We start from the raw sequence: 70,996 nt of genomic DNA, 5'->3' as shown, positions 1-70,996 counted from the left end.
GTTGCAATTTTGGTTCACCTTTTAACTGATGATTTGATCATATTAATAACGATTTTGTTTTCCCCGCATTAAGTACCAACTTATTATTTATGACCCACTCTGATATCAGTAGTAGATCTTTATTCATAACATTTGTCAACTCTCTTGTAGTTGATGCTGCATAATATATTGTTGAGTCATCGGCATACATTACAATTTTAGCCTTTTCTAACACTAATGATAGGTCATTCGTAAAAATAGAAACTAAAAAAGTTCTGTTGGTATTTAGTGTTGCGATAGATGTCAAATAACTAATAAGTAAAATTGCTCAATAATTTGGTTTTTATTTTTCAGCGTGGTTTCCTTTTGAATATAACTTAAAGATAATTCTGGTTTATCAAGAAGGAGCTTCTGAGAAAAGCTCTTGTGGTTTAACACTGCGAATGACATTGCAGGACTTCCTGTTGCATTACAAAAGATACGCCTGCTTGCAACTGCAAAAGCATTGTTTTGCTTTAGTTCAAACTGTGCTAATGATGTCAGCCTGGTACTAAAATGGTACCACATCCACAGGATAATCGCGACAGCACCGCTGCAGCAAAACGGATCCGGAGCAATATGCAAATCCCACCAAAACCAAACTTTTCGGTGCACCAACCCTCAAGGTATTTATTTCAATATGAAATGTTAAAAGTAAACATAATAGCTGATAAATGTTATGTGTCTTCAAAAGAAAACTGAATTAAATGCTACTGTTTGCAGATATTTCTCTAACAAACACATCCGTCAAACACCTTGGCCTCTCGTTAGCGAAGGACTCCAAACGATCCCAATTCACAGTAAGAAAATCAGTTTATTGCGCAATATAAAATCAATATGATGAATATGAAATTGATTTGACTTCATGTGCTGACCTAGGTCTGCAGTCCAAGTGTAGTCCATGAGTGTTATGAGAACTCCTATATGAACAGCGTGTGCTTCAACATCGCAGATAATCTTCAGCAAACCTCCTCTTTCACATCTGCTTTCCAAGGTAAAATCATTAGAAAGGAAACTTCTCCAACTCTTCAAGTAAAAAATATTCTCATCACTTTTTTCCTAAATGAATGTTCTTTCAATGTTAACATTGCGGTTTTTTTTCAGACTGCACAAAAAAGACAGTGGATCTTGTCTTTCTGTTTGATGGATCCGCGAGTATGACCGAAGGAGAATTCAACAAAAATAAAGATTTCATAGTGGATATAATAAACAGCCTTAAGAACTCATCGATCAAGGTCGCTGTGCTACGGCTACATTAGGGCGTTCATGGCATTTTTTTCATTTTTCATTTTTTTATTTGACATAATGTTGAATAACGTATGATCTTGTCTGCTTATTTTCAGTTTGCGGCGGTTCAGTTCTCCTTTACTAACAGGAACGTGTTTGACTTCAATGACTACCAAGCTGGTAGTTATCTGGAAAAACTCATGAAAGAACCCCATATGAGAAAACTCACCAACACACACGGCGCTCTGACATATGTGCTGTAAGTTCAGTAACATTACACAAGCCGTTCTCCAACTCTAAACACATTCAATAACAGCTTTTGTTGCATGGCAATCAATAGCTAGTACTTTCACAGTACAGCTGTAACAATATGAAAGTTTTATTTTTTGAAGTAATTAATCATAGTTTAGAAGACTTTTCTTTTTTTAAAGGATAGTTTCACATTTGTTTCAGGGACGACATTTTGAAAAACCCAAAAGCAGGCGCCTCTCCTGATGCAACTAAAGTGGTGGTACTAATAACGGATGGAGATCCCAGTGATAGAGACAGAGGGATTATTCAAAGATATGATGATCAAAACATCATTCGCTTTGTCATTGGGGTAAGTTATGATGTTCTAAACATGTCTCATCATTTTGTCTGTCTGAGAAATGTATATATTTATCTAAAACAGCAACACCAGGGATCATTTTCTTCGAATGGAAAGTTCATCACTATGCAGATGATACACACTACTTCTTCTCAGAAAAAACTATAGTTCAGACGAGAGCTGTCAATCAATGAGAAAATGTCATGTTAATCATAATTGTATTCTATGATTGATTATAACTCAGAAGTTTAAAATACTAGTATTCCCCTGTGGTTCTGGAGAAAGCAACGTGTGGTGTTGTAATAAAGAAATGCATGACAAACTTGTGGGACAAATCAGAGAGTTTTTTACTTTATTATAACATGATTTCTGAATGATTGGCATCAAGTCCGAACATTTTCTAACACTTAGCTAAGCATCGACAAAGCTGCCGTCACAGAGAGCCGTCTGTAAAATGTCCACTACACAGGGCATATGCTCTTATGTTAGTATTTGTATTTTGATTCTCCTTTCTACAATGTGTGCTACACATTATGCTTATACTGTATGGCAGTATTCTTGGTGCTGCTACAGTATACTGTCAGAACCATGTATTCCTACATTCCTAGATGTTGTCTCGTGCAACCTGGACTGATTCAAGTTTTGAATTCAAGATTGTACAACTTTGTGTCTCTGGAGGAATTCTTAGTTTCAAGCTTTGGTTTCAGGTCAAATATGCTAAACTGGAGAAATTCAGAGCCATTGCTTCAGAACCGAAAGACAAAAATGCCTTCAAAATTGAGAACTATGACGGACTCAAAGGAGTACTCGAAAACTTTCAAAAAAAGATCTTTCAAATGGAAGGTGAGTTTCAATTGTGTTTTTTTCTTACTTTTGTACAATATTGTTTTTACAATGAAGAGCTAATGTATTTTTATGTTTAGGCTCCAAAGTGTCTCGGGCTGGAGAATTGACCAATGAAATGTCTCAGAGTGGATTCAGTGCTGTCTTCTTCAACGTGAGTCAAGTCAAAAAGATAAAATCTAAACGCAATTTAAAAATCTACATCTTTTATCCAAGCTAAACCATCACAGTGCTAGCTAACCATTCATGTATAGGTCAACACAAGACGTTTAGATCAATAATTAGATCAAGCCCATAAAACTAAAACTAAAATAAATGACTACCGTGGCCCTGAAGGTCAAAACACAAAATGACAAAAAACAATGAAATTTTACAAAATACAACATTTTAAAACATTTAATTACAACATAAATTAGTTTTTTGATCTTCAATCCATTTATTTTATTTTAACAAAAAACATGTTCACGTGAATGTAAATTTAAAAGTATTACACATTGATTTTGTGTAAAAGAAAAAAGTGTAACAACCACTCCTTAATGGAAGTAATCATGCAGATTAAGCCTCCATAGCACTCCTTTGTTTCTTAACAGAGTGACATCACTATCTAACTCTTCTATTGGATAGTGCTCCAACTCATCGTACTGTATGTGATTTGCTTAGGGCCTGGACATTTCCACCACATCATTAAGCAGTTGACCAATCACAACAGAGCCAGCCAGCTAACCAATCAGAGCAGACTGGGCTCTGGTTTCAGACAGAGGGTGAAAAGAGGTGCTGCAGCACAGGCAGTAGGAGAAAAATAAAGAGCTTTTTGAACATTAAGGCATGGAGACATGTAGAGACACTACATACTGATATACACCTGCACATCAGCAGGAGAGGACTCTTTAAAGTAGAGACACTACATACTGATATACACCTGCACATCAGCAGGAGAGGACTCTTTAAAGTAGAGACACTACATACTGATATACACCTGAACATCAGCAGGAGAGGACTCTTTAAAGTAGAGACACTACATACTGATATACACCTGAACATCAGCAGGAGAGGACTCTTTAAAGTAGAGATACTACATACTGATATACACCTGAACATCAGCAGGAGAGGACTCTTTAAAGTAGAGATACTACATACTGATATACACCTGAACATCAGCAGGAGAGGACTCTTTAAAGTAGAGACACTACATACTGATATACACCTGAACATCAGCAGGAGAGGACTCTTTAAAGTAGAGACACTACATACTGATATACACCTGAACATCAGCAGGAGAGGACTCTTTAAAGTAGAGATACTACATACTGATATACACCTGAACATCAGCAGGAGAGGACTCTTTAAAGTAGAGATACTACATACTGATATACACCTGAACATCAGCAGGAGAGGACTCTTTAAAGTAGAGACACTACATACTGATATACACCTGAACATCAGCAGGAGAGGACTCTTTAAAGTAGAGACACTACATACTGATATACACCTGAACATCAGCAGGAGAGGACTCTTTAAAGTAGAGACACTACATACTGATATACACCTGAACATCAGCAGGAGAGGACTCTTTAAAGTAGAGATACTACATACTGATATACACCTGAACATCAGCAGGAGAGGACTCTTTAAAGTCGAGACACTGATATACACCTGAACATCAGGAGGAGAGGACTCTTTAAAGTAGAGACACTACATACTGATATACACCTGAACATCAGGAGGAGAGGACTCTTTAAAGTAGAGACACTACATACTGATATGAACCTGAACATCAGCAGTAGAGGACTCTTTAAAGTAGAGACACTACATACTGATATACATCTGAACATCAGCTGGAGAGGACTCTTTAAAGTAGAGACACTACATACTGATATACACCTGAACATCAGCAGGAGAGGACTCTTTAAAGTAGAGACACTACATACTGATATGAACCTGAACATCAGCAGTAGAGGACTCTTTAAAGTAGAGACACTACATACTGATATGAATCTGAAAATCAGCAGTAGAGGACTCTTTAAAGTAGAGATACTACATACTGATATACACCTGAACATCAGCAGGAGAGGACTCTTTAAAGTAGAGACACTACATACTGATATACACCTGAACATCAGCAGGAGAGGACTCTTTAAAGTAGAGCCACTACATACTGATACACACCTGAACAGCAGCAGGAGAGGACTCTTTAAAGTAGAGACACTACATACTGATGTGAAGCTGAACACTGAATTAGCCTCTTTGAAAACCTAATCCTGCTTTTATGATATCTTTGATTTTTGGACCAACCAGCCACATTCAAAACAGTCTTCCAGCCGCAATTGATCTGTCTACTTCCAACATACCTAGTGTTGGTAACTCTACTCCTCTCTGAGCTGCACATTTCTGTCAACAGGATACCCTGATTCTGGGTTCAGTGGGATCAAACAGCTGGCGTGGTTCTCTCCAAGATCGCCATGGAGAAATAGAAACACAAATTGAAGATCCACACATGCTGGATGACTCCTACCTAGGTACTGAACATAAAGCTGTTTCTTTCTTTTCAGATGATACATCACTCTATTGAGATATTGTTTTATATTGGCTTAAGATGTTGATGTTCAGGTTTCTTTTAATGCTTGGAAAAACCATTTGCCTCAGTAAATGATTCCTATCAGTTTCCAATCTGCAATATGGGTGATAATGGTCTTTGTATATAAAATGTAAAAAAAAGCCAGGAAGCAGTGGGATTCTGAAAAAGGAAATTATTTTAGAGACACCCTCCTATTAAACCTCTGACGATAATAACATTTTCAATGTGAATGAACTTTTAGCAGATAATGTCATAATGTGACTGGCTTTGTTGCAGGATACTCTATTTCTGTTGGAAAGAAGAATAATGCTCCAATTTATTTCGCGGGGGCACCAAGATTTAATCACACAGGACAGGTCGTACTTTTCAGACATGAAGGCAAAAACTGGACGGCATCCCAAAGAGTTAACGGGGAACAGGTTGGTATATGTCTTGAGTTTAGTTTTAAATAAAATCTGATTCATCATACGTATTCCAGACACGTTTTTTTTAACCTCAATCTACTACCATTGCCTTTTTGTCATTCCATCATTCATTCATTCACATGAACCCACTTTAAACTTGAAAATGGGAACCTGTGAAAGAGGCAGGTCTATATTTGAACTTTGAGACAACTTCTCAGCTCAGCTAACCTAACATTTACATCTTCTCTAAAAAGACTACATGTTTTATGTTTGGAACAGGCTGCTGCTGTGTCGAGCCGATTTATTTGATTAAATGTATTTAGTGATGCTAAATGCTGCATGTTGCACCTTTATGAAAATGTGCAGAGGAACATATTTCTGCGGTTGCAGAGAGGAAACCAGAGCACTTCCTTGCAGTGGCACTTCACTTTCCTTGAAGAAAAACGGTGAGAAAATGATGTCTGTTCAAAGTATAATAAATGTCTTTATCCCAACTTCACTTTTCAGATTGGCTCCTACTTTGGCGCAGAGCTGTGCTCAGTAGACACAGACTCAGACGGTAACATTGATTTCCTGCTGGTGGGAGCTCCACAGTTTTACCAGCCTCAGGAGAAGAAGGAAGGTCAGATCTACATCTACACACTGACTGATGAGGTGGGCTGTGACAAAGATTCAGAATCAAAGTTTGAGTTTCAATCAAGCAATATAATATCTGAATAAGTGAACGTTCCCATTTCCAACAGATGCAACTGAAAGGTGAACTGACCGTGACTGTACCCTCCATGGGGAGATTTGGCACCACCATATCCATTCTTGCTGATCTTAATGGAGATGGACTGCGAGATGTTGCTGTTGGAGCTCCTCTTGAGGACAATAACAGCGGGGTTGTGTACATCTATCTTGGCGACAGAATCAGAGGGATACGGAGCGATTACAGCCAGGTGAGACAGAGAAAACCTGACAAATGATGTGTTTTTCTCAGGGTTGAAAAGATGAATTCATCATGAACTGGTCTCTCTCCCTTATTTCCATTGTATAACTCTATCTAAGTTCCCTATAAAATGATGATTGATCATTTTTGGATTGAAATGGAAAAATGAAATGGAAAAATCTTTGTCTGCCAACCCTAGGCATCTACCCAAACTACTTACCATGAATCATCCTCTCGAATATGCACATTAAGTATGTGCAAACCATGTACCATTTTAATTGTTCAATTTCTATTATTCCAGAGAATCATTGGTCATAAAATAGATCTCCGGCTGAGATTCTTTGGACAGTCCATTGATGGGGACATTGACCTTGGAGAGGATGAACTCCCAGATATTGTGGTGGGATCACAGGGCATAGTTGTTGTGTTAAGGTATGGCTATTGTATGTGGTTGAAGGAATTGTGGATGTGTATATGTGGTTAAGAACAATTGCTATCTCATCAACTCAAGAATATGTCTCAATGCTGAATGAAAGATATATCTATCTAGTTTAACGGTATCTTAAATTCACCACTGCTAAGGTTCATATTTTACACTTTTCTTTAGGGGCATCTTTCCAATCAATCAATCAATCAATCAATCAATCAATCAATCAATCAATCAATCAATCAATCAATCAATCAATCAATCAATCAATCAAGGGGCCCTAAAAAAGAGGTTTTCTCTCATCCTGCCTGTGCTGCAACACCTCTTTTCACCCTCTGTCTGAAACCAGAGCCCAGTCTGCTCTGATTGGTTAGCAGGCCGGCTCTGTTGTAATTGGTCAACAGCTCAGAGATGTATGCCCCTAGCTTATCACGTCCACTGTGTTGGAGCGCTAGCCAATAGAAGCTGTAGTGTTAGGTAGTGATGTCACTATGTTGCAGAAGGAAAAACCCCAAAAACATAATAGGGCCCCTTGATTGATTGATTGATTGATTGATTGGAAAGATGCCCCTAAAGAAAAGTGTAAAATATGAACTTTAGCAGTGGTGAATTTAAGATACCGTTAAATTAAATCAAAGTAAACATGACATTTTTCAGGATCAATAGTCCAACTGTATGTTTATCCGACAAATGTAATAATCGAAGCATTATAATGACTATAAAACATATAACACTCTACTTTGATTTTATGTTCCTGAAATGTTAAACATATGCTTGCTTTAGTTGGACAACAAATGTGTCAACGATGAACGATGATGTTTTTCTGATCTTGGTTAAAGTGCATCGCAACCCCCTTGAAAAATGTCTGAGTGAGGAGAGAACTGTCAATCACCTCTTATAAAACGTACACAAATCATGGGAATGGTGTCTTGTTTACACATCCTTAATAAATGTGTACACAATTATGCTATTATCATTCTAGTGCAAAGTATGTTAACCAATATGTTTTTTGTTTTTTATGGATGTCTTTCAGGTCCAGGCCTGTCTTTAATGTCATGGCTTCTCTGTATTTTCAACCTAAAGAGATAAACACAGACAAAATTGAGTGCCTTGGCAACACAGATGCAAATTTACCAATGGTAACCCTAACAGCCTGCTTTGAAATGGTAGAAACAACAAGAAGTAAAGCAGGTAAGACCTAACCAAATAATGAGATTTAATAACATGTTCTTATATTTCACAACATATTAACGTTATTTCAATCCCTCTGTTTGGCGTTGCAGAGAAAATTAACTCCACGTTGAACATCTCGTACTCGATCGACGTGGATCCCACGAGAACTATGTATCGAGGTTTCTTCAGTGAAACCGACCGGAAAGCTAGAAAGCTCACCTCTACCCCCGAGCTGAGGGATAAAGACACCTGCTTCAACCACTCCATCTACATGCAGGTATAGAGAATAAGTATGGACTGATGTGCAGTGAGGCAATCATCAATAAAATAAGGACACCGACAGATGTTGACTCACCCTGGTGTTCTTTCCTCATTAATGACCGCCTTGCTGCACATTAAGCAGCTAATTAGATGGCTACATAAATAAACCATCTCAGAATATCAGATTAGTGTTATTGATTTAAAAGCTATCATATTGCTTCCGCTACAACAATCATTATTCAATCTAATTTGTACCATTTGCTGAACTGCGTCTACAGCAACGTAATTTAAAATGACGGCAGCACTGATTATAGGGTGTTCTGTAACTGTCCAAGTCTGTTCACATTTTCCATTAAACAGTCTTTAAACACTGCCAGAGCCCATACCGTGTTCCCTTTAGTGTTTACTACCTGTCTGTCTTGTTCTGCTGTTTCCTTTAGTGTTTACTACCTGTCTGTCTTGTTCAGCTGTTCCCTTTAGTGTTTACTACCTGTCTGTCTTGTTCTGCTGTTCCCTTTAGTGTTTACTACCGTATGTCTTGTTCTGCTGTTCCCTTTAGTGTTACTACCTGTCTGTCTTGTTCTGCTGTTTCCTTTAGTGTTTACTTCCTGTCTGTCTTGTTCCGCTGTTTCCTTTAGTGTTTACTACCGTATGTCTTCTTCTGCTGTTCCCTTTAGTGTTTACTTCCTATCTGTCTTGTTCTGCTGTTCCCTTTAGTGTTTACTTCCTGTCTGTCTTGTTCTGCTGTTCCCTTTGGTGTTTACTTCCTGTCTGTCTTGTTCTGCTGTTCCCTTGAGTGTTTACTACCTGTCGGTCTTGTTCTGCTGTTCCCTTTAGTGTTTACTTCCTGTCTATCTTGTTCAGCTGTTCCCTTTAGTGTTTACTACCTGTCTGTCTTGTTCTGCTGTTTCCTTTAGTGTTTACTTCCTGTATGTCTTGTTCTGCTGTTCCCTTTAGTGTTTACTTCCTGTCTGTCTTGTTCTGCTGTTCCCTTTAGTGTTTACTTCCTGTCTGTCTTGTTCTGCTGTTTCCTTTAGTGTTTACTTCCTGTATGTCTTGTTCTGCTGTTCCCTTTAGTGTTTACTTCCTGTCTGTCTTGTTCTGCTGTTCCCTTTAGTGTTTACTTCCTGTCTGTCTTGTTCTGCTGTTCCCTTTAGTGTTTACGTCCTGTCTATCTTGTTCTGCTGTTCCCTTCAGTGTTTACTTCCTGTCTGTCTTGTTCTGCTGTTCCTTTTAGTGTTTACTACCTGTCTGTCTGTTCTGCTGTTCCCTTTAGTGTTGACTTCCTGTCTGTCTTGTTCTGCTGTTCCCTTTAGTGTTGACTTCCTGTCTGTCTTGTTCTGCTGTTCCTTTTAGTGTTTACTACCTGTCTGTCTTGTTCTGCTGTTCCCTTTAGTGTTTACTACCGTATGTCTTGTTCTGCTGTTCCCTTTAGTGTTACTACCTGTCTGTCTTGTTCTGCTGTTTCCTTTAGTGTTTACTTCCTGTCTGTCTTGTTCCGCTGTTTCCTTTAGTGTTTACTACCGTATGTCTTCTTCTGCTGTTCCCTTTAGTGTTTACTTCCTATCTGTCTTGTTCTGCTGTTCCCTTTAGTGTTTACTTCCTGTCTGTCTTGTTCTGCTGTTCCCTTTGGTGTTTACTTCCTGTCTGTCTTGTTCTGCTGTTCCCTTTAGTGTTTACTTCCTGTCTGTCTTGTTCTGCTGTTCCCTTTAGTGTTTACTACCTGTCTGTCTTCTTCTGCTGTTCCCTTTAGTGTTTACGTCCTGTCTGTCTTGTTCTGCTGTTCCCTTTAGTGTTTACTTCCTGTCTGTCTTGTTCTGCTGTTCCTTTTAGTGTTTACTACCTGTCTGTCTTGTTCTGCTGTTCCTTTTAGTGTTTACTACCTGTCTGTCTTGTTCTGCTGTTCCCTTTAGTGTTTACTACCTGTATGTCTTGTTCAGCTGTTCCCTTTAGTGTTGACTTCCTGTCTGTCTTGTTCAGCTGTTCCCTTTAGTGTTTACTACCTGTCTGTCTTGTTATGCTGTTTCCTTTAGTGTTTACTACCTGTCTGTCTTCTATTGATTTCTCTGAAAACCTTTTAATGCCAGTCCTTCAAAATTGTCTATAAGTGATGAAATCTGCTTATATTAAACAATTGTAAAAACTGAAATCCTTTCCGAGCCAGCTGTATCATACACTTAGTTTGTTAAACTATAATCGCAAGTTATTTTATAAACGTATTTGTCTGCACTTCAACAATATACAGATTACTCTTGTCTTTTTCTTGCAGAAATGTGTAAAAGACACACTAATGCCCATCAGCATCAAATTACAGTTTTCCCAAGTTGACAGTGAGAGTGCGAGGGCCGTCCTGAATGTGGACAGCAAAACGCAGGCTGCTGTTGAGGTACGTATGGATTCAGCTTTTCTGTGTGCATTGATTTGTCGAACTCAGTTACCAGTACAATTACGAATATAATATAGAAAAGGATAACTTTTGTTACAAAAGATCTGAATGAGCTAAAAAAAAAGTGACGTTTTTTTCCAGATTAGTAGGGTGGCCGAAAGGTGCACATGCGCTACAATGGCCCAAAAAACGTCCATTAGGAGAAACGCTTTGTTAAAATCTCCCTTTAACTAAAACATAAAGGTTGAGTTTGTGATACGAGCAATGGCGCTGAAATAAAGAGGGTTAGCCATTGAACTAACCTGAACTTTTGTCCGTGACACAATTTTTTGGCTTGCGTTGTATGTAAGACATATTTCCTTTTGTCACAGGTTCCATTTGAAAAGCATTGTAAGGAAAATGACACTTGTGTTGCGCAACTTGAGGTGGATTTCAGCTTCACGTAAGTCATATCATTCACAGCAACTGTAATAATAAAATCATACGACCAAATGTAAGCATAACTCTCTTTCTCTTAGGACCGCAACATTGTTGGTGGCAGAAGATAACTTCCTCAACGTGTCTGTCAAACTATCCAATAGCGGTGATGACTCATACTACACCAGCCTAACAATGCACTACCCTCCAGGCCTCTCCTTCTCCATGATGGTTCTTACAGAGGTGATGTAAAAATTAAAATTATAATTCCGTGATAACTTTATATATCCATCTGTACACCTGCTTGTTAAAAGAGTCTTCATCGGTTCATTGAGATAACACATTTTAAATGAAAGAAATCTAGGTGTGTGCCTGCTCTTCACGTCTGCTTAAGGCTAGCAATGCCAGCTACATTAGCCGCTACTAGCTTGACACCAGATTATCAAACTGAACTGTCGCTAGTGTAGTTGGATTGTGGGTAATGTAGGCGCCATGTTTTGACAAGGAATACAAAAAATAAAATGAAAAGAACGATGGTTCTGTTTTGTCAACTTTGATGGTGGAGTGGTTCTTAAATCCAAATGATCAGCCATTTGACAAAAATGCAGGCATTGTCAAGAGTTAAATTGTACGGATAAACTAAATATGAAGGAAAAGTGATATGTGACTTTGAATGTGGATTAATAGTTGTGGTTGTTTTGAGTATATCAGAATCTGCTGATCTCTTTTCAACAGACTGGACAGTAGAACGATTGGGACCCTATGACATGTTCCCATATGCACATAATTATACCAAATGAGAATTATTGAATTGCTTCAGCCTGCTTGAGTATTTTTGTTGACCATATGGATCTTTTAAAGGCTGCAGCCGTCTACAGTACACATATTCTAATGAATACTTCCAGCAGTGTAAAGTGTCATGCCACAAAGTAAATGTTATCTTAAACTAGTTTCATAAATATGACAATGAGTTCAGTAAACTCTAACACATCCACCAGATCACCGTCCAATGGAGCACTAAGAGCAAGCGATTCACAGCATGAAAATGCAGCCAACAAATGTGTGGCAAATGCAAAAGCCTGGACTTCACAGTATTACCCTCTATTCTGTAATTCAAGTGCATATACTGCAAAGCTTTCTTTCATATTTCCTGTGCCACTTAAAGAGAAAGGGAAATTAAGTGTTTAACCCAATGCAGGATGTGTTGGTTGTAAGAGCCAGGAGAGCAAATAGACAGAGGCGACTGGTGAAAAATATATTAGGTGGGGCTGGGGAAGATGGAGACCGAGCACTACTAGGAGGGTCCGGTGGTATGCTCCCCCTGAAGAACATTTTGAAAAATAACCCCTTAATTGATGACTTAGTGATGTTGTCATCAAAATTACTTTTACAGAAGGAGCAGTGAAGTATCACACAGAAACAGTTGCTATGAGTCAGCTGTTTGATTCATCCATAATCCCCAGTGTGGTGAACTATGAATCAAATATTCCAAACACCTTGTCCTGGACATAGTTTATACAGTATAAACTATTTAAACTGGGACCGAAGTCCAGAGTCTCCAGAAGTACTTTCACAAGCAGCCCTCTTCATCAAATACTGCAACGTTACCTCAAAGTATTCCCACGCACAGACTGTCTTGGGCGCTGAAGTTGTCGCCCTTTGGACATCAGATCTGAGGACGCTGATTGGCTGAATTTATGTTTAACTTGCATAGTTTTCGGGTAGCAGCTTTTCTGAGCGCCCAGGCGAGAGGGTAATCAAACATGTAATAATGGTTTAGATGTTATATATTAAACATTATTGTAAGTTTAAACACATACATTCTGAGGATAATTTGTGACATTTTATTTAAAAATATAAAAAAGAAAATGCATCTAAAAAATACACTTTCCACAGGGGAGGAAGGGGGAGGTGCCCTATCGCCCTCTATTGACCACTGCTAATAGACAACATCAAACTGTGAGAACGTGTGCTGTTAGGAATCAGAAAGGGGCCCAATTATGATCATTTTCAAGTTCATATTTAAATTGTATATACAAATATATATATATGTTCAGATTTTTCTCACACTGCCTGTACTGCAGCACCTCTTTTCACCCTCTGTCTGAAACCAGAACCCAGTCTGCTCTGATTAGCTAGCTGGCTGGCTCTGTTGTGATTGGTCAAAACAAAGGAGGAGGAACTCCCTCTGGAGGAAACTTTGGAATGTTAGCCTTTGCAGACCATTTAATAATAATAATAATAATAATTCATTTATTTTATATAGGCGCCTTTCAAGGCTCTCAAGGTCGCCGATTTACATGCACAGAAACACAACAGGAAAGGGAATACCCCAAAATGCAGAATAGGGCCTCTTTAAGACTTATAGAGTATATCAAAGGTTATCCATAGTAAATTGACTGCATTATTTATACAACAGCAGAGGCTTCCAAACAAGATGCCTCATGATCACCAGGACAGACTAACATTCACACACATTTAAAAGCAATTAAGGTTCCCTATCTTTCCCAAAGACAGATTGACCTTGTTGACTGCATCATTCTCCGATCACGACTTTTGAATAGTAAACCGTATTGAATTCATGAAAAAGCTGGATGGTCTCAGTTAAAACGTTTTTTGTTCTTCCTTTTAACAGTCAACCAGACCAACGCTCCACAGCTGTAATGATCTAGAAGGAGTTCTCAACAAAACAATATGTGGTGTCAGCCGGCCCGTGTTTCGCAGCAGATCCTCCGTGAGTCATACTGCACCCAGACACCCTCACACCGGACAGAAGTGTGAACTTTCATAAATCAAGAACTGAACCTTTGCCATTTGCAACTATGGCAACTTCTCTCATGTAGATGTTGTATCTTTGTCTTTGACTCACACCTACCATCTTTTTCCTGTCAAGGCAACATTTAGAGCTTCTTTCCGCATCATAAATGAGTACGAGTGGAATGATACCATTTTGATGACCATAACTGGAAAAAGGTAGAGGTTATCTTGAAAAATCTAACACAGAGCGAAACCACACACTTTCTTTGAATATTCTTTAGTATCGTTTCGTTGTTCATGTTTAATATTCACATGAAATCCTTTTTACATTCCTAGTGAAAACACAAACTCCAACCATACCAATACGTTGACCAAGGACATCCCAGTGCAGTTTGAAATCAAAATGGCAGTAACAGTGTAAGTGCCACTACACATGTTTTATTTTGTTACTGTAGTTTTTATATATGCCTTGTCATTTTTATGTTATTTGAATTATTACATTTATTTGTATCATTAAGTCAGTTATTACATTATCCCAAAACTATGTGCATATTGAGATCTTCTTGTATTCTTTTTAGGAAAGAAGACCTTATTAGCTATCTGAACTTCACACCAGAGGACACTGGACCTAAACAAATAGTTACTACATATAAGGTGAGCCGTTAATTACTCTGCAACATGCAACCGTCTAGCCTCAAGGCACATTTTAACCAACCATTAGCGCAGAACAAGCTGCCATTTTAGACCAGTCAGAAGATTTAGTGGCTTAGTGGTGAGTCTGCATACCGGCGTGTTTCTGTTAACCCGAGTAAAGGTGGAGCTCATTTTAAGTCATGTATATACTGCTGCTGGATAACCTTGGGTTATCCCACAATTCTTTTTAAATGATTTTGTATTAGCTAAGAATATTAATTTAGAAAGTAACTAGTAACTCGTAGCATCATTTCGAGAAGGGTTTATATGTACAGTCTTGAGAACTGTTTGTCCACTCATACTTGGTGGGTGTATTTCTGGGAACCCAAATGGTGCAATTTGAACATGTGACACATTTATATTAGTAATCTCAGAATAGAAAATGTAAAAGCAAACATCTCCTGTGTTGCAGTAGGTGCACAACCACTACACTAAATAAGACATGTAAGTTAAAAATAATTACTAAAAAACACTAAAATGACCCAAAAAAACTTTCTAACATTCGCGCCACTTTTAGCTCTGTTTGGTCTGTCCCAACTCTGGGGGAATTAGCTGCTTCTTGCGATGCTAGGTTCACCAGCTGGGCGCTTGGTGGCGGGCAGATCAGACCAGTGCAGTGTATTGATTTGTATGGCCAAATAATTACATCATGGTACTTGGGCCTTAAATGTCAAATTAGCCTTTCCCCTTGTTTACATTGTTGCTAAGCTCAGCTAACCACTGTGTCTTCATATTTAACTAACAGAGTTTCACAATCTTATTATCTTAGTCTTAGAAGGTGAATTTAATTTTTAAAAGATATTGAAATGTTCTTTAAAATGAAACAACTTTCTCTCACTGTTCGCAGATAGGTAATCTTGGTTTTAAGGACTTTCCTGTTAATGTGTCCCTGTTCTTCCCAACCAAACTGGGACATAACTTTGAAATGACAAACTATCAAGTCATTGTCCAGCAGGTAAGATCACTACTGAACATTACTTTTACTGCTTCAGTTTATAGAATTACACAACAATTAATGCATTTAACAACTTTTTAAAGAACAAAACTCGGTGCTCAAGGAAAACTGACAAGGAATCGGAAGTAAGTAACACATATTTTCTATCACAATATTCGAACTGAACATGTTGTCGAATAACAAATCCCATAATGCAATGAACTGCTGGTGTGTTACAGAACTGCTCACCAGAAGAACAGTGCAAAGTCATTTCATGTGACAGTTTCATCCTGGAGAAAGAATCACCCACTGAGATTACATTGATAGGAGATGTACAGTTTAGGGATCTCAAACAGCATGCAGCGGTACGTTGCAACAACGCACACCAAATATAACTTAATAAGTGGTGAATATACAGTATAATGAATTGACATGCTCTTACTTTGCAGAATATTGCTTTTCTTAAACGATATACTGGAGATGCTGCAGAGGTTACATTTAAAAGCTTCATAGAGGTTGACTATGACAACCACCGATATGTGCTCAGTTCTTACAAGAAAGTGGTAAGTTGACATTTGACCACAGTAATGCCGTTTCAAAGGTATGGCTTTCTTTCTTTTTTCAGGACACCCAATTATTAGTTGTAATTAACCACAAATTAAATGTTTTTTTACACAGGAGAAGTCTGACAACGATCCAACACGGAAATGGGTACATTCAGTCTACACGAACAGCCAAAACAATTTGAATGATGAGACATTTAGATTCTCTTTCAAATAAACTCAAACCCACTTTGTAAACTCTCTGCCAACAGATGGAAGTTCGAGTTGAGTTTATAATCCCCCCGGATGAACTGCTGATCATTTTGACCGGATGTGGAGTTGGACTCTTGCTTCTGATCATAATCACAGTCATCATGTTTAAGGTGAATTTCCAACATCTATTTTGAAATTCAAAGTTTAAATGTTAGAAACTGAAAAAAGAAAATATTTAAATAATGCTTTTCTACTGTAAATTGAGTCTCCCTTGTGTTTGGCCTAATTGGTTCTTCTTATCTTTGTCATAAGTTGGGTTGTTTTAAGAGAAAAACGCTCGAGTATTACCAGGAACAGGAGGAAGAAGCTATTCAGGCTGCCCCCCTAGCCCCCACCAATGGGACAGTCAGCCAATCAGAGACTGACAACAAATCTGACCTACTGGCAGAGGAGAACATGCATCTCGATGACGGTGAGGCGAGCGGCAGCTCCAGCCCCACCCACTGATACAATGGAAGTACTGGAATAATGGGATCTACACCCAGCCTTCTAGTAGGAGTAGGCTGTTACCCTCTACTCACATGGTTGATTCCCTGCACAAATAAAGAACTACCAAAAGGTGGTTGGGGTGGACTGTATGGTAACATTCACCTATAGTTTCACCTACAGCACACAATGTTTTAGTTAAATTGATCACAAAACTAAACCATTAAAAAAACGTTTTTTATTTATTCAACTTTGCGAATTGTAATTGAATGTGCCATAAGCGGTCCTTGGGTTGGTAACCATACAATACAGGACAACACATTGTAACGATCAAATCAATGTTTGATGTTCTTCAGCCATCGATGCCGTTTATTTGCTCTTTGGGTAAACATGCAGTATTTTGAACAAACCTTTATACAACATATACTATATACCATTTTCTGTGCGTATATATTTTACTTTTTCTATTAGATTGTTTTATAGGTGCAATGTTTAATGCAAACATGGTCCATTGTGCATTAGAGCTTGAACATATAATATCATTGATTGTCTTCTATTTGCAGTCAAATGTATAATATATGCACATTATCCTAGTACAGTTTTATATTGTCTATGTTGCTTTCTTTAAAGTCTGTTACTGTTGTTGTTGTTGTTGTTGTAATTATCTTGTTTTAATATGATCAACTGATATATATACATACACATTATGTCAATATATACTTGCTGTACAATGTATTTAAATATTTAAAATATGATCAATAAAAAAAATATTTTAGCATCATTTTATTGTGGGGTTTTTGCTGGTTTTAAACAAATAAAGACACACAACACATCTTTGTACTTGCTCAAACTTAGAATATAATATATATACCAATTTACAAAAAAAGAACAAAAGTATAACTTACTAAAGTATCCTAAATTCGTGGATTAAATTAAATGAATCCAGCTGCCCCTCTACGGTGGCTGACAGGTGCACATGCACTACAATGGTCCAACACGCTTCCATTAGGAGAAACGTGATATCGCTTCAGAACCAATGTAAATATAAAAACACAGATGTGTCAAAACACATGCAAATGAAGACTTATAAACAAAATGCTGCAAATAAAAAAAGAGATGCAAATAAAATAAATGCTATAAATACATTTGCAGCATTTCTTTTTTATTGCAGCCTAAATGCACATGTTTCGTGAAGTTGGTGAAGTTGTTTCTTCATTTGCATGTTTTCGCACATTTGTATTTTTTATATATTTGCATTGTTTGTTGCGATGAGAAAAGGCTCAGTCAGGACCCAAATGCACGTCACCAGAACCAGGTCAAGATCAACAAAGGCTTTAAATCAAAGGGGAAAAATACAAGGAAAACACAAAACACTCACTTTGACGATCAAAACAGAGAAACTTGGGGATAAAAAATGCTAAACAAAAAAAAATATATACAAATAACACTAGTCCCTAGCAAGGGATAGCTGGCAGACTTGAGCCGTTTCTCATTTCAAATGTTCCCCTCCTCGACTGGTATCCTCGACTCCTATCCTCGCGTCTTAGTCCCGCCCACAGGAGGAGGGGAGCTGAGGAGAGAGGAGGGGAAGCAGCAGGCGGTTAGAGAAATGAGAACTCCTCTCCTCTGAGCGGTCATCTTAAAGAGACGTCCATTAATGATGACAGAAGGCACAGCAGCCTCTGTCTGATGGACAGATGTGTTCATGATGACTTATATATTTACTTTGATTCATACACAGTGCGGTATAATGAGACAATAACAGGCTACAGATGCGGACATATTTAGGGCTGTGCATCTTCACTGGTCTCACGATTCGATTACGATTATCCTGTCACCGATTCGATATCCCGATGCATCACGATTCATACCAATGCGTTGCATCCTCAATCTTCGATATTACTGCACATGGCTTCTTTTTCATCAATGAATACATGCAGTAAATACATATTAACTCTTTTTTTATTATTTAGAAAGTGCTTCAGAAATCAATAAATATCTTGACATTCATTTATAAACAAAAATAAATCAATTGTATAGCTCTAGCATCCCTATATCTGTGTGTGAAATTGTTCCATCCTCAAAAACAAAAAAATTAATACTTCTGCAGTCGAGCTGCAGCTTCTAGCGACGGTCTTCTGTTAAAAAAAGGACACTGAATGTGGCACAGGCCCGGTTCTACGGGGGTGCATAAGGGTGCATTGCACCCTCAGTTGAGTCGTTATGCACCCTCATTTGAAAAAAGTGGAAAAAAAATTACATATATAATAACAATAATAATAATTGTAATAATAATGACAATAATAAGAAGAATATAGTCAATGATGGACATCAGAAAATGGTTAAAACAACCAGCCCTTATCGCCAGCAGTAACACTGCATCTACTGGTAATAACAGTTCAGATCATGGGGACATTACATTATCCGCGGCCACTGTCGTGGACACTAACGTCCTCCCGCCCGACTCGCCGGCTTTGCCCACCTCGCCCACGGAGGCGGAGCAGCCGCAGCCGTCTTCGTTGCCCCAAACACCACCACCCGTCGGCGGCCCGCAAGTGCCAGAGGACCTCGGCGAAACAGAGCCTGCCCAGGTATATTTAAAAAAGTACCCAACTGGCCTGTACAGTGGGGTAAGGAGCTCATTTTGCTGCTCATGGTTTCAAAACAGAGATTGGCTGGAATATTCATGTAAAAAAGATGCCATCTTCTGCTATGCATGTCGACATTTCGGTTCAAGTACGTCAGATGCCTTCACCACAACTGTACCAGAGTACCAACCGCTGTCTCCTGGTACTCATCTGAGTAACTGTGATTTGTAAAATATTCATAAAGAAAAAGTAAATCTGTTTACAGTTCTGTTTCATATGGGTGTTGAGAGGTATCCATAGATCTCTTCATTTTGCTCTCAAAGTGCACCAGATTGATGCTTTCAACTTCAATATTCGAAATAAAATCTTCCCGGGGGAGCATGCCCCCGGACCCCCCTAGAGGAGGTGAGGACCCCCCCTAGAGGGTGTTAGGTCCTCTGCCCACTTATAAAAATAGCACTTTACCCCTGCACCCTCTCTAATCTCAGATGCACCCCGAGTCATTTTGTTCTAGAACCGGGCCTGATGTGGCATCACTAACATGACTTGAGTCTGAACACAGCAGACAACAGGAGTATTTACAACAGCATATAAAAACAAAAATACTACATGTGGGTGCACACTTACATTCTCAATCAGTGAATAAGTGAATAATAACGTTTCCATCGGTCACTATCAGCCTGTCACTCGTTATTTTCAGGGGGGGCGGGGCTTGGAGGAGACGGTGATCGCGGAAGCTTTTTCCTCCTGCCGTCACAAAGTTTACACCAGTCTATGGTTTACACACGTATTGTCTGAAAATAGCAAGAGGACATTCATACTCTGCAATCCAAGACTTAACTAAATCCACCAAAAACCTGACATGATTGTAACGCGAATATGTGTTAAAAACATAAATCCCTGTGTGTCTGAGCCGCAGCCAAGGAGCTTATTTCATAACTCCACAAACAAACTAAACAAGTTTTACAAATGCCTTATGATTCAGTAACAAACACAGTGTGGTTAGCAAATACAAAACACCATCTACAAACTAATGCATTTAGTTTTGAAAATAAAAACGTATCTAACAAACACATTACATGTTTCTAATAAATCATGTTTCAGAGACAAATTCAGCAAAGATTTTACAAGTACAACACTTTTTATTATTACCTTAGAGTTCTCAGACACTTGGAAAGGGCGGAGTTAGTTATTATCTGTAACCTCACTGCTGCTTTAACATAGAGTTGTTTATAATTTGTTATATAAATGTCTGTGTTGTCAACCAATTAACAAATGTTAAAAGTTCTTCATACATTCTACATTGTTTTGCAGAATGTGCCATTCATTCGGCGTAATGCAATACTCTACAGACGGCACATCTTTCATTCATAAAAGTGTATTCATGCAGCACCTCTGGAATATCTTACTTTTGTTTTCTAGGACACAGCGGTCAGTTTATCGGATTCATATTTTGTTTTTGTACACAAGAGAACAAAGACTTAAACATGTTTAAAATATTTTAATATTCAATTATTACAATTTTGCCGGTGCACAACAAATAAGTTAAAGACTGCAACAAAAAGGACAAAAGATCAAAAGAAAGGTTGAAAGGTTGTAAACAAAGAAATGAATGTCCTCATTACGGACCACAAGGCACGATTAATCAATATTATAAGTGTGGTTTCACATAACAGTATTCCAACAGTAATGTCAAACAGTGGAGCCTTAGAAGGTCCTTGGGTGATTTGGGAAACACTGAACCATTCTCTTTGCTGAGAAGATAACCTTCACAGATATTTTCTGTGACATCCTGTTGTCTTTTGGATATTTTAGTTGGACTGAATTGGTAAATCGACAAACCGCCATCCATCGAGCCGTGCAATTAACACGGCTTTAAATTATACTTCATATTTAGGACCAGATTTGACCTCTTCAGTAGCAACCAATAGGCTTTGGGCAGAGATCCACAGATAAGGTGTAACGCTGTCAAATACAGAGCGACACATTGTTGGTTTTGGTCGGGATATGACGATAAATAATAAAATATACAGCAACTGTCAACATTTCATATTATGATATGAAAAAAAAGTAAGAGTTCAGAGTAAACAAGTGGAATAAAGGGAACCGTCATGTGTACAAAAGGACTCCCCATACAGTACTTATATTCAAGTGTCTACCTTCTCTTTCCATAACAGTTGCTTCACAAAGACACACCCCTTGACCGTGTTATCCATCTTTTCACTCTCCCTTAAGCAAGAAAAACAATTAGGGATTATTTTTGTATTCTACCCGGATTTCAAAATGTATATGTATGAATAGTTATATAATTGTCTTAATCAGGAATAGATGAACAGCATACCTGTTGCTCTGCATCCTGTTGGTACGGGCTCAGGCTAAGAAAGAGATTCTTAAGAACGGAGTGTGCAGTGGATGCTACAGCAGATCCTAAAATATGACACCAAGACCACATGATCAATGGCAAATTATAATGTCACAATACAATGTAAAAGCAGTGTCCTTACCTTTGTGGGGTGAGATGTCAGGCAGCGGCTGATGAGCATGGGTTGAATCGGACACCACGCCACGGACAGGAACCAGCTTCTGCTTCGTAGGCTGATCAACAAGAGCCAAGGGACTGTCTTTATTTTCTACTTTAGGATTAGGAGACGAATTGGGTGATCTTGGAACACGAGCGAGTTCTTTGGCAGCATTTATAACCTGGTGTGGCAGATGTTTCTCTAATTCAGAAGTGCTTTGTTCGGAGTTGGTTTCATTATTAATTGACTGTTGCGGACCAGAGGAAGTCTTTAACTCCTCTGTCTGAGGCTGCGTGCATGGGCTAGGAGCAGCACTGAGGGGGGCAGCACTGAGCGGGGCAGCACTGAGGGGGGCAGCACTGAGGGGGGCAGTAAACAGGCTGAGAAAGGACCTGGCAGGGGCTTTTTCCGTCTCAAGCACATTTTTAACATGATCCCTTGTGCGATCGGCAGACTCTGGGGGGGGAGATTGAGGACAAGAGGACGTTCTTACAGAATGGTCTATGTGCGGCAGAGTGTCAGTGATTGGGCTTGCGAAAAGGCTACGAAAGGGTGTTCTCGGGGTCTTTTTACACCCAACGGCCAAATCAGTGCCGTGTGGCATCTTACTGCTGCACTCGGCTGTGATGGCAGTTGCACGATGCTCCTGCGTGCCACGTTTGAGGCCAGACGGTGTGTTTTGGAAGGGCGGGGGTATCTCAGTGGGTTGTTTGGCTGCAGAATGACGACGGACAGAGTTTGTAGGATCAGTTGTATTAATGGAGCCGGTGACAGGTTGTACTGTAGCAGCAGCAGCTCCACCTTTACATTTGGTGAAGCTTGAAGAGGGAGAAGGCTTTACTGAGGCGTGTGGGTCAACCGTCAGAACAGAGATATGTGGCCTCAGGTGCGTAGGCTGTCTGGGAGTAGTCTTATTAGGGGCTCTTGGCAAAATGCTTCTGTGAGCAGTGCTTCCACCTTCACTCTTACAGTTCACGGAGCTTGTCATATCGGCATGCAGGTGCATGCTCCCTCTCACATCTTTGTTTTCGGAGGACTTCTTTGCCACAGTGACAGAAGTATGCAGCAAGCCCAGCTTGACTTCATGAGCAGTTCTGGGGTTCAGAGATTCTTGCCGACAGTCACTTTGCTTCGTGTAGTCCCTGTAGGCCGGAGTAAGACTCGGGCAGGTCTTGGAAACCAGGCCAGTGTGCACTTTGAGGCTCTTGAACATTTCAGATGTGTTCACTTCATTTCTTGTATTTTCTGAATACAAGACCTTGTTATTTGGAGTTTCTGAGCTTAGCAGAGGATAAGCGATCTCATCACCTTCGGTTGGGGTGTAGGATACAGTTTGGACAATAGGAAGGGTTGATTTAAAGGACCTGAGAACAGCATTCACAGAGTAAGGCACTTCCTTTGGGTTTGCAGAGCCTGAAGTGCCAAATTCTTCACATCCAGGAGTGGTAAAGAGGCGAGGGAAAGGTTTGAACAGTTGAGGTCCAAGAACGGCTTCCACTGAATAACAGACTGGTTCCTCAGGATTAAGATGACTTGACTGGGGGGGTTGATGTTGGGCCTCTTCCGGTGCACGTGGTGGGACAGCTGCCTCGTCGGTCAGTGCTTCAGTCGCACATAGCGTGGCTTCCTTCTCGGTACTGGCTTCTGCGCTGTTGTAAAAGACAGGCCTGGAAAGAAAAAACATCAGCAAACCAGCAGCTAAATGTTCATTTGATCGGTTGATTAGATACATTTCTGTGCAGGAAGTACACCGATTTATTAACAGAATCTAAAGGACATGGTCGAGCTTGTATGTGCATACCTGAGTGGTTGCAGGGGTATATCGGGGGTCTTGTCTGCTTCTATCATTTCTGACTCATCTGTGTTCTCTGGCTGTCGCAAAGACGCCTGTTCAGATTGTTTTGTTAGTTCGATGAGGTCCTTTTCCTTTTGTAATGCCTGTCGTGAGAAGAAACAAAAACACACATCAGTCTGCAGCACAAAGCAATCTCCATATGGAACCATTTAAGAACACTGTGTGAGTCCCCTGTCCATAATACACATTAACAATACTTTGAATGCATTTCTTTATAGCACAGTAGTTTAAAGTGCTATATTATAAAAATAATTAGGATTGTTTATGAGTGATTTTTACTTTTTTAAGGGGCTTCATAATGAATTACACACCTCATCCAACAGTTTGGTTGTGATGTCATTAAGAGGCTCATGGGAGAACTTGCAGTCTGCTCCTTTAGAACAGTGTCCTCGTCTGTGGAAGAACTTGCAGGGGAAGGACTGTGCAGCTTAGTAAAGGAAATGTGAAATATTAAACAGATAGCAGTACGATATATTATACGTTGGACAGATTATTGCTCAACCAAAGGATATCATGCATGTATGGGCAGCTCTCTCCTTTTTGGCAGAATCCTATAATGTAGAATTTGCACACTTCTTTGACGAGATCATTGTAACCCTTAATGTGTTCCAGCTGACAGGTGTCCTCCTGTGTGCAGTAAAGGGAAGGACATTGCAGTAAATATTATAAGGGCAACCAATAAAGTCCAGAGGAATTTGCCATCTTCTGCAAGTCATTTTTGTATCTGACCAATCAAAATGTGTATATTTGTGTACAGAGTCAACATAACCTGCCTTGATGCACCTTCCCCAGAGGAAATGTCGACACACTAAGCGCCCGTTCACCAGCATAGCATTCTGGTCCTTGAACTCCTCAGTCATGAACCTCGGACGTTGCACTTGGACCTCCTGAGAGGGAAGATGAGTGTTCCAACAAGATTATAGTACATATGTTGCCAAGGGAACATAATTGCCTCCCTAACATACTTTAATTATTGTTTTTATACGTTATTCTATTCTATTATTTTATCTGAGCTTGAATTGCAACATTGCCTTGTGTTGAAATGTACGGTATTAATATACTTGCCTTGCCTTTGAATTGGCATGTTGAGCTTTTGTTAGAAGAAGTTAGTTAATAACTTACATTTGGTGGATTGTTTGTCTAAATTAGAAGTGTCTCACATATGAAGTTGCTTTAGAGGACTTCCATCAGTATACAAATAATTAGAAATGTTAGACCTCTTCCAACAGCACGGGTTTTTGATTTATAAAGAAAGTTTAGTGTTATTATAATGGGACCTGGTTTGTGGGACTTTGCATGCCCTCAGGCTTTTGTGTCACATCTGGTAACCTTTCAATTCAATTAAAATGTGGGCAGTTCGAAAGCTATTTATTAATACATTGTTTTGTGTAAATTGCTGAGTGTTGGAGATATCAGCCGAGAGATGTCTTCCTTCTCACATCCATGAGGAGATGCTTCATTCTGCAGAATGATACGTTGGGCAGTTGAGTCTCAAATCTACTACTACAGGTAAGAGGGAAAATATGGATTGTGGGATGTAAGCAGGGGCTGAATGCAATTCAAGCAGCTTCAGGTGACAGGCTGGTGATGGATACAATCTATCTTGATGGCCACAGTCAAGCTTACCTGCTTATTGCTTTTATATTTACGGTCTCCTCTACCTCTTCCCCAGGCAGGTCTAGACTGATGGCCCCCACCTCTGTTAGCAGGGGTCCATCTGTCCCTCTGCTGATGCTGATTTATCTGCCTCCCCGGGTTCTGCTGCTGCTGGGTCCCATTATGGTTATTTTTAGTTCTGTATTTCTGACCCTTGGTGATTGTGTGTTCACTCTGAGTGTTTTGCATATGGTGGTGCATGGCCTTGACGCCTCCGCCTCTGAAGGATGATGCATTATTGCCTCTGGTTGTCTGGGCTTGGTGAAATTGCTTCTGTGGAAAGAAAATGCCAAAATATTATAAGGGTTAATATTTTAAGATTATTCAAAACTTCAAACTGCTCCGGTTAATGAGCAGCTGTATGATTGTCCAACACTGGGAGGTGTTAATATTATTTAGTTCTGTACACAATGTCAGTAAAGGAACACTGAATAAAGTGGTCTGAATTATTCAACTTTTACATCCATTTTTTACATTTAATTTAGAAACAAATCCCTTATATAAAAGTAAACCTAGATTTAGTTTACGTCGTAATGGGTTTCTTGATATAAACCATAAAAATTAGGATTTTTTTGTAACTTTCCAGCATAATAGAAAAATACTATTTCTTCAATTTTTATAAATGCAACTCATCTTATTGATTCAATGCAGACATCTTTTGTTTTTACTTTTCACTTAACATTTGCTTGAAAGAAAAGAAAATCTACAAACTTCTAAAAATTATATAGTTCAAGTTCATCTGACCTTTTTATTGGGGCCAGTCTGCTCACTCTGGGCTTTCCTCTTTCTTGCATTGCCTCGTTTTCCATTCTCAGGCTCGTTCCTGTAAAAAACAAAATCAGTTTCTTATCAAGCTCCACATTTGTGGCATCAGCTTCCAGTTTGTGTTCGGGCGGCAGACACCCTATCCGTTTTTAAGAGTGCGCTTAAGACCTTCCTTTTTGATAAAGTTTATAGTTAGGGCTGATTAGATTCAGCCCCTAGTTTTGCTGATATAGGCTTAGTTTGTCGGGGGACACCTTACTTCTTCCTTCTCTCTGTCTATACCTGTGTACTCTCATGTTCCGATTAACCCAGCTTCCCCAAATGTCTTTCTTTTTGGTGTCTATCTACGCCGGGATCCGGAGTCATGGATGATCCTGCGGTCCTGTGTCCTGCATCGCGAGCCCTGGATCGTGAGTCGTGGCTGTGGTCCTGGATCATCGGTCCTGGATGGATATCCTCGTGGATTCATCTTCCTATTATACACACATGCATTTCCAAACATTTGGACTACCTATGTTGCAAATGTATTATCTTTTCAATGTACACACGGCATCTATTGCACGTCTGTCCGTCCTGGGAGAGGGATCCCTCCTCTGTTGCTCTCCCTGAGGTTTCTCCCATGTTCCCTTTAAACTGTGGGTTTTCTCCGGAAGTGTTTCCTTGTACGATGTGAGGGTCTAAGGACAGAGGGTGTCGTATTGTCATACTGATATTCTGTACACACTGTGAAGACCACTGAGACAAATGTAACATTTGTGATATTGGGCTATATAAATAAACATTGTTTGATTGATTGTAATAAGTATGTAGATTTAGGCCATTAAAATCATAGATATATATAAACACTAGATGACTCACCCGCGCTGCTGGCCAATGGAGACAGACGTTGCCACATGGCCGCCATCTTGCCACAGGCAGCTCGCTCATTCATAACATTGGGTGTTTCTCAATCGCGAGTACGCTTGCTTGGTAGCACATGTCTGCCGAGCATCTTGCTTCAGAAGCGAGGCAAGAATACTTCCTGACATTTGGAAAACAAAGAGTGGGACAGGCGAGCAAGTGTGCGTCATATGATAGGCCCCGCCTTACATTTTCCGCCACAGATTTGGGGAAATCGGTCCGTGCGCAAATCATCAAAACAGCTTTATCTATTTAATATAGGTGTAACAAATAAAGTAAGAAATCATTCCAATGTGTACTATATTGTATTTAAAAGGGGAGTGATTAGTAAAATATGGATAAATAGAAAGAAAGAATGCTAACTAGGTAACATAAGATAAGAATACACAAGTTTAAATGATTTGTTATTTGTTGTGATCATATTCTAAAGATGTTTGGATTATTGAAAAGTATACAGCTCCCTTTCATTTGAGTGTTGAGAGCTGTATCCATAAATTCATTTTGTGCTCAAAGTGCACCAGATTGATGCATTTCACTTCAACATTTTAAAAAAATGTGCATGCCCCCGGACCCCCCTAGAGGATGTGAGGACCTCCCCCCCAGAGGATGTGAAGTCCACCCCCAAATAAAGCAGGTTACATTATAATTAAATTGAATACATTTTATTTTAGTTAACACTGAAAACGGGCCCAAACAGCACACAAAGGTTAAAGGTAAGCATTTAATAATGTTAAAATGTGCTAAATATATACAAAAAAAAGAGGAGTAAAAGTAGCTCACGACTTGTTTTATTTTTTGAAAGTAGCTCTCATCCTAAAAAAGGTTGGAGACCCCTGCTCTAAACGAAGTACGCCGGGCTCGGTAGATTTCCGAGTATGCTGGAGATTGGAACAGTACTTTGGCGGCACTCGATGACGTAGTATGCTTGAAATAGTGGCTCTGCAGCAGCTTTACTACCGATTGAGAAACACCCATTATGTCTATGGTGCACTATTGAAATAACCGTAGATTGCTCAATTTTCAAACGGTTTAGTTTGTTATAAACATCAAAGATGTAGTTATGATACAGCATACTTAATCGTGAACTTTTTCTTTTCAACATGTCTTGTTGTCTCCTGTATCATAGCCATGCCAATAACGTTTATTATAAACCAAACCGTTTGTAAATCAGTCAAGATTTCAGCGAGTTAAAGGTGGGGTAGGTAAGTTTGACTCCCCCTTGAGCCATCTATTGTTTATATAGATCTATGATTAAAACCATCTGCGTCCTTAAAAACATATCGAAGCTAAAGGCTAACTATCGTTTCAAATCCAAATACCTGTGAGCAAAGTTTTGCTGAGCAGGGCTCTTGTCATCCTCTTCCACAGCAGAGAGTCTCGAGAACAGGTTTGCGAAAGCCATTTTATTTTGCTCGTCATAAGATAGTTGTGTCTTCTTGTGGAAATAGTTAAATGGAAAACATAACCGAGGTTATCGCCATCTGGTCAGGAGATATGGAAGGAAAAACTAACTTGCGCCCATAAAATAATAAAACAAAATGAAGCTTTGCTAGTCTTTGACATTTGGTGTCCCAAATAACGTTTATGTTCAGGCCTAACGTGTCAAATATATTCAAGTTTAGTGAATGAATTACCACTCATGCCATCACTCAATCGTCCCGTGGAGCATCTTTCACCTCTACTTCCGTGTTTTCTACTGACGTCACGGACTCAGCTCTTCTTCTTCTTTGTATTCGGCAGACTGTACAATGCAATGGTGTATTGCTGCCCTCTATGGCTACTGTTGGTTAATTTATCATTTTAACGAACCTATTTTCACCATATTTATATTGATCTAATATAGAGTGTATATATATATATATATATATATATATATATATACACTCTATATATAAATATAATATAAATATGGTGAAAATATATATATATATATATCATTTTAACGAACCTATTTTCACCATATTTATATTGATCTAATATAGAGTGTATATATATATATATATATATACACTCTATATTAGATACATATACATATGGTGAAAATAGGTTCGTTAAAATGATATATATATATATATATATAACATCAGTTTCTTAATTTTAGTCCAATGATCGGGTTAAGTAGTTTGCACAGAGTTGCTTTTGGCTTTTAACAGCTTCCTCCTTTGAAAATGGATGAGGACATTTCTTACTTCCCAGATTCTACTCACTCACATTAGTCATCAAGGTGATCAAATGTCTTTTTGCACTCCCTAGTCTTTTTTGTTTCCCATTTATTCCGCCACTACAACTTTTCTGAGGGGCCATATGACAGTTTCCTGTGCAGCAGTATATTTTTGGAAAACTTGTTGAAGTTCTCTTATTGAGTGACTGCATGTTTGATGTGTCTGGTTTACAGAGATGGGGTCGTTACTAAAGAAAAGTAATATATTACATATTACAAATTACTTTTTAAAAAAGTAATATATTACACTACTTCGTTACTATCTACCTACAGTAAAGTAACTCGTTACTTTACTCGTTACTTTACTCACAGGGCCGGCCCGCCCCTCCCTGCAGGCAGATCACGCAGACTGCTAACGCTTCAAATGTTCTCTTTAGTTCAGTTTCCATTGTCGCATAAGACTGATCCAGATCCTGAATGTTTTCCTATCTGACCATGGCTGTCCTCTGTCTCCTGCTATCTGTATATTTTGCGCAGTCTATCTCTACTCACGCTGTTGCGTCGGCGTGTTCTCCTGCGTGTTGCACTGGAACCAGACACCGCAAAGACTTCAGCCGAACATGTACGAACTGCGCATGCGTGAGGGGCAATAACTCTCCATACCAGCAGGCGGCGGTAGTGTATATTCGTCATTCAAAACAGGCAACAACCGGAAAACAGAGCAGAAGAACAGACTACGTGATACAAACAAACAACAAATAGCTGTGCGTTAGCTTCACCTTAGCATGTGTTCTTTGCAGGTGTTTGTTGAGGTTTGATTATGACTGATTTTAGTAAGTAACGAAGTAATGCGTATTGGGGCAATGTTAGTAACTGTAGTGTGATTACTGAATTATAAAAGTAGCGCGTTACACTACTCCGTTACCGACAAAAGTAATATTATTACAGTACGCGTTACACCCAACTCTGCTGGTTTATTATACTCTACCCACCGTAGTGACCATGTAATACTCTGAATTCTCAAATCTGATCGAAAATGTTTCATTAGGCAATGGTTAATGGCCAAATGCACTTTCCCACTCCCTGCATCCTCTGATCCATCTACACTGAACAAAAATATAAACGCAACACTTTTGTTTTTGCTCCCATTTTTTATGAGATGAACTCAAAGATCTAAAACATTTTCTATATACACAAAATAACCATTTATCTCAAATATTGTTAAAAAATCTGAAAAAATGTGTGATAGTGAGCACTTCTCCTTTGCCGAGATAATCCATCCCACCTCACAGGTGTGGCATATCAAGATGCTGATTAGACAGCATGATTATTGCACAGGTGTGCCTTAGGCTGGCCACAATAAAAGGCCACTCTGAAACGTGCATTTTTGCTTTATTGGGGGGGTCTGGGGGGTCCGAAAACCAGGCAGTATCTGGTGTGAGGGGTAGGGGTAGGGGTAGGGTTAGGGTTAGGGTTAGGGTTAGGGTAATGTTGTGAATCGAGTGGCCTGTGTTCGTCCTCCATAACATACGCCTGCCCATACCATAACCCCACCACCACCATGGGCCACTCGATTCACAACATTACCCTACCCCTACCCCTACCCCTCACACCAGATACTGCCTGGTTTTCGGACCCCCCAGACCCCCCCAATATAGCAAAAATGCACGTTTCAGAGTGGCTTTTTATTGTGGCCATTCTAAGGCACACCTGTGCAATAATCATGCTGTCTAATCAGCATCTTGATATGCCACACCTGTGAGGTGGGATGGATTATCTCGGCAAAGGAGAAGTGCTCACTATCACAGAGTTTTTCAGATTTGTGAACAATATTTGAGAGAAATGGTTATTTTGTGTTTATAGAAAATGTTCATCTCATGAAAAATGGGAGCAAACACAAAGGTGTTGCGTTTATATTTGTGTTCAGTGTATATTAACCCTTAGATACTGTCCATGTAAACATTTATAAATAAAACACATACTTTTAAAAGACTTAAAATGGTCAAAACTCTAAGAAATTGTGTTTTTCAAGGATGGTACAGTGGTGGTATGAATGAGGCTTTCTGTCAAACACCTGGATAGCTCTCTTGTACAGCTGTTCTATGAGTTTCAGGTTTGTGGCACAAGCAAACGACCAGTTTGTAAAACAGTATTCAATATGGGATAGAATCATACAGTGGAGGTATGACTTTGCAGCATTGACAGTTAAGAAGGGTTTAATTTGTTTAACATTTTGCAAGTTGAATTTAATGGTATTGAATACTTTCTTAATATGTTTCTTAAAAGTCAAGTTCGAGGCCAATATGACTCCAAGATACTTGAAGTGGGGGACTAGTTCTATTTCTGCTCCGTTTAAAAACACATTGGATTCTTCGATTTTGACTGGTCGTTTACTGAACATCATGCATACTGTTTCTTTTGCATTTAACTGTAAGCAAATGTTGTTCAGCCAGTGTTGAACCTTGTCCAAAGCATTTGAGAGACAGGATGTGATTATTTCAGTGTTCTTCCCGTGTACAAAGATGACCGCATCACCGGCATACATTTGCACATTCAACTCAGGACATACAATAGGCAAGTCATTAATGTACAGAGAAAACAGTAATGGTCCAAGAATGGAACCTTGTGGAACCCCAACAGGGTTGACAAGGTAGGGGGATTTGGTACTGTTGACCAAAACACACTGTTTTCTGTTTGATAAGATTTAACCCACTGTATTGAATCTGCAGAAAAATTAAAATACGTCAGCTTTGTAAGGAGCACTAAGGAGCATCTCAGAAGCCTTCCTGAGATCAAAGAAGACAGCACCTACATATGGGCTTGTGTCCAACATAGATTTAACCTTTTCCACAAAGACACAGTTAGCTGTCTCAGTGGAGTGGTGAGCACGAAAAGCAAACTGCATTGGGTGAGTGGAGTGGAGCGAAACCTTTATCTAAATGTTTGGTGATTAGTTTTTGACACCCATTTCTCAGCTACCTTAGAGACACAGGGGAGGATGCTGATTGGTCTGTAGTTGGACATCATTGCCTTATCCCCAGATTTAAAGATCGGTGTCACCGTGGCCACCTTCCAGGATGATGGAACTTCCCTCGTGCTGATAGATTGATTCACTAGCATACTAATTGGTTTTATTAGACCGTCAATATTTGTCTTTATAAAGTTGGTGTCTAAATCATCTGCATCCCTAGCCTGAGAACCTCTTAACCCTAAGATTATATGTTTTTCCTCAACCTCTGTGATTTCCTCCAGGTCAAACACGGGGTGTATCCACAGTCGGGCTAGGTGAGACCTCAGATGGTGAGAAGAGCTTTGTGATGTCCAGAGCACTATTGATAAAATACACATTGAGAGAGCTGGCCAGCACTGCAGGGTCTTTTATCAGGGCATCATTTATTTTTTAGGTTTGTTTACCTAATAGTTTATTTAGGATTTGCCAAACTTTTTTACTGTTACCTTTCGCACCTTCAATCATATTGATGAAGAAGTTAGCTTTGGCCTGTCTTATTGTGTTACCTTGTTACGAGCACGAGTGCATTTCTGTCTATCAGTGGATAGTCCGGATTTCAAGCTCTGCTTTAGTAGTTGGTCTCTAGATTTCATGAGATCCCTGCACTGTAGACTCAGCCAGGGGAGATGATGTTCCTTCCTGTCCCTAAGGCACCCTCTCCTTGAGAAGGAAGACATTGCATCGTTAATTTTTTATATATTACTGTTTTCACCAATATCTTCAGAGGAGAGAGTGTGTCCCCAATTAATCATTTTCACTGCATCCATAAAACGTTGTTGCAGGTTTTTGGGGTTGAACCCAAGGCAGGGGTTTTAGGTGTGGCCATGAACCTTTTTTTGTGAGTTTCCTGGCAAAAAGAATAAGATTATGGTTTGAGAAAGACCAGTCAGGAAGTTGCATGTTTTAACTATTCTGTCAGCTTTGTTTGTAAATAATACATCGATCATAGTCTTGGAGATTTTGGTTATTCCAGTCGGTTGATCCATTAGTTGTATTAAGTTGTGTTTATCCGTGATCCGTTTTAAGCTCTTTCTATTTTGTTTGTCATTCCAGTTGATATTAAAGTCTCCTAGAATAATTAGCTCTTTGTTGGAGTCACAGGAATTCAGCACGAGTTTTACCTGATCATAGAAATCCACCTTAGCGGTGGGTTGTCGATACAGACAAATCATGGGAGGCTGTGGCTCAGTGGATAGTGTGCTGGACTTCGAATCAGGCAAGTTCGAGTCCCCCAGCAGTCAGCATGTCGTTGTGTCCCTGAGACACTTCACCCCAAATTGCTCCTGTGGGGATTGTCCACAGTATTGAGTATGTAAGTCGCTTTGGATAAAAGCGTCTAACAAGCGACATCTAATCATGGTGAGGGACATTTCCTCAGATAGTGTGATTTCCACAGCAACACAATCAAACTCAATATTAGCTGGGAGAGAAATCTCCCTACAAGTAAAGGTATTCCTCACATAAAGCAACACACCCCCTCCTTTTCCCTTCAGTCTGTCCTTCCTAAACACATTATATCTGACATAGATACAAGAGTGGATGGTGACGACTGTTTTAGCCAAGATTCCGATATTCCCAAACAGTCAACATTGGACTCAAGGAGGAGATGTTCTAGCTGTTCATGTTTATTGCATCTATATTAACCCTTAGATAATGTACGACCCTCATTTCCATGAAATGGGGTTGGTTTCACTTTCATGACTTCATCAACTCATTTATTTTCTCTTTGTAGGCAAGGGTCAATTTAAGGTTCTGGGATTAGCCTTGATGGCACAATTTGCGAACAGTCTGGGAGGCACAATGTACATAAACTACAGATTGTAGTTTATTTTAAGTTTAATTAAGTTTGAATTGGCATTTCTCGCTCATCCCAGAGTTTCCCAAAGCTAAAGCAGCCATTTTATCCTATCAATTAATAGAAGGCCTGCACACAAGCATGAACACCAGTTTATCTCCAGATTTTCCCATCTTAACATGCTTTTACGATAAGGGAAACAAAGGTCAGAAAACACGTAGGAGTACTTAGACAGATAATAAAAACACATTTGATATCTGTTGATGATCCTTCATCCTTTTTCTTTAGTTAGGTTTGAATGTAGGACTTTTACTTCTAGTATTCATGTTCTTCTTCTACCACTAATATTATAAGAAAATGTGTAGATTAATCTACAAAACAGGCAGCAGAACACAAAGGGGATGTTCTGATTTACAGCTAAACCACTTCCATGTTACTATCTGCTGCTGTCTAGAAAGATCAACTCTTGAGTACATGGGATTAAAATGAACACACTCCGCCTCTCATTAATCAGTGAGTGATAAAAGCTCAGATGAGACTAAACGAGGAGATAGAGGCTGGACTTTGCTCCTCCACATATGAGGCCATCTCTGTGTCTGGCTCAAAGTTCAGGTCCCACACGCACACAGTTTCAGGACTGCCTCTGAGTGTGCTTGTGATTTCCCTCAGTCTCTGAACTCTTGCTATTGAGCTTTCTGAGTTCCAGAATGACCCGTTGGGCCCTCGTTGCTCCCCTGCTGCTCCTGCTGGGCCTGTGCCTCCACAGTGCTCTCAGTCAGGATGCTGAGGAGCCAGCTGCTGAAACCCCACCACCCCCCCCGGCCTCTGATGGCACACAGGGGGAGGGGGAGGACGGTGATTGGGGACTAAACTCTGTGAGAGGCGGCTTTGAGTCGGTCGGCGGATACTTTGACTCCATGCTGGAGTTCATGGGGGGACGTGATGGAGTGTGCCAATACCGCTGTCGGCATGGTAAGTCGATTAAAGCCCAATGTATCAGAATAGAGAGGTCTACTCGAGTCCTCACTAACACTAAGAAAGTGGATCACATCACTCCTGTTCTGAAGTCTTTACACTGACTTCCTGTGTGTCAAAGAATGGATTTCAAAATACTGCTGCTGGTTTATAAAGCACTGAATGGTTTAGGCCCACAATACATTACTGACCTCCTGCTAAACTATGAACCATCCAGATCTCTCAGGTCTTCAGGGACTGGTCAGCTTCCTGTCCCCAGAGTCAGAACTAAACATGGTAAAGCAGCGTTCAGTTATTATGCTCCAAATATCTGGAACAAACTCCCAGAAACCTGCAGGTCGGCTGCAACTCTGACTACTTTTAAATCCAGGCTGAAGACTTTTCTTTTTGTCGCTGCTTTTAATTGAACTATTCATATCTTAGACTGCACTGTAACTTGTATCCATGTATTTTTTCTTTTAATGTTTATTTTATTAGATTTTAAATGCCATTTTCTTAATGTCTTTCATTTTTTGAATTGCCTTGTGTTGAAAAGTGTATATAAATAAACTTGCCTTGCCTTGCCTTGCCTTACCATGGATATATCGGTTTATATTTGTATTTTTTTATCGAAATTAAAGGTTACAGTTTCCACTTAACACTGCTTGAATGCAGGGGAAAGGGTTGGGTTAGTTTAGGGTTGGGTCTCCTATACTCTGTAGAGTTATCACTATAATAAAGGTAAAGTTATTGGGGAATATGTACCTAACTCTTTGGGAAAATGTACATAAAAAGAAAAGCCACGGGTAAACTGCAATTCAAGTCTTTTAAATTGCAAAGTTTCAGAATAATAATGTTAATATTAATTTATTTTACACAAAACCCTTATCCTGTTTACATTTGTTTTGTACTATAAGTGAAGAAAGTACTACATAAACAGATTTTTTTGTAAATTCAGTTTTTTATATTCAGTCAAAATAAAGCAAACTGTTTCAAATATTCAACCTTTTTGACTTCATTTATCCAAATAAATATATATATTGTTCTTGTTATATAATCAAATGTTGAAAGTTTCTATAATGTCGTGTCCTATGTAGAACAATAACGCAACCCAGTGATAGTAATGTTCTGATACAAATCACTTGATAGGATTTTCTTTGACTTATCATCTTTGTTATCATCTGGAAGAGGGCCTGGAAGCGGACTGTGACCCGAGCATGATAGGAGGGGTTTCCTGTCGGGGCCTTGGGAATGTGACTAATAACGTGTGGATGGATATGGATAAACCAAATAATTGACCTTTGTTCATCATGTGCACACCTGAATCTATTTCTAAAGCTACATGGTCACCAAACCAGCCAGATTAGCATGTTTCCACTGGCCTGATGTGAAACAAGATCCACATGTGATATGTTGATTTGCTTCCCCTGTCTCAAAGGTAAAGCTCCTCTTCCTCGCCCGGACTACCAGATGCCTGAACCTGACGGCTGTGGCTCCTACTTCTTTGGTCTTCCTGTTCCAGATGGGGTATGCTTCTTCTGTCTCTAAGGGCAGATTTTTGTGGATTTATGGTAAAGCAGCATTCAGTTATTATGCTCCAGATATCTGGAACAAACTCCCAGAAACCTGCAGGTCCGCTGCAACTCTTACTACTTTTAAATCCAGGTGGAGACTTTTCTTTTTGTCGCTGCTTTTAATTGAACTATTCATATCTTAGACTGCACTGTAACTTTTATCCATGTATTTTTCTTTTATTATCTTTTCTTTTTAATGACTGATTTTCTTAATGTCTTTCATTTTTTGTAAAGCACTTTGAATTGCCTTGTGTTGAAAGGTATATATAAATAAACTTGCCTTGCCTTGCCTTATAATTCTTTGAAATGTAAAGGCTGTAAAAAGTGAAATCCCCATAAGGGGTTGCTCACAAATGTATTGTGGGTCAGGAAGAGGGATATGTTTAAAGATGTTTCAAAAGCAAGGCTCGACCCAGAAACATAGTTGCGACATCCTTTGCCCTAATGTATCAATCTTGTCCCACCTTTAAGCATGACAGGTTAATAGAACAATACTTTTAACATATTTGCACATTAGGAATGAACTAATAATCCACAGAATTATGGAAAAGATAAAACAATTTAATAAACACTGGGGGGGGGGGTGCTCGCAGCTCACGCACGTGCTCCACTAGCACGGCACATCGCGTCCAAATCACGCACGTTGCGTGTTGTCACCGCTGATGTCGGGGAAACGATCTTCAATACTCCGAAAAAATCCCACCAGACTCCTTTTGACCCTCCAACAGAGGGATGTCCTTGTCCTTTTCGTAATTTCAAGCGATAAAAACTCTCGATCTTCTCTCGAATTATGAATATTTTTGGACGCCCTCGGCTCGAGTTTAGGGCGTCCCGAGCTGAATAAGGGTGTCAAATGACAGCATGACGCCCCCCTGGCGGAAACGCTGGTTGGAGGGCAAAATAATGTTCTTCTCCTTAAAAATCTAAGATCTATGTCCCCTCTCAAATCTGACAAAAAAAGTATGATTGTTTTGTCTCCTTTCATGCCAAAACATACCTTTACCATGGAACTCAAAACACTATAATTTGGACATACTGTAACTATTTTAAAGCTATGATTCTTCATTTTTTATTAAATGTACTTCTCAAAGTAAACCTATCCTGATATTACATATAAAAAACAGGCAAAAACAATCCTTCACTAAAAGGATAATAATACATAGCGCCCACATTTTCATACGGTCCCTTAATATTCAGAGAAGTCTACATTTGGAAAACTAACCACCTGTTAATCCCCAACACTTGCATATAAACATTTGTATTATCTCTGCTGTGTACCAGGTGGACATGGGCATCCCCGCCATGACCAAGTGTTGCAATCAGCTGGACATGTGTTACGACACCTGCGGCTCCAACAAGTACCGCTGCGACTCCAAGTTCCGCTGGTGCCTCCACAGCATCTGCTCCGACCTCAAGAAGAGCCTCGGCTTTGTGTCAACAGTTGAAGGTTGGTAACTATTTAACCTTTCTTTTCATCCAGCGCAGGGTTATTGAGCCTATCCCTGTTTTTTTCCCTATAGGTAAACTTCCCCTTTATTGACTCAACAACTAATTTAGGGACACACTCTACTTCCATACAGAACTTAAAACTATTGGCCTGGCCTAAGTTGCCTTACATAAACCTATTATTTGACTACTGAAAATGACGTCGTGAGGACCAGTTGGGATACTTAATTGCACTTTTCACAACCCTGCTCCTCCATCACGTTTGAAATGTCATATGTGGGTTTATTGTAATGTATAAAACCCTTTCAAAGAGATCTTAAAAGGATGGTAAATACAATTTGGTGATGATTTGTCTAAAGGGTGTCTTCGAAAATCTCCAGGGACTTCAGATGAAAAATAGCCTCTTGGCTAACTCAACAGAACAGAAATGTTGATTAATGTGCTCTCCTGTTAAATAACTGAATACATAAATAAAATTAAGCAGTATTAACAGACACCAGTAATAGGTGAGAAACAAACACGACAGGAGGATTACAAACTGCCATGTACTGATAAATTAATGTATAAGAAATAAGCTGTACGGTGAATAAATAATGCATAATGCTCTGTGCTGACTGCCGTCCCTGTTTCTGTCCCTTCCTCTCCCCAGCATGTGAAGCAGTAGCAGACACCACTTTCAACACGGTATGGACTCTGGGCTGCAGGCCCTACATGAATGGACAGAGAGCAGCATGCTTCTGCCAAGGAGAGGATAAAGATGAACTTTAGATTAAAGATGTGTATAACAGCATCAACTAGAGCAACCCATCAGAAGATGTTATGGTGTTGTGAGGACTGCTGTGTGACTACTTGAGTAATTTATTTGTTTCAAGTTCTTGTTTTGTTCTGTCATTATTTTACCCTGCAGCAACATTTAGATGTTATTTTCAAATGTTTAACTGTGTTGCAATTCTAAACTGTATTTGTTTGTCTGAGGAGGTGCATCTATGTTGTCTGGATTTTTAGTATGAGAATCAATACAGTTGGAGAAGGCATAAGATGTTGGAAAAGCTAAATGATCTGTGCTGTGAACTCCACTTTACAACACATAGATAACCTCTAGTGCTTCACACATTGGGTGTGTTCATCCAATGTGTGTGTGTGTCCTACTACTAAGGATTGTCCACCATATGAATACATTTTATTGACACACATGATTGTGATTTTTTTCATTTCATGGTATGCATGGTATGGTTTTCATTTCATGGTACACTACTGAACGCATTTCCTTATGAATAATCAGATCATTGCATTAGCATTGGTACAGTATCAGTTCAAAACATAACATATTAAAATGTGCTGCTAAAAAGATAATCGGAATGAATGACAATAAGATGAATCTACACTTTTCTTTTAACTTGTGAACATTGAAAAGTACTGATACTTTTATATTAGTTTGAGTAAAAGTTAAAATAAAGTTCAAAGCATAGAATTGATGGATTACCTTTACACTCTCGACCTGGTTATGTAAACAGCAAACCTATTTTCATTATTCTATGACTACCAAGCAGGGGAACTGCCATTGGTTTAAAATACCTGCCAATTATACTCACCGGCCACTTTATTAGGTACAGCTTGCTAGTACGAGGTTGGACCCCCTTTTGCCTTCAGAGCTGCCTTAATTCTTCATGGCATGGACTCAACAAGGTGCTGGAAACATTCCTCAGAGATTTTGGTCCATATTGACATGATAGCATCACACAGTCGCTGCAGATTTGTGGCTGCACATCCATGATGTGAATCTCTGGTTCCACCACATCCCAAAGGTGCTCTGTCTATAGGATCTAGATCTGGTGACTGTGGAGGCCATTTGAGTGACAGTGAACTCATCGTCATGTTCAAGAAACCAGTTTGAGATGACTTGAGCTTTGTGACATGGTGCGTTGTCCTGCTGGAAGTAACCATCAGAAGATGGGTACACTGTGTTCATAAAGGGATGGACATGGTTAGCAACAACACTCAGGTAGGCTGAGGCGATAAAAACCAACCATGCTCAATTGGTACCAGGGGGCCCAAACTGTGCCAAGAAAATATCCCCCACACCATTATCCCTCCACCCCCCCCCCCCCTAAACTGTTGACACCAGAGGCCTGTACTACGAATCCAGTTCGGTTTACCTAATCCAAAACAAACGCGCTCTCGCTAAGCGGTCCTACGACGCTGGTTATCAACTCGATAACTCAAGCCAGGGTTTCTCTGTCCGGCTGAGTGCGCGTTCACATAAAAGGGGTAGTATCTGGAGCATTCGACCAATCACAAACATGGAGAAGCGTACTGACAGCGCAGCGTCATACTTCCTGAATGAAAAATCAACTATAATATTAGTCAAATATGAAGAAGTTCAACTTTAAACATCCATGACTTAAACACTTTATCCAGGATCAAAGCCACAGAGCTGCACCTGCAAGGTGAATACAGCTGGCAAAAGAACAAGTGTTTGAATGCGTACATTAACAGGTTTATGATATCACTGCCCCGTCTAAAACACGACGAGTGGATCTGACTTTAATTACATTTGACTCGAGTGTTTCGTCAACTTAATGTGTTGCTTAAAATAATACTTCTGCATACAGTATGTGACACTATGAGTGTTGCACGGCCAGATACGGCTCAGCTGACTCAGATAAGGAAATATATGATACATTATGATGTGATATGAATGATAATGGGAGGGACACATCGACGTCTGCACTCACAGTGACTGTAGGCTACGTAACAGGCCCGGACTGGCCATCGGGAGGACCGGGAGGTTTCCCGATGGCCTGGCTTGCTAAGTGGCCTGCTGGCCTGAGGATTTTTTTTGTATATTTGTGAACGCAACGCTGCGCAAATGTGGGTCTGACTCTGCCTCACAGAGGGTGACTGGCTGTCTACATGATGTGGCCTGCCCACATGGCCACTTTCATACAGACCACACTAATGCCCTCGATTGGTCTCTGTGTGTCATTCAAGCTCGGGAGGGTGTGTGTGTTAGTGTATGTGTGGCGCGAGCGAGTGAGATAAAGCGCGCACACCGGTTACGTGTATTGTTGTTGTTAGCATCTGGTGCTAGCTAGCTGCGCTAACGGATATAAGGAGCTTTTTCAACAACAAGGTGGTTGGAGAGTCCTCTCCAGTCAGACTGAGAGACTGATAACCTCAGCTCAGGTGAGGTAAAGGACTCTCTGAGTGTTTAGATAGTTAACTTAGTCTAAGTTATCTCTGTGGGTCTCAAACGGTTTGGTCACCATTTATGTAAACATATATTTCCATTTGAGGGGGGAGTGATTAGTAAAATATGCATGAATAATAATTAAAAAAAAACGTTAACTAGGTGAAAAAAGGCAAGATAAACTATTAAAACTTGTTGAGAGCTAAAACTAGTCTTTGCTTCTGCCTCAACGAGGAGTAGGGGCAGAGGAGGGAGACAGGTGAGGCTGGTTCAGGAGCACACACACTATAAATGAACCAAAAACAAATAAATAAACAAGTTTCAATGTTTTTTCATATTGGATATTGTATTTTATTGGTTATGGCCATGTTTTTATGATTTTATGATTATTTAAATGTATACAGTTATGTTTCATATGGGCGTAGTCTCTTTATTTCCCCCTCAAAATGCACCAGATTGATGCATTTAAGTCCAACATTTAAAAAAGAAAAATCTTACCGGGGGGGCATGCCCCCAGACCCCCCTATAGGATTTGAGGTCCACCCCCACTTAAAATATGTTCACATAGGTTCCTAAATAGATTTGCACATTTTTTTAAATAGTAACCCATGTCCATATGTTTATTTTAGAGGGCTATCACTACGGGCAGCAACGCTGTAAAAATTGACAAATAAATCCAGCAAAATGGCACAAAAAACTGGTAGTGGCCTGGCTGGGTGTATAATTCCCGGCCTGACTTATTGTCCCAGTCCGGCCCTGCTACGTAATGTTACTTTGATCCGGTTACTTATGTTGTGGCAGATATTTAAGTAAGCTTTCTTAACGCTAATGTTATAATAGTCAGATTGCTCTGAAGATGGGAGGTGATATTCTATTCATTTTCACGTTCACACAGTCGGTGATTTTGGCCAGCCGTCTTTCCTGTAACGGCAGTTTAAACTGTATATCCTCCGCACACTGAGCTCTGATTGGTCAGCAGGCGGTGCTTTCACTGAGTTGATCTCTTATCCTGGAACCTATCCTGCTATAAGTTATCTAGCCCGCTAAAAAGTGAACCAGCTTCGTTGCCAACTTTGGGTACCTGGCTGGAGTGAGATTTTTATATAGATAGATAGAACTTTATTTGTCATTGTACAGGTACAACGAAATTACAACAGGCTCAAGGTGCCAACACGCAACAACAAGACAATATAAAAACAACAAGACAATATAAAAACAACAAGACACTATAAAAACAATAAAAACAATAAATGGGACTTAAAAAAAGGGAATATGTACATAAATAAATAATAAATAAATTAAATTGCACGATTCCCCTCGTATTGCACGGAAGGCTTATATAACTTAAGTATTAGCAGCGTTTAGTGCACATATGGCCCTGGGAAAAAAACTGAACTTGTGTCTGTTTGTCATTCAGGCTAGCATGACATGCAGTAGCAACAAGTGTATTCCAGTCTTGTGTTTCAATTTATAATAAAGTGTGGAGTTCCATACTGAACACACCGCCTCCGAGTCCCATTCATCGGCTCTACACTAGTATAATTAGGAAAGTGATGTTAAAGTATTTAAAGTAGACACAAGTTATACTATAATATTATATCATTTGTTTTATTATTACCGATGCAAGAGTTGACTTAACTGTGTGTAGTTGGAGCTCATTTTGAACAATGAGCTAACTAATGATTACTTTCATAATGGTTTAATGTGCTGACTATTTTCTACATTAATAGATGGTCTGGTTTATTCAAACTCTCAAAATAGTAGGACATGCTGTCATAATTACCCTGAGTCCGAAGTGACACCTTTACAATGTTAAAGCTGTTAGATAAATGTAGTGATGTAAAAACTAAAATATTCAAGATAGTGTAGTGGGAAAGAGATAATGTTTTAAAAACATGTTACTAAAACAAAATCTCTTGTTTTGGACTGACAGTAATGATTCAATAAATAGTGGATAAATAAATGCACACACATCAATCTGTGTGCATTTGTTGCGGATGGAACACAACAAATGGTGCTCTTACCTGTGATGCCTCCTCCAAACATTATAACCAGACTGTATCATTCAAACTATAAGTACCAGTTCTAGCTACTTGACTTTAGACAAACAATTCAAAAAGACTAAATCAACACAATTTATTGAAAGACCAATCTTTATTTTACGGTGCCTCTCTTTTTGTTTGTATTATTAAACCCTGTCAATCAAAAAACTGAGCAACTCAACAGTTAACTTTATATTTCTTATTGTCCAAGCGGCTGGGATGAGGATCAGCACCTCCAAATCTGAGGCCATGGTTCTCAGCAGGAAACCGATGGACTGTCCACTCCAAGTAGGGAATGAGTCCTTACCCCAAGTGAAGGAGTTCAAGTATCTCGGGGTCTTGTTCTCGAGTGAGGGAACAATGGAGCGTGAGATGGGCCGGAGAATCGGAGCAGCGGGAGCGGTACTGCAGTCGCTTTACCGCACCGTTGTGACGAAAAGGGAGCTGAGCCAGAAGGCAAAGCTATCTGTCTAACCTATGGTCATGAAGGATGGGTCATGACCGAAAGAACGAGATCGCGGATACAAGCGGCCGAGATGGGTTTTCTCCGCAGGGTGGCTGGTGTCTCCCTTAGGGATAAGGTGAGAAGTTCGGTCATCAGGGAGGGACTCGGAGTTGAGCCGCTCCTCCTTCGCGTCGAAAGGAGCCAGTTGAGGTGGTTAGGATGCCACCTGGGCGCCTCCCTAGGGAGGTGTTCCAGGCACCTCCAGCTGGGAAGAGACCAAGGGGTAGACCTAGGACCAGGTGGAGGGACTATATCTCTTCGCTGGCCTGGGAGCGCCTTGGGATCCCCCAGTCAGAGCTGGTTGATGTGGCCAGGGAAAATAAAGTTTGGGGCTCTCTGCTGGAACTGCTACCCCCGCGACCCGACCACGGATAAGCGGGAGAAGATGGATGGATGGATGGATTGTCCAAAGCATCTATTACACTATTGTTTCCCCTCTCATATTCACAGGATGGATGATTAGAGACTTTGGGGGAAACTTCAGCTTTATGAACGTCTTGTCTGTTGGTTTGGCCGGAGAGGACTCAGGGTCTTTCCCTGCGAGGAGAACCAGGCCTGATGGAGGAGGACCTACACCAGCTGCACCTACAGAACTTAGCCCATGCTGGGTATAGCTGTTACCACCTGCACAGGCCTAGCCTGTCAATTAACAGATTAGCATTTAGTGTAATTTATGTATATTATTTCGTTTTTATTTTATTTTTTAAATGGTGATGGTTCATCCTTGATAACTTTTAGTTCACATTTCAATAATTTGTATTTGCACTCCTTTTGTCCGTCATTCGGACTGAAAATGTTAAATTACACATTCACATCCGACTTACGATTGGCACCATTTAGTTGTGACGTTGAAAACTCTGCGGTTCAAGGCACAAGTATTGTGAAGCTCATAAAGTGAGGCATTTGATCAGCTGACTGACAAAACTTTATAGGCCTGACAATAATCACACTGTCACAATTAAGTTCCTGTTACGGCCCGTCTACACTACAGCGTCGAAAGCTCCAAGCTGCCCATTCACTTTCAATGGGGTGACGTCACGTAGCCGCGCTTTTTCACCGAACTGAATTGTGGGTAGCAGAGCGAGGCGTCTCAGGCGACCAGAAGTTGAACATTGTTCAACTTCTGGTCGCCTGGACGCCGGAGTAGCCAGCGCCAGCCAATCAAATCCCGTTTCCCAAAATCTGACAGCTGAAGCGCTAGCCAATCAAACCGCGTCTAAGCTGGGAGAGATATCCCGCCGTTCATTTCTATATTTCAAAACAAGTCGGAGGAGAAACTAACTATCGCCGTAGCGAATCACCCGGTTGTGTATGACCAGACCCTCTTCACCTACCGGGACACAAACCGGAGGAACCAGCATGGAGGGAGGTGCAGAGACAGTGGGGGAAACTGGTAGGTTTTCGCCTGTTTGGGGAGTTTATATATATATTGCTCGCATAAAATCCCCGGGGGGTTTTGCTTTGTATGTCGGGGGCGGGAGATTCATGTGATTGGTTGTTGGCCGTGTTGCTTGAATAAAATCCCCAAGCTCCAGACACGCCCAGCTCCAAGCTATTTTTGGAGCTGTAGTGTGGACGCTCCGTTAGACTACAAAACTAGTCAGTGTGCAGGTCTTTGTGTTACAATATAAGTGTCTTGCCCCGGCCACACGAGGACGAAAACGGCTAAACGCATAGGATTAACACAAACGCAATCGCAAGAAAGCTTCTGTCCACACGCAATATTCACCGGATAGTGTCTGTCCACACGAGACCGCTCCGTTTAGCTCCAACCGCTGGAGAAGCTGCAGTACATGCAGGAGCCTGTAGTGGCGCTGTAACTTCCTCCACAAAAGCAGCGAAGAAGAAGGTTGTCATGGTTGCCCTTCTGTTTATTCTCCGCGGTGGAGGCCGAGGGAACCGGGCAGAGTTTTTCGCCAGTCAACGTGTATTAAAGTTTAAAGCTTCCGACAAAATTATAAAAGTGCCGGTCAAAGGTCTTCTTTGTTATTTATTGAGATTTAAAACAAATGAATAACGACTCTATATATTATAATAATAAAATACACAGAGCCTCTCTTTTTCCACCCTCTCTTCGGACAGCGTCAGTGTCTGTCTCATGCAGCAGCTCATCCAGTAACGAGTGACCCGGCCGACAGTAAAAATAAACATATTTATAACTAGTTTAGGAAGTTTGAGAGGTGTCTCCGTCCTGTCAGATTAGACTTCACTCACGTTTATGTCCATATCGAGAGAAAGATAAATAATCTGAATTCAGTGTGCAGTTTACTTTGACGCGGGGTGAGCAGCAGAGGTGGGGAGAGGCGGGGCTATTGTCTCATCATTATCAGAAAATGATCGTATAGGGCGTACACACGGAGCCGTTGGACCCCCCCCAGAGCGCTGCGTATGCCGTTCTATCCACGTTGGGACCCGTTATCGTTTCCGCAGTCGTTTAGTGCCGTATTCGGTCGCCCTCGTGTGGCCGAACGGTCTATATGACACTAAACAGTAACACAAACGACCGTTTTCGTCCTCGTGTGGCCGGGGCATTAGTGAATGTCCTGTACCGCTCTTAAATCTCATCACATCAGCTTTTCCTTTCCCTCTTGGATGTCTTCTGGAACCTCAGAGAAAGAGAAAATGGTGAAGCAGTCCTGTCCCTCAGGCTTGTCCTTTCCTAACAGAAATATCAACAAACATTTTATTGCAGAGCAAGTGTGTTATTTAGGTGTGTTTGTTTGTTCAGGGGCTATAAATATAATGATTTTTTTAAATCCAACAGTGTACTACAAAGATAATCAGATTATGAATAAACCGTTACTTGACATTAAATGGCATCAGGATGGGGAAGAAAGGTGATTTGAACTTCACCAGGTCCTCTTCACAATCTACTGCACATGCCTAAATGCATTGAGTTGCTGCCATGTGATTGGCTGATTAGATCTGCGTTTACGTGCAGTAGAACAGAACTGATAAAGTGGCCAGTGACTTTCTTTTTTTATTTCTTTATCATTCATTTAGCCATCCTTTCCCTGTTTCCTTGCTCTGCCATCTCTGTTTACAGCGACAGTCTTTCCCAATGGGTCTGTTGGCAGTACAGGATGGGAGTGTGTTTCTCCTTCTCTCTCTTTAAAAAGCCCTCTATCGCCTCTACATGCACACTCACAAAACACTACAGTAGACTGCCCTGCAGCAATGATAATACACACAGCCCACACCATAAGAAACAACTTATTTTTTCTCTTGTCATGTTCTCAATGTATTAGACTCTGTATGCTTAGTCTGACCCATCACTTCACTTAATTAAAAAAATATAACAAATGAAGACAAAGCCTAAAAAACATGTATTTTTAATCAAATGTATACAGCATCAAGGAAAAAGGCTGCTAAGAAACTGATTTCCAAAGAAGAAATTCACAGAAATAAGTACAATTTCTGAACAGAAACTGGTAATAAATGGCACAAACATATTATTTTAAGGAATATATAGTTTACTTTTCAACATGTTTGGAAATACAACTAAAATACTACATCCTCCTGTAACAGTGACTGAATGTGTATGTTGGATCTGAAGTCCAGATGATCTCTCACAGCAGCTTCAAATGATCAGACAGTCATGATGCATCTACACAACAAAGGAGAGAAATAGGATTAACAAGTGAGACCAGACAACAGTTACTCTATTCTGCTGACATATTTCTGTTTTAATTGTCATGCATTGAATTTTATGGACATCCTTTATCTATACAATAGCATTTCAATAAAGAACTGAAAGATAGGCTGCGATGTTTTGTTGGTAGGAGCTAGGGCTGCTCAATTAATCGTATTTTAAATCGCAATTACGAGTATGGCTTGCAACGATTACGAAAACAACGTAATCGAAATAAAACGATTATTTTTTTATTATTATTATTATTTATTTATTTTTTGGTTTTTCAGTTGAGTTATACTTAAAGTTCAGGGTAATCAACTGTTAAAAACATACTGTTCACATTTTTTTTCTAAATAAATTGATGTTTTCAAAGTAAATGGATAATCGTTTTTAATAATCGTGATATCAATTAGTGACCCAAATAATCGAGATTATGATTTTTGCAATAATCGAGCAGCCTTAGTAGGAGCTAAATATAACAAAACATAATACATGTCAAATCATTAATGGGTACTGATCAATTAATGGAGGGTTAAATTAGACATTTCACTTGATGTGTAAACAGAGACAGTCTCAATCAGGAACATTTATCAAACCTTTATTCAATGAAAACAGTCAACAATCAGTGTTGTCAGGCTTTAGTGCACTTACCTTTGTAATCAATGTGAGGCGATGGGAAGTTCGCTGGCTGTGGGACCCTCTGCTTCACCATCTGGTTAAATGCTTCAAGCTTAATAAAACAAAAACAATAGAAGGAGGTTGAATATATTATATTGTGGCATTTTCAGTAACAGTAGCAAGTTTAGCACAGGCCTTAAAACACTAATGTTTGGAAATCCTCTAAGATTAAGCTGTCTTTGGCTCTTTTCTGCTGTAACAATGTAAATGTCCCCTCTGTGGGACTAATAAAGATATTCTGATTCTGAAGATATCTGGAACTGTTTATCAAGCATCAATAATAACTTTAAGGACTATAAACACTCATGTGTTGTAGTTTTCATTTAAAAAAAGAAAACTGAGAAGACAGAAGTTTTATTTTGTGCTTTATGACATTATATCTGCTGTAATATAATGACAGCTTTGCTGAATGGCATAACTCCTCATCTCAATAATCAATGAGATATTTGCCTGAGAATATGAGAAGTAAAACTGACAGGCCAAGACCATGAATACATAAATGTATTTAATGTAAACTTGACAAGACTAAAGCATTTGGTGTGCAAGGAGGCGTGTGGCGCAGTGGATTGAGTGAAGGTGTTCGGATCAGGAGGTCACAGGTTCAAACCCCACTGCAGTCAGCATGTCGTTGTGTCCCTGAGACCCTTCACCCCAAATTGCTCCTGTGGGGATTGCCCACAGTATTGAGTATGTAAGTTGCTTTGGATAAAAGCGTCTAACAAGTATCATTTAATGGTTAATACTAGGGCCGTGCATCTTCACTGGTCTCACGATTCGATTACGATTATCCTGTCAACGATTCGGTTCGATATCACGATTCATACCAATGCGTTGCATCCTCAATTTTCTATATTACTGCACATGGCTTATTTTTCATAATGCATACATGCAGTAAATACATATGAACTATTTTTATTATTTAGAAAGTGCTTCAGAAATCAATAACATAAATGTCTTGACATTAATTTATAAACCAAAATAAATGAATTGTATAGGTCTAGCCTCCGTGTGTGAAGTTGTTCCATTCTCAAAAACAAAAAGCTAATGCTTCTGCAGTCGAGCTGCAGCTTCTAGCCACGGCCTTCTGTTAAAGAAAGGACACTGAATGTCCTGAATGTGGCATCACACACAGGACTTGAGTCTGAACACAGCAGACAACAGGAGTATTTACAACAGCATATACAAACTAAAATAGTGCATGTGGGTGTACACTTACATTCTCTGTTTTACTGTTACATAAATCCCATGAATGTATGAGATTAAATTAGCTTCATTATATCTCAGTGATTAAGTGAATAATAAAGTTTCCATCGGGTCACTATCAGCCTGTCACTCATTATTTTCAGGGAGGGGGCGGGGCTTGGAGGAACGGAGAGGAGACGGTGATCGCGGAAGCTTTTTTCCTCCTGCCTTCACAAACTTTACACACGTATATATCGTCTGCAAATTGCTAGAGGACATTCATACTTTGCAATCCAAGACTTAATTAAATCCACCAAAAACCTGACATGATTGTAACGCGATTATTTTTGAAAAACATAAATCCCTGTCTGTGTCTCTGAGCCGCAGCGACACGGAGTGATTCAGAGCGGGTCCTTCTGCTTTTGGTTCTGGACTGGTGTTCTTGTGTTGGTGGATAAAGCAGACTGCTCCGTGTTCGGTGTTGCTGTGCCGCTGTCACGTCTGTTCCCTGATCTCTGCGTCACCGACCGATTTGATATTAAAGTGACAGAAAAAACGTTATAGTAAAGCCGCGGCCGGAAAATCAGGAAGCAACGTTACTACTCTATAACCGATTATCTTCCGTCACTGCATCGAGACCGAATCGTCCGCATCGCAATGCATCGTAGAAACGATTATTTTCAACACCCCTAGTTAATACCCAAGTCATCACTATGCATCGTTTTACAATGCTTTTATTAGAGGACCAAACAAGGATTGTTATAGACTCCAGGACACTGTTTGGAGCCCTGGACTTCTCTGAAGCTCCAAAATACTTCATTCTGATATATGCAATATTTTTCTTTACCAAATATTGCCTCTACGGCGATTTTGATATTGCACTAGTTTTTAGTACATTTTGTATCAATTGTGCCGTCCCTATATACTCTTTCTGTAAAGTTTGGGAAATACACTTTATTATCGTGGAATATATCTCTTAAAAGCAGTCATTGGTGGTGTCACAAAATGGATTAAATGATTACATTTATTAAGTAAAAATTAAGAACATGTAGCTTGTGAGACTGATCGCTTTGGTTTTATCGAAGGAACAGGCCATTTATTTTATATCCCACGCAAAATCCTTGATCAACACTCATCTATGAACATCTCTTAAAACAATAATAAGAGGGATTTCCGCAGTTCAGATGCAGTTAGTAAGAAAAATAAATTCACTATCTCCTGAAAGTGGTGCAAGTTTCCCTACCTCCCCCCCAGTGTTAAAGGTCACCTATTATTAGGTCACCATATATATTATTATGCACTTTTGGTTGTCTTTTGTACATAAATATGTGTCCCCGATGTGTAAGGAGAATCACAAAGTCAAAACACAACCCTCTTTCTTTTCCTCCTTACCCCCGCCTCTAAGCTCCAAAACCCGGTGCTTTTCAAGCACCAACAAATTGTCGGTCTAGAAGCAAGAACCGCATACGTCACGCTTACGTCGGAGGCGGGGGCAGGATCAACCTGAGCAATAACAATTGAAGGCGAGTACGACAAATTAAAGTTGTAACAAGCAGTAGCGCTGACCAATGTGACTAGAACGCAACCACACACTTCTTAAAAAAAACACACTTTATAAAGTCAGGCAACACTAACCAGGCTTCGTGTGATTCTGTTTATTTGTACCTTCCCTTCGCTGTCATTGATCATTGTGGAGAGCAGGCAGATTTTTAGTTTTGTATTATAGCAGCTATCGGATGGAATCAATACATGGGCTGCACAGGTTGTCATGACTCATGTCCGACTATCACAAGTAGAATCATAACGAAAAATACACCGGTAAAATGTGCCTGTAGAAAACGGCTTATGGCACAATAGGATAGCAACAAGTAGTCAAGATAGTCAGTTTAGCTTCGGTTGCTATGCTAACATCACCCATTTTGAACAGCGTTGTGATGCCAAACAGCGGGCAGCACTGCAGCGGTCGATAAATGCCGCTGAAACACATTAATAAACAATGAACAGTGTGAGAAAAAGTTTTTAGAGAGTACTTGTCCATGGACAAGTGAGTTTGGAAATGTACTTGTCCGAATACATTTTTCACTTGTCCAGAATGGACACAAATTGGGGCCACTGGAATCTTCTTCTTTGTCATCGTATTTTACATTTTCCCACGTTTTTTACGACACCGCTAACGTAAGTGAGCGGTAAGATTTTACTGCATCACACATAGGGTTGGGTATCGTTGGGATTTTAACGATTCCGGTTCTGCTTTTCGATTCCGGTTCTTTGAGAGGGTAAAAATAAGTCCCATGACAAACTGGGAGAAAAATATATTTATGAAAACATTAAAGGTGGGGTAGGTAAGTTTCAGAAACCGGCTCGAGATACACTTTTTGTTATATTCCATGGAATGCTCTTAACATCCCGATAGCAATGAATATCTGAAGTGCTTTGACAAAAAATCCATAAAAAAATGTCATCTGTAGAAGCCGTAGTACTGTAAAAAGTACAACCAATCGGATGGATGGCCTACCTGCCTGTCAGCCTTCCATCGAGGCACACACTTATCTCGTGCCCTCATTGGTCATGTGCGCGTTCGTGTGTGTTGGAGGAGGGGCTCTATAAGGAAGTGGCAGATATTCTCCGGTTGTGTATTTTCAAATTCTAGCGATCTCGAGCCGGTTTCTCAAACTTACCTACCCCACCTTTAAGTCAAATCTGTATTCCTATTTACAAATCACTTCATACTGTTTAATTTATTACGGTTATTGAATACAATAATATAAAAATAATCTCTGCATTATTTAGTTAGTTCTAAGTGGTGCAGTTTGAGAATGTACAATTGGCCCAGTCTCCTCTGATGTATGCATGACACTGCAACCTGCCTGTGAGACAGAGTCCAACAACACATGTCCAACACATAGGCCTAATAATAATAATAATAATAATACATTATATTTATAGCCTATAGGCCTATGGGACCCAGGAGATGGCACCATTGGAGGAGACGACGTACCGCGCCGGCAGTGGACCACTCTGAACCGTCTACGAACTGGGGTCGGTCGCTTTAAAACCTCGATGAAGACGTGGGGCTTGGCGGACAGTGCGGCATGCGAGTGTGGTGACCCTGAGCAGACCGCTGTCCATATAATCACCATCTGCCCCTTATATAGACCACCCTCGGAAGCCAGCCTCTTCGACCTAGGACCAGAGATGCGGGCATGGCTACACGACACCGAGTTGGACATCTAACGTTATACGAAAGAAGAAGCCTATAGGCCTAGCGCTTTTCTACAACTCAAAGACGCTTACACATGTCCTGCAATACACATGCTGCAGCTGCCCAGCTGCTCACTGTTTGTAAAAGTAAATAAATAGTATTTTCATTTCAATAATGTACTTTCTATACCCTGCTTCATAAACAATACTGACATCCCTGTGCTCCTCCGAGTCTGGGGGTCCGGGGATGTGAGGACAGCGCGAGGACACAGCTTCACTTCATAAAAGGAAATGGCGGTCAATATTAAAACAGGAGCTAAAACGCTTAATAACCTTCATTACGTGTTAGAGAAAGAACATAAGAAAGTTTGACAAAGATGAGGCTGTTAAACTGGCAGCGGATCCGCTGTGTGTAGAAAGAGAAAGAGAGATGCTGAGCTGCATCATGAAGCGATCAGCTGATACGGAGCATAGAGAGAGAGCTGCGGTCCGCGGGGCTCGGCCTCGCCTCCTGTCCTCACAACTCTTATTAATCCCGGTACCGGACAATTGTTATTTGTTCCTACTCGGAACCGAGTTTTGCTTCCCAACCCTGCCACTGTGCTACACTTCCCGCCCCGTCTAACTGTACAGAAAGCGGCGAGATGCATTTCTTTAGGAATCGACAAGCAGAACCGAAACTAATATTTCTCAACGAACAATGGCGGACACGGACAATTTGCGAATGAGTTCTGCCTTTTGTAAACTGAATTTATCAATAATTTGTCAATAAATCAGGGCGAAAAACGTCACTTGTCCGCCGGACAAGTCAATTGAAAGATCTACTTGTCCAATATTGTAAATAACACGTCCCGGACGGTGGGACGTGTACTTTTTCGCACACTGAATGAACCACGGCACTCTGGAGAAAAGTACAAGGGTTGATAAGTCGTTATTTCATTTAATCTGGCTTCGTATGATTAAAAGCAACACGATCATCGACCCGACGTCGTTGGGGAGAAAATCAGCAACGTAACCGGTGACATCATGACGCAGCAGCACCAGTCGGGCTCTGGGCGGTGTGAACAAAACGGGGGCTGAAAATAAAAACCGGTTCCGAACCAGAAAAGCTCTAGCACGGAGCTAGAACGGGAACTGCGTAGGTGTGAAAGGGGCAATAGTAGGGATGTAACAATACCAAAAACTCACGGTACGATAATATCGCGATAACAAGTCCACGGTACGGTATTTATCGCGATATTGAATAATAAAGAAAAAAAAATGTGTTTACTCGGAAAATGTTTCTTTATTAAATAATAAATCTGATTTGTACAGCATTTTAGTAGGATAGCAGTATTTTAAAGTGTCAAAAACAAAGTGACAGTAACAGACTGGAACAAGAAAACCAGTGTTTTTGTACCTTTTGTACTACCAAACAAAGTAGGCATTTTCTTTGTGCCACTGCATCTCACAAATAAACAAGGACATTTAATAATTAGACCCTGCAATAAAATAAATCAAGTTTCACTTTAGTTTTTCAAGTAACTCAACTCAAACTCACGAGTCACTCACTCAGCATCATCAGACAGGTTTTTAGAAATATGAGAATGTCCACATTTCCAGGTATTTATAAACTGGGATGTTTGGGCATTTACAATATCCCCTGCTCTGGAAAAAACTCTCTCGCTTGGTACTGATGTTGCTGGAACAGCAGTTGTCGCGTTAACCGAATATTTTATTTATCAATGACGGAAAAATCTGAAAGCAGTCTGTCATTTTGACAGATTAGAACAAACTCGGAACAGCGCCAACGTTTCCCAACGCGAGGCTCTGGTGTTATGCCGTGTTATGCATGCCCTCCAAAAGGAAATGATATAGTTTCCAAACCAGTACTTTGCCGTACAGATGACAACACAACACATGTCTGGGAGGTTTTGCTTTAAGCTGTGTGCTCCCGTGAGGTGCATGCACACACGGCATAACCCTGTAAATACGATGTCCTTTTGTGTTCTGTTGTTTTATGTTGTAACCTTGCTGCCATGTTGGACAGGTCTCTCTTGAAAAAGAGATCGATGATCTCAATGGGACCACCTGGTTAAATAAAGGTTTAAAACAAAAAAAAGTGTTAAAAAAAAAATATTTAAAAAAATATATATTTATTTCAAAAATAAATCGCGGTAGATTTTTGTCAGTCTCACGACGGTATTGGGACGTTTATTTACCGCGATATATTGTTACATCCCTAGGCAATAGCACTCCACCCTAGTAACAGGGCTGAAATAGAGGGGTATGCGGCATGCTGCAATGGGTGATCTGTTTGGTATTTTGAGCAAAACACTTCGGTTCGGTACGTACCTCGGTTTTTAGGTCACGGTTCGGTTCGGTACGTTTTCGGTACAGCAGAAAAAATTATCACAAAACATAACATATATTTTTTTTAATTATTATTAAACTGTAAATAATGTATTCACTCAAATAAATACAAAATATAATAAAATAAACATTGAGGTGCAGCATTTCGATGAACTGAAATAATCTGTATTTGAACTTTACTGTACTAGTACTCACAAAACATAAAATATTAGTTTTGGGTTTTTAATTATTATTAAACTATGAATATTCACTCAAATAAATATAAAATATAATAAAATAAACATTAAGGTGCAGCTTTTCGATGAACTGAAATAATCTGTATTTGTACTGTACTGTCCTAGTACCTAAGCAGCCAGTTTGACATTAGGACTTGCTTGTCATTTCATGTTTTTTTAAAGAAAGATGAACTTGTCCACATTGCTTGCCGAAAGGGTAGATCAGCTGGCACTAGCAATGTCTCCTGCTGTGGAGAACACCCTCTCGCTAGGGACAGAGGTAGCAGATACAGCCAGGTAGCGCTTTGCTAACATGGCAACATAAGGATATTTGCCGTTTGTAATAGCTTTGGCTCGGTCTGAAGTTTTTGCGAGTGGTGGAGGCTTAAATGCTAGTGGGAGTTGGGTTTGCACTTCAGTCTTTTTTCTTTTGGTACCGGTTATATTCACGTTCGGGTGATGCCTTTTCAAATGAGTGTGCAAGTTTGATGTATTGCCAGCCGCGTAACCAATTTTAGTTGAACAATGCCGACAAACAGCTTTGGTTCGGTCCACCTGTCTTTGTCCATCATCCTTGTACGTAACTGCGAAACCAAAATGTTCCCAAACCGGAGACTTCAATGATGCTGGAGGATTTTCGAGCTCAACTTTATCTGCGTTCGCCATTTCAACAGTTCCTCAAATTACTGACTACATTTGAACGCATCCCTCTGACCAGCTCGTCCAATGAAATGACTTGCTCGCTCTATGACGCGTTGAACACAATGGGAGCAAATTACTCTGAATGCTGCGACGCAGCACCTGAGATTACTTCCAAGAAGTTGTTCACGTTCTCAATTTTTTACGTTTAACGTTATATTCGTTCGGTACACACGTGTACCGAACCGAAGGGCCCGTACCGAATAATTTCGGTACGGGTACGTGTACCGTTACACCCCTAATAGATATGGCCCTATAATATTTTGTTCAAATATAGCATAATAGGTGAGCTTTAACTCCTAATGGCATTAACAAGATTTAACCAAGCCGAACTAAACTGTCATACTATGATATCACAATTCTGTCAGTTTTGTTACTGAAATGTTGTCCGAGACATATTTTATGTGCTGTTAAGTGTTAAAAATGAATGTTTGTGGTCCAGGCTCCACATTGAAAACAGTTGCGCTAAAACCAAGTACCAACCAGCGCAAACTTTAATTTTCCAGTTTAACACAAATATTTCTGAAAACAATAGAGACGAGAAATAGTCAATGCAGTAACAGAATCTATCTTCATATTTTTTCAGTGCTGCTTAGTTTGATGATCGGATTTCATGCAGCAGTGATTGATAGTGTGTTAGAGACTGCTCTGATCTGATTGGTTGCTTTTTTCTGCATTGTGTAATCTTCAAATTAAAGATCATTGAAGCAGTAGAGGATTATGTTTTCACATATCTGTCTCATTCACTACTGTCACGATAAACAGATTTAACAAATATAAGTATATTTTTGATAAAGTTACATACTGTAGCTTTAAGAAAGTTGATCAAATGTCAGTTAAGAGTGATTTTTTTCTTCTGCGACACTAGATAAATACTTGCCCTGATCCACAAATTAAACTTAGCTTAGCTGGTAGCCTAACTTTTCGGCATGATAAACTGAAATCCCATCCAAGTGGGATCAAACCTCCATAATATGACCTCCTGAAATTACATGGATTAGGAAGCTAATGTAACCAACCGTTTTCCTCAGGTTCGCTTTGACTTCCTCCTCTGTTAGCTGCCGTTTCTCCTTGTGTATCGGCTCGGGTTGGGACACACGTTCAATGTTATTTTCCTGCAACTTCGGTGGCGAAGGTGGAGGGTCCACCTCAGCCTCTGCCTTAGGCCCTTCGGATAATAACGTTTTTTGTTCATGTTTCGCCATTACATTATCCCAGTATTGAACCTTCCTGAGTTTCCTTGCACTCAAATTCTTCTTCTTAGAATTCTTTGTGGTGTTCTTTTTCATTACACACTGCTGCGTACTGTCGATGACCTGCAGGCAGCGAATCCTGGAAAAAGATGCATCTTGGCCTTCACTCGTAGACAAGTCTGGATTTACAAAAAAGTTTGTGTCAAGGGGGTTGTGATAGTGGTTAACCATGTGAGGTTCCCCCACAGAATCAGGAAAGTTATGGTCAGGGTTTAGGGGGTAAGGACCCTCACCGGGGTAAAGGGAGGGAGGAATAGACACCTGCGCCTGTCCCCAGTAAGTATTTGTGGCAGAGCTGTAAGTGCCTTTATCATCGGCAGTGTACTGTGAGTCCTCGGACAAACTGTATTGTGGAAATGTAGAACAATTATCCGGGTTGGGATGGGGGTTGGTTTGGTTTTGTGTAAGACTGTTTCTGCTTCCATCTCTGCTTCTGTCTGTAACAATTTCTCTGCTTCTGTCTCCAATTCTGTTTTTGCTATTGTCTCTAATCCTGTCTCTGCTTCTGTCTCTAAATCTGTCTCTGCTTCTGTCAATAGTCCTTTCTCTGCTTCTGTCTCTGCTTCTGTCAATAATCCTGTCTCTGCTTCCGTCTCTGTTTATGTCTCTGCTTCTGTCTCTAAATCTGTCTCTGCTTCTGTCAATAGTCCTTTCTCTGCTTCTGTCTATAATCCTGTCTCTGCTTTTGTCTCTGCTTCTGTCAATAATCCTGTCTCTGCTTTTGTCTCTGCTTTTGTCTCTGCTTCTGTCAATAATCCTGTCTCTGCTTTTGTCTCTGCTTCTGTCAATAATCCTGTCTTTGCTTTTGTCTCTGCTTCTGTCAATAATCCTGTCTCTGCTTTTGTCTCTGCTTCTGTCAATAATCCTGTCTCTGCTTTTGTCTCTGCTTCTGTCAATAATCCTGTCTCTGCTTTTGTCTCTGCTTCTGTCTATAATCCTGTCTCTGCTTTTGTCTCTGCTTTTGTCTCTGCTTCTGTCAATAATCCTTTCTCTGCTTATGTCTCTGCTTCTGTCTCTAAATCTGTCTCTGCTTCTGTCAATAGTCCTTTCTCTGCTTCTGTCTATAATCCTGTCTCTGCTTTTGTCTCTGCTTCTGTCAATAATCCTGTCTTTGCTTTTGTCTCTGCTTTTGTCTCTGCTTCTGTCAATAATCCTGTCTCTGCTTTTGTCTCTGCTTCTGTCTCTGCTTCTGTCAATAATCCTGTCTCTGCTTTTGTCTCTGCTTCTGTCAATAATCCTGTCTCTGCTTTTGTCTCTGCTTCCGTCTATAATCCTGTCTCTGCTTTTGTCTCTGCTTCTGTCAATAATCCTGTCTCTGCTTTTGTCTCTGCTTCTGTCTATAATCCTGTCTCTGCTTTTGTCTTTGCTTCTGTCAATAATCCTGTCTCTGCTTTTGTCTCTGCTTTTGTCTCTGCTTTTGTCTCTGCTTCTGTCTCTGCTTCTATCTATAATCCTGTCTATAATCCTGTCTCTGATTCTGTCTCTGTTTCTGTCTCTGCTTTTGTCTATAATCCTGTCTCTCCTCTCTCTCGAATAAGTCTGTTCAGACTTTCGTTCCAGGTTTCTACTGGGGGAGCACTGACGCATTGGGAGGCTGGGATTTAAGCTTCTAGACTTGGTGGACCTTGAGGAGGATGAGGAGTTACTGAAATGTCTCTGGGGGCCACTATGCTGACTCTCCTGCGCTCCTCTACATCCTTCTACATTTGTGTCTTCATTCTTCCTCCCGTACAGTCTCTCCTGAGTCCGATCTTCTAGTTTGCTCATCCCTTCCACTTCCAGGTTTAACCCCAGAGTTTTAAGAATATTCTGAAGCTGTTCACGCTGCACATCCACCTTTGGTTTATCTTCTTCTTCCTTCTTCTTCACAACTGAAACAGGTGACTTTGATCGTATGCTAGAACCAAACTTGCTTTCTCCTCCTTCATTCCTACTTTCTTCATCGCCCGGCATGCAAAAGGTGTCGTGGCCTCTGTTGGTCTGACTGAAGTCGGGAAGCGAGGCTTCACTGTTTGATCGCTGGACCTCGCTCCTGAAAGATGGATGTGGCTCTTTCTCTACTGCAGGGGGCTGAGTGGTTAGGAGCTGCTCGCCTGAAGGGAGATCTTCTTCATCATCATCATCATTGACAATCTTGCTGAGGAGGTCTATGTCCACTCCTTTGTTGAGCACGCTGAGGAAGCGCTGGAAACCTTCGTTGACGATAGTCTCCTCCTTGGCTGGTGAGGTAAAGCTTTGACTGGGGGGAGACGGTGGGGTTTCACCGCACTGAGGAAAGGACAGATATTCAAAAACATTTTATTTTTTTTACACCTTATTTCATGAGAAACAAAAAGTCATGGCAACCACATAACTTTTTTTATGATTGGAACTTCTAAAGGTCTAAAAGTCTATGACAATTGAGTTTATTAATTTAATAGAGCACATTTCTGCGCTCTCTACTTCAGGGAATTAAATACAGTCATTTTAAGTTATACATCTATGTTTTTAGGTCCGACCTGATACAATTGCAAATGGACTTTAACATCAGTGTGACCTGGGTGCTTATTCCGATAAAAGACATCGATATGAAAAATGGCACTGAGATTGATTTAAGGTTCATGGGATTCCTGTGCTGAAATGTCTTGTTATCAAATCTGATTCCAATAAATCTGCATTAAGCTAATAATAGCCAGCTGATTTATCAGTTCAGCACTGTAAATAAACACGATAATGGAAGGAGTTACGCACATTTTGATGCTCTAGGTGGCTTTTTAAAAAACAACCTATATTGCAATAATAATTGCAGTATTATTTCAACATTACAAGTGATGAGTATATTCAAAAAAGAAAGTGTAATTTACCTTTAAGGTTACGGAAAGGTTAAAGGATAAGTAGCTATAGATATAACCTAGATGGCTAGATAAATATGGATGATTATCATCATTATTAATGTATTTTCTTGTATATATTGATATACTTTTTCTACAAATTAAGGGGCAAAAAGTGGTACAAACCTTGAGTGCTGGATCACTGCATCTCCTCTTCATTAGCGCCTTCACTCTGAGCTTCAGGGGATGGTTGTTCTGCAGGAGACTATCTTTGCTCAGCCTGGATGAGTGCATTGGCTCTCTTTGCGACCAAAACTGAAAAACAATAAAGCAGTACAGTATACAGTTTAATTTGTGGAACACAGTTGGACTCTGCAAATTGGTAAGAAACCCAACGTTAAAAAAAAAATTAAACAAAGGATTATCTAACCATTAAGAAAACGTACTTACCATTGAGTTAAATCTGGCAGGATTTCTTTTCTGCAAAATGACATTCACCCTTTCTTTAAGAGTTGCCCCTTTGCATGTAGCTGCATTACTGGAAACGTTTGGCAGTGTTGGTTCAACTGCTTTCAGAGCAATGACAGATTTCTTAAACATTATCCGCTCCTCTATCTCTCTAAGCTCTTTCCTCTTTCTTGACAGCTCTGGATCTTCTTCAACCGATGGAAGCGGTTCTCCGTCTGGGTCCTGGACTTCTGAGTCTTTAATATAAACATTATGAAAGGAAGGACTCAGTCGCTCGTGTTCCACATTCACTCTCATGCTGCTGTGTGCTTCACCAACAGTGGGTCTTGAGTATTCACAGTAAGCGTCCCACTCAATATTAGTTCTTGGGGCATTCTCAATGCTGTTATTTATGTCATTTTGATGATTTGGGTGCAGATTTCTCTGGATTGCTCGCATGGCATCCCAGTCGATTGGATCCATCCTTCATCCAGCCTCACTTAAGATGTATGTAGTCAATGCACTCTGTAAAGTAGAAACAATGTGGAAAGATTACTTTCGAAGAAAAAGACCAGCCTTGTAGACTGTTACTGTACTGATAGCACTGAGGGGGAAAAAAAGACCAAAGTTGTCTTTTGGACAAGCCTCCCTCTCGTCACTGTTGACACAACGCTGCGTTCACAAAGATTACTTTGGCTTACATACTTACTAATTGTGAGGAAAGACAAAGCCTGGCTTTGGATAACCCAACCTGTATTCCACGGTGACATGCTGTACTTAAGTCACTTTGCAAATTTAGGACAGAACAGACAGAAAAACTGACTAGCGTTAAATTCAGTTTTTAGCTTAGCAGCTAGCTTAGCATCTAACAGACTGCTTACCTGCTACAGCGTCTCAAACTACCCCTTTCTCTGTCGCATAGCGGAGATTTAGTTTTTTCAAGGCTGTTACATGGAAAATGTAATTATTGAATACTGATATGCCAATAGAGACCTTCAGAAGGCTTCCGAAAAAAGCGAGGGGTAACCGTTAATGTTAAATAAAATTGGCCAAAAATGCTCAGCGCTTCGGTGGTGTGAAATGTTGGTACTAACAGCATCACCCACAGGGCGGAGTATCAACTGCACTGTTCTGACTGACGACTTATGGCCATATGACCTGAAGACAGGCGTTCACCTCTCGTGTTCCACTAACTCAAACAGTTAGGGTTTCTCATTAATGTACCGGTCTCTACAGTGGAATTTTCTACTGCAACACTCCCCACGCAAATACACAGTGTGACAGTTACAATTAAGACTCCAGGCATTAGGTGAGCAGGGGTAAAGTGCTATTTTTATAGGTGGTGTGTGGACCTCACGTAGGGGGGTCCGGGGACAAGCTCCCCTGGGAAGATTTATTTTTAAATATTGAAGTTAAAAGCATCACTTTGAGAGCAAAATTAAGAGATCTATGGATGGATACATCTCTCCAGGGCCATTTATTCCTATAGGCGGACTATGCGGGGGCATAGGGCCCCCGCGGCCACTAGGGGGCCCCCAAGCTAAAAGTATTATTTTTTTTTATTCATCCGAAAAACTAAAAAAGTTTTATTCATACACACAAAGATGAACACAATTAGTAGAAGCGGGAGGGCTGAAGCATAGCTTGTGGAAAGTAGCCCTCCCGTGCATCATCCTAATACAGCGGCATTATTGCGTCAACAATGTATAGAAATGAAGGAGGGTAACACTTTACAATAAGGTACACAAAATGTGCTTAGTTACTGAGGAACTACTAGATAGTTAATGGTTAGTTAATGAGTAGTTCCTCAGTGACTGCGATTGAGGAACTAATGGTTAGTTACTGGTAAACAGACTGGGGGGTACTGTATTAATGAATCATTCGTTAATGGTTAGTTAATGAGTAGTTCCTCAGTGAACTTATGGTTAGTTACTGGTAAACAGACTGGGGCGGTACTGTATTAACGAATCATTCGTTAATGGTTACTTAATGAGTAGTTCCTCAGTGACTGCGATGGATGGTTAGTTAGTTACTGGTAAACAGACTGGGGCGGTACTGTATTAACGAATCATTCGTTAATGGTTACTTAATGAGGAGTTCCTGAGTGAACTAATGCTTAGTTGCTGGTAAACAGACTGGGGTACTGTATTAATGAATTATTCGTTAATGGTTACTTAATGAGGAGTTCCTGGGAGACTTTGATTGAAGCAATGGTCCGCTGCAGCAGGGCACATTTTAACCTGCCATCTTCGGCTGGCTTGGGTCCCACCCTGGATCAACTGGTGGAGGTGGATCCGATTTACCTTACCATTACTTAGGCCGTTTGGGTACGGTAAACTCAAGGAACGCAAACAAAAACAGTAGTTACCCATTACCTAATGATTACCTTACCGTTACTAAAACAGTAGTTACCCATTAAGTAATGCTTACCTTACCATTCGTTAAGCATTGTGTGTCCCCTCAAGTAAAGTAATGCATCAAAAACAGTAGTTACCCATTACCTAATGCCTACTTAACCATTCGTTAAGCATTGTGTGTCCCCTCAAGTAAAGTAATGCATCAAAAACAGTAGTTACCCATTACCTAATGATAAACAAACAAACAAACCCTGTGCACTCAAGTTTACATTTTTATTTAAACAACAATCCAAAGGACACTAATAATGAAAACGAGGTTGCTTTCAGAACTTGCGAAAGTGGCGTATGTCATGCAGCAATCTGCCTAAGGGACCATCTTTGTGTTCATTTGCCAGCCAATGTGTCCACTCGATCAAAGCAAGATGACTCTTCAGAGTCTTCACTGTGCGGTTTCCTCGCAGTCTCCAGACCTGTGACTTGTACGTTGACCAAGCCCGCTCAATGTTTTGGGTGTGGGCTCCTGTGTCTGGGTTCACAAATGACCGGCTGTGGTTCACAGAGAAATGGACAAAGCCACTTTCTGCGATTGCAGTGGTGTATGCCCTCCACATGTCCGTTATCACCGTGGTCCCTTGGCGAACGTATTTTGTGACCAGAGGAATTAAGTGGCGCCGTGATCTTTGTTTCACCAGCCTCAGGATAGGTCTTCTCCTTTTTCCTCTAATGCCCAGCATTCCAAAGACCCATTTTCTCCTCCTCCACGTAGGACCGAATCTTCCCCTACCATACTGTAATAAAGCAGTGAAAAAGGACAACAGTTATATAAAAATAAACATCAGGCATTTCAATTGATAAACAAAGTGAAATGTGTTTATTTGCTCTCTTATTTCACCATACAGGTGTTTGTATCCCTGAATATAAGTAGGCCTATAATGTTAAACAGAACATGCTGTGATGTCGCTCTGTTCAGAGCGACACCATTGTTTCCAAACAACTGGTCTCTGCACGCTTACATTAACCTGCAGTGTCAGATTTTAATAAAAGAACAGGGAGAGCAGATTCTCCAAACTGTTCCATTTAAAGGCTGCTGAGACATGAGGATGCCAGGCTAAAACTTGGCAATATTGATGCGTTATAAATTAGAAACGGGGCAATGTCGATAGAGCATTAAATCCACATTGTGGATCGTCTTATCAGTTATCATTATTAAACATGATTGGATAAAAGTAGAGCTGATTGCCCAAACCTAACTTCTGTATATAAAGGTACACACCCCAAACACAATAACTAACATGTATACATTACTTTGAGCAAAGCTACAAGACTAGTAATACCTTTACACTACACCAATTCATTACACAATTTTGTATGTAAGGATTACACTACCACTATATAGCACTAGTACAACAATATTATCAATAAATAAACCCATATCCTAACTGATTTCTGCACTACAGACATCATTAGGATAGGCAACAACAAAGTACTGTTGTTAAATAGTTACATATTTGTCTTTTTTTCTGTTTCAGTCCTGACCCCAGAAGACGCCATAAGCCGCTACAAGCGTGTTCTTGAGGCGGTAAACAAGGGGAATAATAAAACGGCGGCTTACAGAGCGGTAGGAGTGGACCGCAAAACCATTGCCGACACTGCAGGAATTGCAGAACTGCATGCCGTGAACCCGGGCATCTACCAAGACATCCGGGGAACACTGAAGAAGGGGGAAACCCTTCTCCATTTCTCGAAGATGTGTAAAGCTGCCATAAAGGACCAACATTTAGAGGGGAAGGTCCAAGACTTGAAAACCAATGGAGGACTATTATCCATTAATCCAAAGGGGAAGTGAGGAAGGAATGGATGTTTTTTTGGTTTGCACTTGTTTTTAGTTTTCTTTTATAAAAAGTATTTTTTATTTCCATTTTTTGTTGTTGTTATTTTCATCGTTGTTTGAATAAAAATGTAAAACTTCAGTGGCTGTAGATCCGTCATTGTCATCAACAGTGTTTGTTTGTTTGTTAAACTGATTAACTAATGGTGAGGTAATCATTAGTTAATGGGTAACTACTGTTTTGGTAACGGTAAGGTAATCATTAGGTAATGGGTAACTACTGTTTGTGATGCATTACTTTACTTGAGGGGACACACAATGCTTAACGAATGGTTAAGTAGGCATTAGGTAATGGGTAACTACTGTTTGTGATGCATTACTTTACTTGAGGGGACACACAATGCTTAACGAATGGTTAAGTAGGCATTAGGTAATGGGTAACTACTGTTTTTGATGCATTACTTTACTTGAGGGGACACACAATGCTTAACCAATGGTAAGGTAAGCATTACTTAATGGGTAACTACTGTTTTAGTAACGGTAAGGTAATCATTAGGTAATGGGTAACTACTGTTTTTGTTTGCGTTCCTTGAGTTTACCGTACCCAAACGGCCTAAGTAATGGTAAGGTAAATCGGATCCACCTCCACCAGTTGATCCAGGGTGGGACCCAAGCCAGCCGAAGATGGCAGGTTTAAATGTGCCCTGCTGCAGCGGACCATTGCTTCAATCAAAGTCTCCCAGGAACTCCTCATTAAGTAACCATTAACGAATAATTCATTAATACAGTACCCCAGTCTGTTTACCAGCAACTAAGCATTAGTTCACTCAGGAACTCCTCATTAAGTAACCATTAACGAATGATTCGTTAATACAGTACCGCCCCAGTCTGTTTACCAGTAACTAACTAACCATCCATCGCAGTCACTGAGGAACTACTCATTAAGTAACCATTAACGAATGATTCGTTAATACAGTACCGCCCCAGTCTGTTTACCAGTAACTAACCATAAGTTCACTGAGGAACTACTCATTAACTAACCATTAACGAATGATTCATTAATACAGTACCCCCCAGTCTGTTTACCAGTAACTAACCATTAGTTCCTCAATCGCAGTCACTGAGGAACTACTCATTAACTAACCATTAACTATCTAGTAGTTCCTCAGTAACTAAGCACATTTTGTGTACCTTATTGTAAAGTGTTACCATCGCGGTAATTGTCCATAGTTAATCGCGATTAATCGCAAATTAATCGCACATTTTTGATCTGTTCTAAATGTACCTTAGAGGAATATTTTTCATGTTTTTAATACTCTTATCAACATATCAGTGGACAAATATGCTTTATGCTAATGTTTATTATCATTTGAACAATGACAAATATCCTCATGAATATTAAACATAACAACCTCTGAACATTACAAATATTCGCCTCAATTCAACCTGGAACCTCTCTCATACAATAATACATTACAAATTGTGTGTGTGTGTGTGTGTGTGTGTGTGTGTGTGTGTGTGTGTGTGTGTGTGTGTGTGTGTGTGTGTGTGTGTGTGTGTGTGTGTGTGTGTGTGTGTGTGTGTGTGTGTGTGTGTGTGTGTGTGTGTGTGTGTGTGTGTGTGTGTGTGTGATGGATCGTTGGATCGTTGGAGCTATGTGCAACTCAAGGCATATGCTCGACGAACGGGAGCTGCCTGGACGCTGAAATCATGTTGCGCACCATCCGTGCTGAGTGTTCTGACTTTTCGTACAATGTCCCACTGTCTGGCTTCCTGCATAAAGTCAAGTGCTCGGCGCAGTTGTGTGGATAGAGCGCTCCTCTGTTTTCATTTAAACAGCTCCTTATATCCGTTAGCGCAGCTAGCTAGCACCAGACCAACACACTCTCACTCCCGAAGCGTCCAATAGCGACGCTAACAACAACAATGCACGTAAGGTCTCTCTCTCGCTCGCTCGGGCCACACATACACACACCCTCCCGGTCCTCCCAATAGCCAGTCGGTGCCTGCCGGTGAGCGTGGAAGTGTGGTCTGCCACAAGCGGGTGGCAGGAGCGGAGCTGTCAGCATCAGCTTGTAGATGGTATTTTAAACTCGATGCGCTCTGAAACTACGGGGCGGCCGAGGAAAAAAAATACACATGCGTTAATCGCGTTAAAATAATTAGTGGTTAACTTGACAGCCTAATATATATACGAAAACTAGATATAGGGTCATTTTCTGCACCTGTCAATAGAACTATCTTTTTATGGAAATGAAAATACTATATATAAATATTAGGGCCGGGGCTTTAACGCGTTAATTAAGATTAATTAATTACACAAAAATTAACGCTTTAAAAAAATTAACGCATTTTAATCGCACTTTAATCGCACTTATTTTTGCACAGCGGAACGTTTCTCACTGGATGAGTTTCAGGCGTACCGATTATACTAGAGCACCAACTAACGTTCATGACTTCAGCATGGGACTTCAAACAACAACAAACCACGGTGAACAATAGTCAAACATGAACGAACAAGCTGATGAGACCGCTTTGGTCGACCCCGTGGATGGGAAATTTTGTTTTAAAAAACGGACGGATGGAAGCGTCGATAAGAGCACGGTTGTACCCCACCATGAAAAATGATGTTAAAGTAAGCAAAATAAAGTCTGCCAACTCGCGCGGAGTAAATTGCACAGACAGCAGTTAGTAAGATTGATTTCAGTAGCCACTTGTCTGGAAATACCGAAGACCAGAAACGGTTTTGAAAACTTTTGTCACGTAGTGATCGTCTTCTCAATAGAACATCTTTGATAATGTCTTCTGGCCAATCAGAATCAAGATAACGGCGTGGTGTTGTTGCAGGAAGTCCCGACGGAGAATACTTTTGCTGTAGTACAGGGGTGCACATAACTGGAACGCAGGTTATGTGCGTAATCTGAAATGCGTACCGTCACTTGTGTCACAAAGCGCATTTGCGTACCGACGTACTTGTGAAGCTTTTCCAGAAGGCGGTTAGATCACCGGACGACAGAGTCGGTCTCCGTGTGCACAGACAGGGCTGCTGTTAACGTCGGTCTGTACAACGGAATTGTGCCAAAACTACGCCGTCCGGCTGCAGAGGGAGACTCCCCCCCTTTACTGGAGAACTGTGCTAAAACAGCTGGGGCCTTATTTATAAAGGGATATACGCTCAAAAAATGGCATAAGCGAGTTTCTACGCAATGTTTGCGATTTATAAAATACTAACTTGACGGGAAAATGTGCGGTACTCCACGCAAACTCTAACCCATGCGTACGCACTAAGCACAAAAACGGGAGAGACGAGAAACTGCGACACCGCGTTGGCAGAATGAAGAATGGAGAGAAATATGTGGAAATAATACCATAAATAAAATGTTACCTCTCATTTATCATATAGCTAGGAAGAATTCATTTTCAAACATTGATCAAAGCCAATCTTAAAATGATTAAACAAACGCCTGTTTGCGACTCCTCAGTGCACACAAAAACATAACTTGGAGAAATAAATAAATACGGATATGTTATTTAGAACCACCTCGAATATGTTGTGTTAATGTTATGAAATGTTTTCTCATAAATGATGCGGTAAGCAGGAGGACCAGACCCGGCGGCAGACATACGTCTCTGGGCGGGCATTTGATTTACCAGGGCGGGCCCACCCCGAAATGTACATTTCCTGGGAAATCTCGAGATTTGTCAAGGAGGGTTTAGGTTGCCATACTTAAAAAAATGAATGCCATTTTGTTACTTTGTTCTGAAAGCTGAACCTGCAGCTCCTCACTGAAGAGGGAAGAGGCTGTGTAAATTACTTTACATTGTGGATAAGGGTGGATTGCCCCCATTGTCCTGTGTGTCAAAATGAAAGACAGCCCACACACCTATCAATCATCAAACCGTGGGGTCTTATTTCATTACGTGTTGATTTCTATCAACACGTAGGCTAATGTTGTATCTATGTATATAGAGATTTACTACCACAAAGGTATTCTCCGTCGGGACTTCCTGCAACAACAGCACGTCATTATCTTGATTCTGATTGGCCAGAAGACATTATCAAAGATGTTCTATTGAGAAGACGATCACTACGTGACAAAAGTTTTCAAACCGTTTCTAGTCTTCGGTATTTACTGCTGTCTGTGCAATTTACTCCGCGCGAGTTTGCGGACTTTATTTAGCTTACTTTAAAATCATTTTTCATGGTGGGGCTAAACCATTTCTTGGTATGGCTGTAGCCTACCCCAGTATACCCTGGCGCCGCCATTGAACATAATAATAAAACAATTAAAATGTTGTATTCAGCCCTGATTAAAACAGCGGGCCCAAATCCTGGATGGGCGGGCCCGGCCCCATGGGGCCCGCCCATGACGCCGGGTCTGAGGAGGACAGAATTAACGTCTAAACTGACGCCGTTTTGCATTTCTATAGGTTGTAGATACGAGCATGGTTTTATATACTATCACGTTTAATCGTGTTTTATGCCGTTTGCCAAGACTTGATAAGTCGCTCGTAAAACACAGGAGGTATGGAAACTAAGAACACCATTATGTGGTAAATTGTACAGCTAATATAACACAACACATTGGTTGTATTTCCTTTAACTGGTGGATATAGAGTTGCTGTGGGGGGGGGGGGGTGTTGAGATGCACAGGCTGCAGTGGAGACGCTGCGCACAGCTGATCGACAGCTGGGACACAAACCACCAAATACAAAAACATAATTCAGATCCAGTCGTCATGACTCCACTCCGGAGGGATTCCCACGTGAATCCTACGCACGGCGTTATAAATGAGGCCTCAGATCACAACGTTCACACTCTGTGGTCACGAAGTACTCCACTAGCCGCCCCCTGTTGAGCATATTTGTATAACAAAGTCATGTTTGAGTTCATGTGTATGACATCATCAGAATGTGCCTGAAACGTGGTGATGCTAATGAGCATGCGCAGTTACAATAAACGGCAGTACTCCAGGCCAAACTCTGAGCGATGTGGTCGTGTGTTTCTTCTGTCCGGACTCATTCAACCCGTTTGTCGTGCACGTCACTCAAACCAACGACCGTCTAACGTTCGGTGAGTTCAAAGCTAAACTGCGGAGCTATGAGAGCACTGACAAATATAGGACGAGTGACATGAAAACGGACGAGGACGGCGTTATGAGGACTAGCGGGGCGAGGACACGAGGACGTGGAAGAGGGAAGAAGATGGACTTAGCCGACACTGAATGCTACACATGCGGAAAGATGGGGCATATGGCTAGGACATGCCCTAACGAGATCCAAGCGAGGCGAGAGGAGCGACGGTGGGACACGCCACACCGAGGAAGGGGCCGAGGCAGAGGGCTGGGCCGTGATCAGGTGAAGAAGGCAGACGGAGACACGGAGGATGATACCGGTGCATCATTCTTTTTCAAAATAAGTGACTCTCAAAATCAAGTAGGAAATAAGAGAGGTCTTATGGTCGACTGTGGTGCCACAACACACATGATTAATGACCCGGCAAAGTTTAAGACAATCGATAAGAGTTTTAGACCCGAGGAACATGTGATAGAGCTGGCAGATGGAACGAAAACGACCGGGATGGCGAAGATGAGAGGAGAAGCCGAAGTTGTTCTGCTCGACAGCGAGGGACGGCAAATGAAAACGAGGCTCAAACGAGCGCTTTACATCCCATCTTTTCCACAAGACATTTTCTCCGTGAAAGCAGCGACAGCCAGCGGAGCTGAGGTCCGCTTCAAAGACGGTGATGATTGGCTGATTCATCAAAATGGTACTAAGTTTAAAATGGATGTGTATGGTAGGCTATATTACCTTAGCACAGTAGAGGATGAAAATACTGATGATGTTTGTAATGGTTGTCATGACATCCAGACATGGCATAGAATACTTGGTCATTGTAATTTTGAGGATGTGTCTAAACTTGAGAAAGTGGTTAAAGGTATGTCGATCAAAGGGAAACATGACATTTCTAACCATAACTGTGAAACATGTACGCAGGGAAAATTTACTCAAAGCAGAAACAGGCAGGCAGATGCAAAAGCTAAGACAGCACTAGAGCTAGTACATACAGACCTATGCGGTCCAATAGAACCAGCAGATAAAGACGGGTACAGATATGCAATAGCATTTACTGATGATTATAGTGGGATGATTTTTCCCTACTTTATCAAAGCAAAGAGTGATACAGCAAAAGCTACTGAAAAATTCCTAGCGGATACTGCTCCATATGGACACATTAAGTGCATAAGATCTGACAACGGTACTGAATTCACCGGGCATGAGTTTCAAACTTTACTTAGGACGAAAGGGATAAGGCACGAGACAAGTGCCCCATACTCACCTCACCAGAACGGTACTGCTGAGAGAGGTTGGAGGACCTTATTTGAGATGTCACGATGCATGCTATTGGAGAGCAAACTCCCAAAGCAGTTATGGACATATGCTGTACAGACAGCAGCACAGATACGTAACAGGTGTTACTGTAAGTGTCTAGAGCTTAGAGCT

The 70,996-nt window shown here is 40.4% G+C and overlaps 4 protein-coding genes across 5 annotated transcripts in view; 2 read left to right on the top strand and 2 right to left on the bottom strand.

Annotated features, from left to right (window-relative positions):
* The window catches only part of LOC117445942 (integrin alpha-X), a 20,571-nt gene extending 2,914 nt beyond the window's left edge, over positions 1–17,657 (top strand). The window contains exons 3-31 of the mRNA XM_034082247.1: positions 553–644; positions 742–818; positions 898–1,012; positions 1,123–1,253; positions 1,362–1,504; positions 1,699–1,846; positions 2,542–2,677; positions 2,758–2,831; positions 5,076–5,193; positions 5,529–5,671; positions 6,164–6,310; positions 6,400–6,597; positions 6,889–7,019; positions 8,048–8,205; positions 8,298–8,464; positions 10,718–10,834; positions 11,206–11,276; positions 11,353–11,494; positions 13,887–13,985; positions 14,145–14,224; positions 14,345–14,425; positions 14,587–14,662; positions 15,549–15,656; positions 15,740–15,781; positions 15,875–16,000; positions 16,085–16,198; positions 16,314–16,346; positions 16,450–16,560; positions 16,703–17,657. Of these exons, the coding sequence (XP_033938138.1) occupies positions 553–644; positions 742–818; positions 898–1,012; positions 1,123–1,253; positions 1,362–1,504; positions 1,699–1,846; positions 2,542–2,677; positions 2,758–2,831; positions 5,076–5,193; positions 5,529–5,671; positions 6,164–6,310; positions 6,400–6,597; positions 6,889–7,019; positions 8,048–8,205; positions 8,298–8,464; positions 10,718–10,834; positions 11,206–11,276; positions 11,353–11,494; positions 13,887–13,985; positions 14,145–14,224; positions 14,345–14,425; positions 14,587–14,662; positions 15,549–15,656; positions 15,740–15,781; positions 15,875–16,000; positions 16,085–16,198; positions 16,314–16,346; positions 16,450–16,560; positions 16,703–16,897 (3,373 nt within the window). The 3' untranslated portion in view covers positions 16,898–17,657. The remainder of the gene's footprint in view (positions 1–552; positions 645–741; positions 819–897; positions 1,013–1,122; positions 1,254–1,361; positions 1,505–1,698; positions 1,847–2,541; positions 2,678–2,757; positions 2,832–5,075; positions 5,194–5,528; positions 5,672–6,163; positions 6,311–6,399; positions 6,598–6,888; positions 7,020–8,047; positions 8,206–8,297; positions 8,465–10,717; positions 10,835–11,205; positions 11,277–11,352; positions 11,495–13,886; positions 13,986–14,144; positions 14,225–14,344; positions 14,426–14,586; positions 14,663–15,548; positions 15,657–15,739; positions 15,782–15,874; positions 16,001–16,084; positions 16,199–16,313; positions 16,347–16,449; positions 16,561–16,702) is intronic.
* Positions 17,658–17,693: 36 nt separating this feature from the next.
* LOC117450373 (uncharacterized) lies at positions 17,694–28,873 on the bottom strand. 2 transcript variants are annotated; one of them, XR_011643445.1, is made up of 11 exons: positions 28,479–28,873; positions 26,239–26,317; positions 25,465–25,767; positions 24,612–24,725; positions 24,351–24,465; positions 24,150–24,259; positions 23,785–23,921; positions 21,969–23,650; positions 21,806–21,891; positions 21,624–21,693; positions 17,694–18,446 (listed from the first exon to the last, which is right to left on the bottom strand). XR_011643445.1 is itself a non-coding variant. In XM_034088600.2 (11 exons), the coding sequence occupies exons 2-11, from the start codon at positions 28,559–28,561 to the stop codon at positions 21,685–21,687; spliced, it is 2,718 nt and encodes a 905-aa protein (XP_033944491.1). In that variant the 5' UTR covers positions 28,562–28,594; positions 28,794–28,873; the 3' UTR covers positions 20,945–21,684. The 2 variants fall into 2 exon arrangements, 1 of the variants encoding a protein (XP_033944491.1); XM_034088600.2 differs by lacking the exon at positions 17,694–18,446 and having other exon boundaries at positions 20,945–21,693; positions 28,479–28,594; positions 28,794–28,873.
* A 5,823-nt stretch (positions 28,874–34,696) lies between these two features.
* Positions 34,697–39,295, top strand: LOC117467454 (group XIIB secretory phospholipase A2-like protein). The gene is made up of 4 exons (XM_034111485.2): positions 34,697–35,097; positions 36,518–36,606; positions 37,935–38,100; positions 38,749–39,295. Exons 1-4 carry the CDS (start codon positions 34,833–34,835, stop codon positions 38,865–38,867), a joined length of 639 nt encoding a protein of 212 aa, XP_033967376.1. The 5' UTR covers positions 34,697–34,832; the 3' UTR covers positions 38,868–39,295.
* A 7,855-nt stretch (positions 39,296–47,150) lies between these two features.
* Positions 47,151–61,407, bottom strand: LOC117447466 (peptidyl-prolyl cis-trans isomerase G-like). Its single transcript, XM_034084583.1, has 6 exons — positions 61,189–61,407; positions 60,311–60,832; positions 60,047–60,175; positions 56,817–59,318; positions 48,122–48,200; positions 47,151–47,443 (listed from the first exon to the last, which is right to left on the bottom strand). The coding sequence occupies exons 2-6, from the start codon at positions 60,788–60,790 to the stop codon at positions 47,433–47,435; spliced, it is 3,201 nt and encodes a 1,066-aa protein (XP_033940474.1). The 5' UTR covers positions 60,791–60,832; positions 61,189–61,407; the 3' UTR covers positions 47,151–47,432.
* Between the last annotated feature and the right edge of the window lie 9,589 nt (positions 61,408–70,996).

The sequence above is a fragment of the Pseudochaenichthys georgianus genome, chromosome 1 (genome assembly GCF_902827115.2).
Source record: "Pseudochaenichthys georgianus chromosome 1, fPseGeo1.2, whole genome shotgun sequence".
NCBI classification, from domain to species: Eukaryota; Metazoa; Chordata; class Actinopteri; order Perciformes; family Channichthyidae; genus Pseudochaenichthys; species Pseudochaenichthys georgianus.
The sequence above is the reverse complement of the archived record's forward strand: the minus strand, read 5'-3'. Positions and strand labels throughout refer to the sequence as shown.

Coding starts and splice junctions, on each gene's coding strand:
- LOC117447466 (XM_034084583.1), bottom strand. CDS start 60,790: ATGGATCCAATCGACTGGGATGCCATGCGAGCAATCCAGAGAAATCTG. Junction 60,176..60,310: donor CTGCCAGATTTAACTCAATG/GTAAGTACGTTT, acceptor ATTGTTTTTCAG/TTTTGGTCGCAAAGAGAGCC. Junction 59,319..60,046: donor GCAGTGATCCAGCACTCAAG/GTTTGTACCACT, acceptor TCCTTTCCTCAG/TGCGGTGAAACCCCACCGTC.
- LOC117467454 (XM_034111485.2), top strand. CDS start 34,833: ATGACCCGTTGGGCCCTCGTTGCTCCCCTGCTGCTCCTGCTGGGCCTG. Junction 35,098..36,517: donor CCAATACCGCTGTCGGCATG/GTAAGTCGATTA, acceptor CCTGTCTCAAAG/GTAAAGCTCCTCTTCCTCGC. Junction 36,607..37,934: donor GTCTTCCTGTTCCAGATGGG/GTATGCTTCTTC, acceptor GCTGTGTACCAG/GTGGACATGGGCATCCCCGC.
- LOC117450373 (XM_034088600.2), bottom strand. CDS start 28,561: ATGGCTTTCGCAAACCTGTTCTCGAGACTCTCTGCTGTGGAAGAGGAT. Junction 24,260..24,350: donor GAGCTGCCCATACATGCATG/ATATCCTTTGGT, acceptor ACTAAGCTGCAC/AGTCCTTCCCCTGCAAGTTC. Junction 23,651..23,784: donor ATACCCCTGCAACCACTCAG/GTATGCACATAC, acceptor TTTTCTTTCCAG/GCCTGTCTTTTACAACAGCG.